The sequence below is a fragment of the Sabethes cyaneus genome, chromosome 2, assembly GCF_943734655.1.
Source record: "Sabethes cyaneus chromosome 2, idSabCyanKW18_F2, whole genome shotgun sequence".
Classification (NCBI taxonomy): Eukaryota; Metazoa; Arthropoda; class Insecta; order Diptera; family Culicidae; genus Sabethes; species Sabethes cyaneus.
The window spans coordinates 236,588,289-236,659,687 of NC_071354.1; the positions used below are offsets into that span (position 1 = coordinate 236,588,289).

Below are 71,399 nucleotides of genomic sequence, written 5' to 3' on the forward strand. Positions count from 1 at the left end.
TTGTTTTGATTGTTTTATTTAGTTTCGCCTGTTTACAATGCGCCTTTTTTTTGGAAACAACGCAGTTTCGCTCTTTACTATCGCCTGTTTACAAAACGATTTGCAAATAAGCCTGTCACTTCATAACAATGCAAGGGGCTAAACTGCAAATTGTCTTTTGTTTTGATTAAACACTTCTATCGCCCATCACTAAAAACTTGTTTTAAATAATTCAAACGATTAAAACAGAAGAAAGGATTCTTGCCAAGGATATTATCAGTCTTTTTAAGACTGATGGTGCTATAAAACGATTTGTTTACAATTTGCCAGTTGAGCCCTAATCGCGAATCACTCCGTATTTATCAAAGTAGTAACATTGCATACGTTCAGTTCTCAAAAGATTGTGCATTTGAAAACAATTTAACAAAATCAAGAACACAAACTATTGCTTTCCTGCTACCTTACTGAAATTAAAGATTGTTTTTATTATCCATGGTTTCCCACGTTGAAAGGATTTAACCAATTCAATCCTATTTTATCAACAGCACATCTTTCCACTACACTTTTAATGAAACGGCAAGCATGCGTATTCATAAAGAGTCGTATTATAACCGAGCACTACAGCTGTAGCACATTTTTCCAACACAGATATCAAATTCGCCGAGGTTTAACCATCTCGCAGTAAAGAATTTGCGATCTGTTGGGACAACGAACTTGTTTCATTTTTTCTGGCACACTTCCCTAACACAGACATCAAATTGGACTAGGTTTAATCACGTTCGTAAGAAATCTGTTGGCACGAGGGGTCTTTGTTACTCTCTCTGGCGTACTTCCCAAGCAAGGACATCAAAATGGTCTAGGTTGAACCGCGGTGTTAAGAAATCTTGTTGAAATGAGGGAACTTTGTCGTTTGTTTTGGTTTACTTCCTAAGCACAGATATCAAATTGGTATAGGTTTAGATCATCGTAAAATATCTTCCAACCAATCACGAAGCGAGAATTCTGGTAAAACATAGGTTCATTATTTTCAATTTTTCAATAGTTCAACATCAAGAATACATACTTTTCTTCATTTGGGTCAATTCTTAGAAGATTTTCCAATCGATTGGTGTAAGAATATTGAAAATCGATCGGAAAACCGCTGAGCTATTAGCGCTCAAAACCTTTCATTTTTCGTGACGCTCGCATTTTTCGATTTTTTGGAATGACACCCTATCTCAAAACTTGCCGTAAGACGTAGTCCTACGTCAAAAGACCTTGTGTCGATTTATAGGGATTACCGAGAAGAAGACAGATTTACAAGTGGCTGGGGGACAATAGGAGAGGAACTGACAAAGTGAGTAGACACATTGAAATGAAGAAAAAGTGTTTCTTGCATTATAAGAATTTTCGTTACAACAGATGTAGAAGTGACTGAGAGACAAAGAGACCGTGAGTAAGATCAGGCAATCAAATCCAAACTTAAATTCTATTTTGAGTCCAATTTCATATCTAATTTCAATTTTATATCTAATTTCAAGCCCCCTGGGTTATTTTAAACAATTTGTTATGGTGTAACCCGGACGTTCAGAGTTTTTAGCATAATCGGCCGACATTTTTGCCGTAAATAAATTGTTTGCGTAAAAATGGATCCTCTATCTTACGATTAGTTGATTTTCTGGGCAAAACATGCTTCTGAAAGATCGGTGTTACTCCTTCTACTTATGGCTGGATACGCTGGTGCTCGAAATACATCACTGGTCTAACAATCCAGTCGTCGTATGCTCGAAACTCGACTGGGAGAGTTCGCAAGAGGCAATAGGATCGTACCACTAACCTTTCAATTGTTCTACACTCTAACAGCAAAGTCTGTCGAATTAAAAACAGAAAGTCAAATTCCGAATGCGGGATTTTCTCAGTTTTCAACGAAAAGTATCTTCTATTTATATAAGAGGCTTATGTCTGTACTCGACTCGACTGCCCGGTTCAACTGCCCAACTCAACTGCTCGACTTAACTGCTCGGCTGGACTGCTTGACTGAATAGCTTGATTTAACTGCTCGACTGGACTGCTCGATTTGACTCCTCGACTCAACGGCTTGATTTCTGTTTGATTCAACAGCTCGACTTAATAGCTCAATTCAACTTCTCGACGTCATAAAAAGCTTATCGGTAATTAAAAACAGGCCCCTGACAGGTCATCATATTTTCGTAGCAATGAGTTCTATTCTCAGTCACCTCACTGGTCGACTGCTGGACTGCTCGGTTGCCCAACTGGCTGACTAGAGTGCTCGACTGCACTGGTCGATTAGACTGCTCGATTTGATTGCTCGACTGGTCTGCTTAACTGAACTGCTCGACTGAACTGTTCGATTCGACTGCTCGACTCAACTGCTTGATTGGACAGATCGACTTGACTGCTTGACTGAACAGCTCGATTTAACTGCTCGAGTGGACTACTCGACTTAACTACTCGACTTAACTACTCGATTCAACTGCTTGACACATTTTCTTGGCTTACTGCTCGACCCTACACGCTCGACTTAACTGCACGATTGAACTGCTCGACTGGACTGTTGGATTCGACTGTTCGACTGGACAGCATGATTCATCTGCTCGACTGGACTACTCGACTCAACTGCTCGACTCGACTGCTCAAATGAACTGCTTGACTCAACTACCCGATTGGACTACTCGAATCGGCTGCTCAAATCAACTGCTCAACCCGATCGCTCGATTTAACTGCTCGATTTAACTGCTCGACTAGACTACTCGATTTGATTGCTCGACTCAACTGACAGCTTGATCCAACAGCTCGACTAGACTGTTCGACTTAGCCACTCAACCCGACTGCTCGATTCAACTGCTTGACTTAACTGTGTGATTCGACAGCTCGATTTAACTGCTCGATTAAACTACTCGACTGGACTACTCGATTAAACTGCTCGACTAGACTGCTTGATTTGACAGCTCGACTTGGCTGTTAGACTCGACTGCTCGACTTAACGGCTTGACTCGATTGTTTGATTCGACTGCTCGACTCGCCTGCTCAACTCGATTGCTTGTCGCGATATCATATGGTCGGTGTTAAATCAGACCGGACCAAGTCGCAAAATTTTGAAAAATTAGTAAATGATAGCAAACGATCAAGAATTTTCTAAGCAACATTTTACTCTAATCAGAATACATAAATGTTGCAAACAGCCAGAAGTTTTTATTCAGTTAATATGACTAATTCAATATGACCATAAAAACTATTTGTTTCAGTTTCCGGCTATGACTCTTTTAAGTACAACATCTTAGAGCAAAATTATGCAATACAAGAGCTCAAAGAACTAATACAAAGATTAAACATCTTCGGGAACACTGGCCAATGGATTGTATCCGCAGTTCTCTGAATTCTGAACAGACATTTATATTTTCCGGGTCGTAAGATTCGGGCTCAACTAGTTATCTAATAAAGAGTCTAAAAAATAAAGCAGCAAAATTGAAAATTGAAATGATATAAATCATAAAAATAATGACAAATAATAAATATGAGGTTTAATTGAAAACGAAAGCGATGATGTCATCGTTTGTTAGGATACAAATGTATCAATCTTCGCTCAACTATGTTTACGTACTCTATATTCTATAATTTTTCCGCCGTTTTTTTGCAGTTTGAATAATTTTTCGGAAAAATTTGTGTCCCGAATTGCTAAAAAAATCAATCTCTTTCGTTTTCACACCAAAATTTTTTTTTTGCAAAACTTACTGAATATACTTTTAGCGCTTCATGCAGCTTGCTTTGATTATCGTAAAAAATTCGTGCCACCATCAGCAGAAAGGCAGGCAGAAAAACAATTTGTCACTTGCCCTTCCTGCCCAGTGAAATACTTCGGCAGCATAACCAAGTCACTAACGTTTGACGCGGCTGCCATTAGGATCTGCTAAATTAATTTACCCTGTTTTACACCTGTTTATTTGTTAAACTGCATAGCAAAAGCCTAAACTCATTCGATTTTCCCGGGGGGTTATGGATGGCGGGCCAACTGCGCTGTGCTGCGCTGGCTGGGCTGGCTGTTGCTTTTTCCCTCCCGTTCCGATTCGGTGGCTAAAGGCGTTGAAAAAGACAGCCGCGGTCTGTCGAACAACTTTGCACATTGTACTGAACGCAACGTACCTACCGACTTGCTGGTCATCGCCACCGTCCGTCGTCGTGCCGCAGCCGTCAGCTCACCGGAGCGCTCAGTTCCCTTTACAAAAGGTCAGGTGCTTTTGCCCTAATTTATCGTTTTCAAATTTGCATTTACACTAACAGCTTTTTTCTTTCGGTTCGACCAACCCCCAGTAACAGCTGAAGTGTGACGTCAAGTGGAACTTGCCATATGCCGGATGGACGACGGACTGGTTGGGTTGCGCATAGATGACAAGTGCGGGAAGCGCCCGATGATGATGAGAACCGCTGACTTTCCCAACATACATATACGTAGGGACGAACCGTCATTGACTAGGTCAACGCGCAGGCACTTGTGTCGTGGGAACTTTCGGTGAATAATTAAAATCCATTCGACCTTCGCTGATGGAAAGATCGCTCCGCGAACTGCCGTAAATTATCCAAATCGAAACCCATATGCACGGTACACGTCACAATATTGCTTTAATATTTTCAACATTTTTGTGTTGTTAATATTCATAAAATGGTAGACCAATGGAGAGGGCAATCATAGGCAGCGGTGAGTGGGCCAGTTGTCAAAGCAACGGTCATTTTAATCCACTCCCATGCAAACATATACTCAAGAGGTGCACATAACTCTTCGCTTACTACCCCAATCTCGGGGAAATAACTGTCCACTCCGCTAAGCCGCGGTTGACAAAACTGCGCTCTGACAGCTAAACAAGAACCCCGTCACTCGTTGCTGTTCAGCTCGAAGCTCTAACAGCAGCGGCGGGCGCATAGAATTCGCGCTCTAGAAGTCGTGGTGTAAAATTGCTGGTGCGATCGTTTTGCTTTATTAATGGTTTTATTCATTCATAAACATTTGTTTCCATGTACGGGGTGCACTTTCGCGCGCCGTGTGTCCTGTCCTACTCGTTGATCCTAAAATATGCCCATAAATTATAACACGATCGAGTTGCCCTCCCGATGCTGGGGCCACTGGCGTTGGCGCTCTGGGCGCTAGGCGCTGGGCTGGGGTTTTGGACGGACCGGCTCCAACTCAAGGGTCAGATAAATTGTATCTCAATCGTCGTGTTCTCTCTAGGATAAATGACTTTACGCGGCTGCTGCCGTGCCGTGCCGTGCCGTGAGTCAGATGAAGAATGGGCCATGAACGGCTGTAAACAGTTTTGAAAAATGTCACCGCTGTTGGAGTTGGTTGATTGGTTAGGAGGTTAGGAAGGGCAGTCTGTCAATTCGTCTGTCACAGCCTGTAGTACCACGTGTCGGAAACGCAGCGTTCCGATTGTTTGCAGTCAGCATGCAAGGCCGGCGTCCGCCTCAGCTAACCTAGCTAGAGTGAATGGTAATTAGTGGGATTTACTGTAAATCAACGGATTAACGCCCAGTTTTGACAGATGTGTACCAAGAGCAACGATACTCCTGTTACGGATCTGGGAGCGGAGCTACACAAATTCTTGTTCATTAAAACCTACTCCACGAGTCACGAGACCGAGAGTAGAGTGGCAGTCCCTTTTTCGTCAGACCACTTATAAATTCATAAGCCACTGCGGCGTCCAAGGCTGGTTCCGGACTACGGTGGTGGAAGAACCGTAGATTGGTCTCATTTGAATTTATGAATGTCTGGCTGCCATACTCGAGAGGAATGTTTGCTCACATTTGTCACGCCGTCACAATGTGTATGGGAAAATAGACTGCCGGTTTTCGGGCGGGCAGCCAGGCAGGCAGGCAGGCAGGGGTGCTACAGTTGTATGTGTTTAGGGACTCTGTAGCAAACGGGGAAAGTAGGGAGATTTTTTGACAAATGTTTGCAGTTGTCTGTCTCTTTTAGGAACTATTTAACACCATACAGTCGCGGCACACACCGTGTCGGATTATGTATTCATTATTAAGCGGCAGCGGATGGCAGCAACATTGTTGGTCTGGCCCGCACTCACTGCTTGCATGTGTACGCATCGTGTGTTTTGCTTGTGGCATTTAACAGTTGATGCTTGAAGTCAACATTGGCTGATTCGATCTCAATTGGTGTAATAGATAGTGTTACTCTGTTTGGGATGTAGCAAATAATTTATGATATTCGTTAATCTTTGTGGGTTGATTTAAGGTAGTGAACGTAAAACATATCTGACTAGTAAAATGAACAACTCTAAATTGATAGAACGTACTCACTTTACTGGCTACCGACCGATTCCCGGTCCGTTGCAGAATCCTCAAATTATTTCCAATTTGACGCAATAATTTGTACCCTGGTTTCTGGTAATGACGACCTCAACGTCTGCTCAAGGCAAGGGTGTGCGCTCGACCGTATCGTATGCTGCCCTGAAATCCACGAAAATATAATGCATGGGCACGTGAAACTCCCGACATTTCTGAAGCATTTGTCGGAGAGTAAATATGTAATCCGTAGCTTTACGAATTCTCTTACTATTAGGAATAGACGACGTAACAAAATCTGGGCGTTGACGGCGGTGATTAGCGTAATGCTGCAATAATTACGGCAATCGAGCCGACCGCCCTTTTTATAGATGGGGCAAATCACTTCTTCCATCCATTCCTCCGGCAGGCTGTTATCGTTTGATTGGTACTCCTGGGTTAAGTTCCGTTCCGTCTTCTTCTGTATCGCCTTTAAGATTTTCCTCGAAGAACTGCTTCCACCTGTTGGCCACCTCGTGCTTCTCGTCGTTTTCCTTCTCGTCCCTCCATATATCAGGCTTCGATGTGTATCCTTTACGAGATTGACCCAGGTATTGACTGCAATCCACTTCTTGGAAACCAGAGTGCTGCCATTGCCGTTGTACCACTGAGAAATCTCCGGCGTCACTTTCCAGTCCGCAACTGCAGATTGTATTTCTAACGATGGGGCACCCAGCCCTTAGGAAGAATGTTTTGGCCTGGAAAATCGAGCAATCGTAGGCGAATCTATTATCACTGATCACAAAAATACCGGCCGCTTAGGTTGAAAACTGCGGACTTTCGGGTGCAATTGGATTAAGCAAGAAATTTGAAATTGGACTTAAAATCGGACTTGACACAGAGCATTATATTAAACTTTAATTTGGACATGTACACGAAGTTTCACTTGAAATTAGGATTAATATATTTTGTCGACCTCCCCATCACGAGGCTCGGTAGCGTGACCCTATAGTAATGCAACCTAGCTAAATCTAACACACTGCGAACAATCAAGCAAATTCGATGGCAAAAGCCACCCTGGCGCTGGCTGGTAGCAATAGTATTACCTCGTTTCTGTTTCTATTTTTCTCTGTTTCAGTCGCATTTCCCACTTTTGTTTCGGTTTTTCCTCTTCTCTGTACCGTTGTTCCTTTCCTATCTCTTCCTTTTCATTCCATTTTTCTCTTTTTCCCTTCGTTGCCTGTCCCATTTTTCTTTATTTTCAGTTTAGTTTTTCCTCTTTTGAATGGCCCATTTATCATTTCTGTCACATTTATTTTATTTTTGGGTCTTTTTTTCTCTTAACTTTCCGGGTTTTCTTTTTCATCTCCCGGTTCACATCTTTTTACAGCTTTACCCTTTAGTTTGGGCCATTCTTCCTATTTTCTTAATCCTATGTTTCTGTCCCATTTTCATATCTCATTTTCTATTCCCATTTCTAACTTTTTCCTTTTATGTTCCGTTTTTTCGTTTCCTTTATAGGGTTTTCCTTCTGTTTCTTTTCTATTTTGTTTTCTTTTCCGTTTTCTCTCGTTTTCTTTTCCGTTTTCCTAAATTTTCTACCATGTTTTTTTTTCTTTTTCTGTACCGTTTTCCCTCTTTATCTCGTTTATCCTCATATTTCTCTTCTTTTTCTGTCCCGTGTTTCGAGGTTTTCAGTTCAGATTGCATAGTTTTTCTCTTATATGTCCGTTTTTCGACTTTTTCTTCTGTATTTTTTCTCTCTTCCAATCTCGTTTTTTGTTTATAGCCTTATTTAACCTTCTGTTTTAGTCCAGTTTCCTCTTCTACTTTCTCATTTTCCGTTTCATTCGGCCCTTTTCTTCTGTTCCACTTTTTTCTTATTTTACGTCTCGATTTCCTTTTCATTGTTTCATCTTTTTTTTCATGCCAATTTTTATTCTTTTTCTCTCTTGTGTTTTTCCGTTCAATCCCATATTACCCCTTTTTTATCCCTTTCCTTTTAAATTTTTCTCTTTCATTTTTCATTTTTTCTGTCCGCTGTTGTCTCTTTCTCTGTTTCTTTTCTCTCTTTTTCCTATCCTTGTCGCCTGTTTCGTCTTCCTAAATCCTGAATATCTTCTGTTCCGTTTTTTTGTCTTTCTTCTTCCGTCCGTTTTCAGGTCCATTACTCCTATTTTCCTGTCTCGTTTCGTGGTGTTTTCTATTCCGTTTCGAGTTTTTTCTGTTGTTGTTTCCGATTTTTTTCAGACTATTTTTTCGTCCATTTGTCGTTGGTTTTTATTTTCGTTCGTCTATTCCATTCTTTCTCGTGTTATGTCGCGCTTTCCTCCTTTTCTGACACGTTCTGTTTTTTGTTTTATCCTATTCGTCTTCCGTTCTCATTTTTTCTACCCATTTTATTCTCTCTCTCTCTTCTTTTTCTTTTTCTCTTGGCGTTTCTACATGCTCCTGCTCCCGTATTTTCTCCTTTTCTTTTCCTCCTTTTCTATCCCGTTTCCCTTGTTTCCAATCGTTTTTTTTTTCTTCTGTCACTTCTCGTGTCACAAAGTTGAAAGTAGACTTGGCGATGGACGGGTAAATAAACACGAAAATGAACTTGAACTAGGAATTACAATAGGTTAAACATTGAATTTATACTGCACTTGAAATTTTGTTTGAAATTGGATTTAAAACTAGATAATAAATTGGACTTAAAATAGGTGTTGAAATTGGGTATAAAATTAGAATGGAATTTAAACTTGAAATTGAGCTTAAATTAGGTTTGAAACTATATTTGAAATTTAATTTATAGCTGGTATTATAATAGGTCTTGAAACTGGAACTATTTTTGTGCAATTAACGACCAGGTCGTCAGAGTCCATTTATGGCAGTCAGTATGGCACCGAATATCACCCTTCCCTTCCATCACAAAAAAATAAAATTAGTTCAACTAACCTGCTAGCCGTAATAAGATCTTTCAACTCAAAGCGCTAAACGATAAAAGTTATAGGTTCTATTACTTTTTGGGGCATAAATTAAACTAAATGCTGAAATTTCTGCCCAATTAATATTCATCACTATATTAGAACTTTTTCGCCGTCGATTTTTCATTAATTTTTTTCGGTCGTTCCATTCGTCATATCACTCGCGAAACTTAGCTTGAGGCACAAAAAACTTTAATTTACCACCCGAACAGTTATTTAGTAAGATATTAGAATGATTTTGCCCAAACTGTTCACTTGAATTGATAGGAAAAACTTCACTTCGTTTCGATTGCAATTCCGAATCCACGACCGTCGTTGTTGTACGTTACCAAGACAACGGGTGTATATAAGGTAGCTGAATAAATACCTTATCTACACTGTGCTGAATCTATAGATGGGAAAAATGGTTCTTTTGTGTGAGTGACTCTGAACAGTCTATTTTCTGCCGCGAACCACAGTCGCGAAGAGCAGTCGAATCAAACAGTCAGTCTAGTGGAGTAGTTGAATCAAGCTGTTCAGTCAAGCAGTCCAGTCGAGCAGTTGAATCGAATAGTTCATTCGAGCTGTTGAGTCGAGCTGTCAAGACGAACAGTTAAATCGAGCAGTTTAGTCGAGCAGTTGAATCGAGTCGTCTAGTCGAGCAGTTTAATCGAGTAGTCTAGTCGAACAGTCGGGTCGAGTAGTAAGTCGAGCAGCCGATTCGTATTGCTGAATCAAGCAGTTGAGTTGAGTAGTTCAGTCGAGCAGTTCAGTCAAGCAGTCGAGTAGAACAGTTGAATCGAGCAGTTGTGTCGAGTAGTTCAGTCGAGCAGTTGAATCGAGTAGTCTAGTCTAGTAGTTTAATCGAGTAATAAGTCGAGAAGTCCAGTGGTAAAGTCGATCATCCAATCGAGCAGCTGAATCGAGCAGTCCAGTCGAGCAATCAAATCGAGCAGTCTAGTCGACCGGTTGAGCAATCGAGCAGTGGACCAGTGAGGTGACTGAGAATAGAGCCCATGACGTAAGCACGAAAGCATGACGTCCTGTCAGAGGCCTGTTTTTAGTTACAGATAAGCCTCTTATGACGTCCGGTCAGAGATCTGGCTTTGGCTACAGACAAGCCTCTTATATATATGTAGAAGATATTTAACCCTTTTTCTCATTTTTCTCGTTTCCTCTATCGGTTTTCTTATTTCTCACGCAATATTCTTCTCTTCCGTTTTGGTTCCTTTTGCTTTCTGTTCCGTATTTCTATTTTTGTCTCGTTTTCCCTTTTTTCTCTCGTTTTTCCTTTTGTCTCCATGCTGTTTTCTCTTTCTCTGTACCGTTTCTCTTCTTTTTTCTGTGCCGTTTTTCGCCATTTTTTTAAGTTCCAAATTTTCTCTATTCCGCTTTTCCTTTCTCTTCTTCTGGATTTCCTTGTTTTCAGGCCTGTTTTTGCTTTTTTCCTGTTTCGTTCTTTGTCATTTTCTCTTTCGACATTTTTTTCTCTGTTTTGGCTCCGATTTTTGTATTATTTCGCTTTTTTACTTCTCTTCTATTCCGTTTTTTGTACTTTTTTTCTTTCTGTTCCTTCTTTTGTTATATCATGCTTCTCCTTCTTTTCTGTATCGTCTTGGTTTTCTTTTCCGTTTTTTTCGGTTTTCATTTTTTTTCTTGTCATTTTATATTCTTTCCTGTCCCGTTGTTCTTTTTTCTTCTGTACTCGTTTGTCCATTCTTCTGCTTCCATATTTTCTCCTTCTCTTTTTCTTCTTTTGTGTCCCGGTTTTTCTTTTTCAGGCCAGTTTATCCTAGTTTATTTTTTATCTCGTTTTCTTTAGGGTTTTTTCTTATTTTCTCTCATTTTTCTTTTTTTCTGTTCCATTCATCGTCTTTTTCTGTCCGGTCTCCTGTTTTATGATGTTGTGTTCTCTCTTTTTTCTTTCGTTTTTGTTTTTTTTTATGCTTTTATTCTTTTTCCTCTCGCCTTTTTTCTCACTAACACGTTTCTCCAGTTTTTGTCGCACTTTGCTTCCTGCTCTTTTCCGTCTTTTCTCATTCTGTCTCATTTTTTTTTGCTTCTTTTTCTGGAGACCAGCAGTAATCCATCTGTGAGTAAGCTAAGAAAATATATTAACATTTTCATAAGTAACTGTTTGCTGTACGTTCTTTGGTTCATTCGAATCGGTGTTGAAATTTGGCCTGAATTTAGAATAGAATTTTAACTTGAAATTGATGCTTAGATTATGCTTAAGACTTATCTTGAAATTTAATTTATCACTGAAGTTGAAATTGGACTTGAAAGTGGAATTGGGATTTTTACGCAATTAATTTACTTATTCCAAAAACAGTGACCGATTAAATTAAAAACTTCGGACTTCTTCGTTACAGATTTTTTTTTTGTTTTCACAATAAAATTTTACAGAGAAGGTGGGACACGTGTCCCAGTGTGCCCTAGTCGGGGCACGCCTGTGTAGAGAAGCGCATTTTTAACAAATAAAAATCAAATTTATAAAACAAATGCTTTTATCAAACGATTTCTCATCATTTGTTAGTCCAAATTTAGATCTCTTTCGATAGAATTTAATTACGGTTTGGACATTAAATTACTGCAATTGATAAAAATAAGAACTTACAATCGAAAAGTAGAAGGTGAATCTATACCTATAAAGAAGGATTTCTGTCTGTCTGTCTGTCTGTCTGTCTGTCTGTCTGTCTGTCTGTCTGTCCGTATGTTCCTTATAGAATCGAAAACTACTGAACCAATCGGCATAAAAATATGCATGTAGAGGTTTTTTGGGGCCAGGAAAGGTTTTAGTGATGGTTAGAAACCCCTCCCCCCACTAAGAGGGGGGGGCTCCCATACAAATGAAACACAAATTTCTGCATAACTCGACAACTAATCAAGCAAATAGAACAAAATTTGGCATGTGGGTGTTTTCGGTGACAAGAATTTATTCTATGGTAAATTGAGACCCCTCCCCTCTTTATAAGGGGAATTATAACTCCTCTCCTCTTTAAAAGGGGGGGCTTCCATACAAATTTCCTCATCACGCAAACTAATCAAGCAAATGGAACCAAATTTGGCATGTGAAAGTTTTCGAGGGCAAGAATATTTTCTATAGTAAATTAGGACCCCTCCCCACTTTAAAAGGGGGGGCTCCTGTACCAAAGAAACACAATTTTCCTCATAACTCAAGAAGTAATTAAGCAAATGGAACCAAATTTGGCATGTGAGTGTTTTTGGAGACAAAATTTTTTTCTATGAAGAATTGGGACCCCTCCCCGTTTTAGGAGGGGGGTATCCTATACACATGAAATACAAATTTCCTCATAACTGAAGAACTAATCAAGCAAATGGAACAAAATTTGGCATGTGAAAGTTTTCGAGGGCAAGAATATTTTCTATGGTGAATAAGGACCCCTCCCCACTTTAAGAGGGGGGGCTCCTATACAAACGAAATACAAATTTCCTCATAACTCGAGAACTAATCAAGCAAATGGAACAAAATTTGGCACGTTGGTGTTTTTGGAGACAAAATTTTTTTCTATGATGAATATGGACCCCTCCCCACTTTAGGAAGGGGGGCTCCTATACAAATGAAATGCAAATTTCCTCATAACTCGAGAATTAATCAAGCAAATGGAACCAAATTTGGCATGTGAAAACTTTCTAGGGCATGAATATTTTCTATGGTGAATTAGAACCCCTCCCCACTTTAAGAGGGGGGGCTCCTATACAAACGAAATACAAATTTCCTCACTCGAGAACTAATCAAGCAAATGGAACCAAATTTGACACGTGGGTGTTTTTGGAGGCAAAAATTTTTTCTATGATGAATTGGGACCCCTACCCACTTTAGGAGGGGGGGCTCCTATACAAATGAAATTCAAATTTCCTCATAACTCGAGAACTAATCAAGCAAATAGAACCAAATTTGGCATGTGGAGGTTTCTGGAGGCAAAAATATTTTCTATGGTGAATTAGGACCCCTCCCAACTTTAAGAGGGGGTGCTTCTACACAAATGAAATACAAATTTCCTCATAATTCGAGAACTAATCAAGCAAATGGAACCATATTTGGCATGTGGGTGTTTTTGGAGGCAACCATTTTTTCTATGATGAATTAGGACCCCTTACCTTTTTAAGAGGGGGGGCTCTCATACAAACGAAATACAAATTTCCTCATAACTCTAGAACTAATCAAGCAAATGGAACCAAATTTATCACCCACATGATAAATTTGGTTCCATTTGCTTGATTAGTTCTAGAGTGTTTGTAGGCAAGAATATTTTCTATGGTATATTTTCTATGGATTTCCCCACTTTAAGAGGGGGGGCTCCTATACAAATGAAAATCAAATTTCCTCATAACTCGAGAACTAATCAAGCAAATGGAACCAAATTTGACATGTAAGTGGTTTTGGACGCAAGATTTTTTTCTATGGTGAATTGAGACCCCTCTCTTCTTTAGAAAGCGAGTTATGGCCCATCTCCCCTTTAAGAGGGTGGGCTTCCATACAAATGAAATGGAAATTTCCTCTTATCTCGAGAACTAATCAAGCAAATGGAACCATATTTGGCATGTGGGTGTTTTTGGAGGCAACCATTTTTTCTATGATGAATTACGACCCCTTCCCCTTTTAAAAGGGTGGGCTCCCATACAAATGAAATTCAAATTTCCTTATAACTTGAGAGCTAATCAAGCAAATGGAACCAAATTTGGCATGTGGGAGATTTTGGAGTCTTGAATTTATTTTACGATAGTTAGAGACCTCTCACCCCTGTGGTAGGGGGATATGGACTCTCATACAAATAAAACAGAAATTTTTGCGAAACTCAAAAACTAATCGAACTCGAGAAATTCGAGACTCTTCCATAAAACATTAGTCAATACAAGACCACAAAAACTATCTAAAGTAACACTAGATCATTCAGGACGAGACGGTCGCGAGTGTTGCCGGTGACCCGCCGACGGAAGCGCCGCCCACTGGGGGGCTTGCAAAACTCGAGATTGTGACAAAGATCATCCGAGATTCATGATTTATGTACAACACAGGTTAATTTGTGGCAATACGAAGTTTGTCGGGTCAGCTAGTAAATAAATAAAAATAACAACAATAACAAGTATTGTCACGCAGAGTTTGATTCAATTTTGCTCTTTTGCCTCAGCCAAGCATAATTTCAAAAAGTTATGCATGAGTCACTCATGGAGTTAGTTATAATCTACGATATTACTGAAATAAGTATTGTTCTGTCTTTTTTGATTACTGTAATACCGTTGGTAACAAAAAGAGCGCTCTTTTACAGCCTTACAGCACCATAACACTACAAGAGGTAAAGCATTTATCTCAGCATTATTGTAAAACATAACTAACTCTACAAGTACAACTCTACACAATGTAAATTCTGCTTGGCTGAGATTGTACGGCCAAGAGAGCAAAATGGAATCACACTGTATGTGCGAACACTGGTTAAGAAATTATTGTTTGTACTTGCAAGTTAGCAACAATTCAGTTATGTAACTATAGTAACGTTTGTCTCACAGTAGGCTTAGTAAAGCATGCTTAGATATCGGACATGATAAAAATAAGAACTTACAATCGAAAAGTAGAAGTTGAATGTAGTAAACATATTCATAAATCAAGTGCTCGCTCTACCAATCCGGTTGCTGCTTTAGTTTTGATTTTGTTTAATTAAAATTAATAGGAGATAGAAAACCAGCAGAAAATGTTAATGAATATGTCAACACCTAAAAGCCTACGGCTTAGACCATTTTTAAATAACAAAAGTCATGATTTGTAAATGAGGTATTAGGTAGGCTCGGTTTTTTAATATGCAAAAGACAAGATTTATCAACATCAAAAATTAATATAAGTCTAAATTATAGCAAGGATGATAAAGCAAATGTTTGTAGCTACTTTAGTCAACAGTAACAAACAAATTGATATCATTTCGGAAACCACTAAGCCAAGCTCATAATTAGAAATATTAGAATAATATCCTAAAAGCAAAACTCTTACCATAATTAACAGTCACCGAGCTGCCAATCTGCATCCATCTGCCTATCGGCGGGCTTATCGCTTGGCAGAGCATCGAGCAGAGCATATGGATGGGTGCTTGACGTTTACATATTTCTCATCTGCCAGCCAGCCTGCCAGCTATATGCCTACATACCTTGCCAGAATCAAACGACCGTTTTAGGGGTGAAAGGTGTCCATCCGATATGCAATGGATGGAAAAATGTGTGCACCATTCGCCTGATTTTGCAGTCATATGCGGCTGCTCTTCACCACCACTCTCCCTTCCCAACGGAACAAGGCTTTGAAAACTATTATTGCCGCGCGTTAATATGTTGTAAGCCACATGTGCACGCAGATGGAGTGTTTTATGAAGGGATAACTGGCGCTTTGTACATTGCGTTCCTTCCTAATCGCTGCTCTCTACACTCTCTGCTGTTAGTAATAGTTTGTTAGTTGAATCGATCCCAGTCAGCTGTGCGTTCCGTTTGTTTTCCCGAAGTTGTTATAAGGAAGCAAATCGACGCTTGCTGCGCTACCGCCGGCCGCGCATTGCACACGGCCACATGCTCGGCATCTGCACATTTTGAATATTTTATTTATTTAAATCAACTTTCCTGATTTTCATACTAGACCAGTGCCGGGCCCAAATGCAATGTTTGCGCGGCAGAACGGCAAAACGGCTGGAAACGGTCAAACCCACCACCAACAGCCAACCAACAGTCGTCCTGTCACCGAACCGAAGCGTGATTACCTGGCCTGCTGCTGCTGGAATAATTTACATTTGTCTTCGAATTGCCGTTTGGTGGTGCCCATTGTGTGCGCTTTCGAACGACATGACGACATCTGTCAGTCAGCTGAAGTATGCGCCCGTAGAGTACAGTAGAGGGTATCTATCGATTGTAACAACGAACGGCGTGAAAAGTCGATTCGATTTACATTTTATCTATTCTAATTAGGCCGTTCCCTGGCCGTGGCCCCGGGCTGGCGTAGGAATGGAGATAAAATGTGTCCCGTTAGGTTTGACATTAGTGGCGATTAGTGTCGCTCGCGGGAATGTTACGAAACAATATCGGCGATGCAGGTGATGGCTTTGGAACTGGGTTTCATGGCCAGTAAAACGACCGTTTTGACTTGGAAATAGATGTGAATTTTAAATAGTGTAAAATGGTGATATGTAGCGCAATTTTAATTTAATAATCTAATATAACTGTATGTTTAGCAGTTAGACAGATTTGAAAACTAAACTTTCAACAAGCTTGTTAGACCTAGCCAGTCGTCGCATCTTCGAAACTCTGCTAGAAGAGACGGTTAGAATCAATTGGATCGTAGCATTAGCCACGCAATTGCCCTGTACTCGAACAGCTGGCTACAAAATTAATCGAAGGTCAATTTCCGACAGCAGAATTAGGAACAAGACTGTCTGAAATTAATTTCTGAATATTTAACGATTTTCCTGGATATTTCTTAATTAAAAACTTCATAACTATTGTAGAACGAAATATTTTAGTGAAAATGTAAACAAATTTTTGTCCTAACATGAAGAAAGTTACGATACGGCGGAAAGCAAAATTAGTAGGTACCCAATATTGATACAAGGCACAGACCAAGTACAGAGCCCCCTAATCGAACGGAGCCGGGCCGCATTCTGGTCCGATCGAGCAAGAATTGTGCTACAAAATAATCTTGAGCGGTGGCTTCGCAGCTGGTAATTGTGATTTGAATGTACCTACCGAACAGTAAGGAGATGTTTCGTTAAATCATTTTCAAGGTAATTGAATTTTTAATTTTAATTTAATTTGAAATTAAGATCTGATCTAAATGTTGTTCTTCCATGTTAATGCACGGCTGTGTTCTGGGTCTGCCCGGGGTAATTGATTTACCCTGTTGTTCTGTTGTCTGTTGTTCAATCATGGGAGAAGCTAATTTTCAAAAAAGTGCACAATGTCAGTAATTTTGTTCCTTGAGTGTGTTTAAATCCATAAGTTGATTAATTTCTTCGCTATATAAATACTCTACTGTCGTGGATTCGTTTTAATGATCTCCCTTTCTGAGTTGCGATGGTCTCAAAAATCGTCATTTTTCCTAACATTTTCTTTATTAAAAATTTATTATTATTAAATATTATAAAACTTTATTAAATATTTATGTATGAATAACTTATTCAATTCAAACAGAATCCGTTTCACAGAACCGTTTTTGCGTCAATACTTAACAGCCGATTTAATATTTCGAATGATTTACAAATGTTAATACTGACAAGAAAATAATTTTAAATTTTCCTAAAATAAGAACAAGAACAAGAACAAGAACAAGAACAAGAACAAGAACAAGAACAAGAACAAGAACAAGAACAAGAACAAGAACAAGAACAAGAACAAGAACAAGAACAAGAACAAGAACAAGAACAAGAACAAGAACAAGAACAAGAACAAGAACAAGAACAAGAACAAGAACAAGAACAAGAACAAGAACAAGAACAAGAACAAGAACAAGAACAAGAACAAGAACAAGAACAAGAACAAGAACAAGAACAAGAACAAGAACAAGAACAAGAACAAGAACAAGAACAAGAACAAGAACAAGAACAAGAACAAGAACAAGAACAAGAACAAGAACAAGAACAAGAACAAGAACAAGAACAAGAACAAGAACAAGAACAAGAACAAGAACAAGAACAAGAACAAGAACAAGAACAAGAACAAGAACAAGAACAAGAACAAGAACAAGAACAAGAACAAGAACAAGAACAAGAACAAGAACAAGAACAAGAACAAGAACAAGAACAAGAACAAGAACAAGAACAAGAACAAGAACAAGAACAAGAACAAGAACAAGAACAAGAACAAGAACAAGAACAAGAACAAGAACAAGAACAAGAACAAGAACAAGAACAAGAACAAGAACAAGAACAAGAACAAGAACAAGAACAAGAACAAGAACAAGAACAAGAACAAGAACAAGAACAAGAACAAGAACAAGAACAAGAACAAGAACAAGAACAAGAACAAGAACAAGAACAAGAACAAGAACAAGAACAAGAACAAGAACAAGAACAAGAACAAGAACAAGAACAAGAACAAGAACAAGAACAAGAACAAGAACAAGAACAAGAACAAGAACAAGAACAAGAACAAGAACAAGAACAAGAACAAGAACAAGAACAAGAACAAGAACAAGAACAAGAACAAGAACAAGAACAAGAACAAGAACAAGAACAAGAACAAGAACAAGAACAAGAACAAGAACAAGAACAAGAACAAGAACAAGAACAAGAACAAGAACAAGAACAAGAACAAGAACAAGAACAAGAACAAGAACAAGAACAAGAACAAGAACAAGAACAAGAACAAGAACAAGAACAAGAACAAGAACAAGAACAAGAACAAGAACAAGAACAAGAACAAGAACAAGAACAAGAACAAGAACAAGAACAAGAACAAAAACAAGAACTGGGAACTGGGAACTGGGAACTGGGAACTGGGAACTGGGAACTGAGAACTGGGACTGGGACTGGGACTGGGACTGGGACTGGGACTGGGACTGGGACTGGGACTGGGACTGGGACTGGGACTGGGACTGGGACTGGGAACTGGGAACTGGGAACTTGGAACTGGGAACTGGGAACTGGGAACTGGGAACTGGGAACTGGGAACTGGGAACTGGGAACTGGGAACTGGGAACTGGGAACTGGAAACTGGGAACTGAGAACTGGAAACTGAGAACTGGAAACTGGAAACTGGAAACTGGAAACTGGAAACTGGAAACTGGAAACTGGAAACTGGAAACTGGAAACTGGGAACTGGTAACTGGGAACTGGGAATTGGGAACTGAGAACTGGGAATTGGGAACTGAGAATTGGGACTGGGACTGGGACTGGGACTGGGACTGGGACTGGGACTGGGACTGGGACTGGGACTGGGACTGGGACTGGGACTGGGACTGGGACTGGGACTGGGACTGGGACTGGGACTGGGACTGGGACTGGGACTGGGACTGGGACTGGGACTGGGACTGGGACTGGGACTGGGACTGGGACTGGGACTGGGACTGGGACTGGGACTGGGACTGGGACTGGAATTATGAATCCAATTTCATGTGCCATTTTATATCTCATTTTAAGTCCTATTTATCGTCCCATTTCAACTTCATTTTTAAGTTCATTTCATTTTAAATTCAACTTCATTTTTCTAGTCCAGTTGAACTTGAACTGGTTTTCCAGTTCCAGAAATTTCCAGTTCAATTGGTAGTAAGGCAAGTCCACATAAATTAAAATTCAAGTCCAACTTAGTCCCATTTTAAGACCCCGTTCATGTTGCATTTCAAGTTCCATATCATGTCCTATTTCGTGTATCATTTCCCATTTTATATCCCGTTTCAACTTTAATTTTGAATACAATTTTCATTCCTTTTTCAACTTCAATTTGTGGTTTAATTTCATATTCTTTTTCAATTGGAATTTTAAACCTAATTTCACCCAAATTGAAATTAAAGCCAATTTCCATTCGAATTTAAGTTTTTAAGTATTTGAAGTAAAATTTCTACTTTAACTTGAAGTAAAGCAGGTCCAAATTAGTCCAAATTTAGGTTCAATTTTATGAGCAATTTCAAATCCAATTTAAGTCCTATTTCCAACATTCAACGTTTCAATTTCATCGATTTCAAGTCCAATTCCAAGTCTAATTTCATGTTCAATTTCAGTTCAGATTCAAGAAAAATTTTAGGTTCCATAGTAAATTCAATTTCATGTCCATTTTTACGTCCAATTTCAACTAGAGATTCAATTCTAAGTTCAAGTTTAAGCTCTATTTCAACCTCGTGTTTTGTCTGGATCTGAATGGATTCAGGTATTTAATTAATTTTTATACCAGTAGTTTTTATTATCGACGGAGGGGACGGTGAAGAAAGTGTACCGTTTCTCTCTACCCAAGCTGGAGGATCCGCTGATCGAAACCAGCTATAATGGGACCCAAGTCTGCTTCTCCTCCCAGGCCCTGTGGACCGCAGGTATTGGTGAACCTGGTGAACCCCAGGGGACTTCCAATTCCAAATTGACAATTTCAGGTACAATTTTAACTTCAATTTCAAGTCCAGTTTAAACTTTTCAATCCCACAATTTAAATCCTATTTTGAGTCCAATTTCAAGTCTAATTTCAAGTCCAAAACCGCCCAGTTAGCTCTGGGATGCTGGCCTTACAGGTCAGCCGTCGTATGTTCGAATCTCGACCGAGTGTTTCCGCTGCAGAGTTAATAGGATCTTTGCACTAGCTTCGTAACTTTCCTGTACTCTAATAACCGGCTGCGAAGTCTGTCGATAAAGAAGGGTCAAGTTCTGAAGGACGTTTAAACCCATGGCTTTGCTTTGCTTTGCTTTGCTTTGATGTCCAATTTAATGTCCCATTTTATGTCTAATTTTGTCCTATTTTATGTCTAATGGCACTTGCAATTGGTTTCACATCAGGTCCAATTGCAAGTGCCATTTGCAGTCCAACTGAGGCTCAATTTCAATGTCCCATTTTGAAGCCAACTTCAAGTCTAATTTAATTCTACGATTTGTCCTGTGATCTCAAGCTCAATTCCAAGTACATTTCAATGTCCCAATTTAAGTTCTGTTTCAATTCTAATATAATTCCTTCGATCTCAAATCCAATTTTAGTCCAATATGATGTCCCATTTTAAGACCAATTTAGATCTAATTTAATTCCAAAAAGGTTCGGTTTCAAGTCTCATATAATTCCTTCGATCTCAAATCCAATTTTAGTCAAATATAATGTCCGAATTTAAGTCCAGTTAGGTCTAATTTAATTCCAGGTTTAGCTCCAATTTGAACTCTGATTTCAAATGTAAGTTGAGGTCCTGAGATCAAACTTCAAGTCTTAAATTCAAGGTCAATATAAGACCAATTTAAGGTGAAGGTCGTCAAAGTCCAGTTGCTTTTTTACTGATTTCGGTACGGTACTGATTTCGGCCACTATCGTTTTGTTGAGAATAGAGTTGCTAGTAGTAGGTAATAATCAGTTATGAACAATTATATTATCGACATTAATTATATTATACTATCGACATTAATTATATTATACTATCGACATTAATTATATTATATTATCGACACTCTACGACCTTTAATTTAATAGCGAAAATAATCGGTCAATTTCATGTTCAAATGTTTACGTTGGCATCACTCTATAAATGGGTCCGTTTCCTTGGCAACGTATCAACAACGACGGTCGCGGATTCGGAATTGCAATCGAAACGAAGTGAAGTTTTTCCTATCAATTCAAGTGAACAGTTTGGGCAAAATCATCATAATATCTTACTTAACCCGAACTGTTCGGGCGGTAAATTAAAGTTTTCTGTGCGTCAAGTTAAGTTTTGCAAGTGATGTGACGAATGGAACGACCGAAAAAAATTAATGAAAAATCGACGGCGAAGAAGTGAAAATTTAGTGATGAATTTTAATTGGGCAGAAATCTCAGTATGTAGTGTTATTTATGCCCCAAATAGTAATAGAACCTATAGAATACAATGTTTAATACTTTGAGTTGCAAGATTATTACGGCTAGCAGGTTTGATGAACTAATTTTTATTTTTTTCTGACCAAATTTAATTCAAATTTCAAGTCCAAGTCCACATTTAAGACACATTTTTAACTCAATTTTAAGTGCAATTGTGAGGTCAAAATCTACTTCTGAAAGGTTCGGGTCCCACTATGTCTGAAATAGAGAATACATTATGACTTAAACTAAGAAAACCTAGGAAAGATGGCACTGATTTTTTCAAAGTAAAATTGAACTAAAATAATTTAAATATGAAATCATTCAAAGTACAACTATCAGCGTTTTTGCTCAAACTAATTTTTTCTGACATGCTGCCAAGCCAAGCAAAACATTCTCGCCATCCGAATGATCTAATAGGCAAATATTGACGCCAGTCGCGGGGTGTGACCCTGGCTGGGATGAATCTTGTGCATATCAAAAGTAGTGGACACGGTCAGGCCGAGTAAATATTGTCCTACTGATTAGTGGATGTGGGATGTGCCATGAAATTGCAACAGCTTTTTTTTACTGTACTGCAATAACCTGGCCTACGAACAGGTAAAGATCGAGTAGCGGATCGTTTGCCCAGAGCAAACATACTGGCACAAAGGTCACCGGGCGGTCGAGAGTATAAATTCGAACCACCTGCAATCCGGGTGGGCATTCACAATCATCGATTTCCATCAAATTACTTCGAATTCGGAATGGTGTTGAAGTACGGCTTGGTTTGCATGGCTCTGGTGGTTGCTGCTTACGCAGCACCTCAGGCTCAGCAGCAGCAACAGCGGAATCAGTTTGAGGATCCGAACGGAATCACTCTTGTGCGGTACGATTCGAATAACGATAACGAGGCAGGATACAAGTTTACGTAAGTACCGGTGCTCTTCCGGCCCAAATCGAGGTCAACTAAACCATGATCTTGTTCGAACAGATATGAACAGAGCAACAAGCAGATTTTCTCCGAAGTGGGTACTCCGAAGGACACCAGCGGTGGAGCTCGGATCCTGGCGGTAGAGGGAGCGTACACGTTCGTCGGACCGGACGGACAAACGCACTGGGTCACCTATCGGGCGGACGAGAACGGATTTTTGCCCAAAACCGGAACGGGAAATGTGGGAGGAATCCAGCCCGGACAGGATGCTCCTGTGCACAATTGAGAACCGGTGGAATTACGACGCTCCATACTAGTCAATGCTCTTCAGGTGTTTTGTGCTTTCGTCATGAGATTTTTCAATAAAAACAACACTCCAATTTATTACGCACTAAGAATTGTTTACTTGTTTGAAAAACGTGGATGAAGCAGATCCAGCAGATCGCGCAAAGTTACCTAAAAATAGTGGGAATTGCGTTGAACGTTTAATAACGACGTAGATGAAGGGTCGATTGGCTGAGAACACCGATTGCGTGTTTGTTCCCGAAAAATCTAAAAATGGACCTGATTAATTGTCATAAATTTTTCAAACATAATCTTTGGTTATGCGTACCGAAAACAGTTCTAGCACCCTTCTCATCGAATTCAATCGAAACCCCGTGCTTGACTTGGTCCAGGACTAGTCTCTCGTTTTTGAACACCTGAAAAACACTCCACTCGAATGGTACGTTCAGGGCAAGATTCCGTAAAACGGCGTTTACATCAACGGTGTTTGAGAAACTGAGTTTCGGAAGTTTTACTCCAATTTTCGTCGGCTGCAAGCCACTGAGTAAATCCTCGAACGAACTTTGATTTAAATTCTGTACAATTTGCGTTGCATTGCCATGCAGTTGCTGAGGCATGATGACCAGTAATGACAGGTCGGTTCCATCTCGGAATGGGAGTTCAACTGCAACCGCTTTCAGCGGTTCGTACACACCGGTCTGGAGAACAGTTGCCGGGAGATTCATCATCTCCGTATGGTAGCGAATGGCTTCATCGCCAGTGTGAAATATTTCCTCTTTAGTTTTATCAACGTCGAAAGGATGCTTCCACTGTCCTCGGAAAGCGATTGCATTCAACAGCAGTAGGCGTGTGTTTGATTCCAAATCCTTCGACTTCAAAACGTTCTGAACCATACCGGAGGTAACCAGTTTGGCCCACCCGTTGGCAACACTGTTCACATGCGCTACATTTAAACGTGTGTGTTTCTCAATTGAAGCGTTGAAATAGCGTGATCCCGCAAGGAAGGCCGAGTTAAAATCATCCGTACCGAAGGCAATCACCTTTGTGCCGATACGAATGTCTCCGGTTCGGGACAATGCGGCCAACTGGCGACGGTACGATTCCGACGTTTTTGCCACACTATCCTGCAGATGGAGTTTGTTCCGCAACTGACGTTGAGTGTATCGATCGTTGACGGCACCCGTCATCAGTGTCATACCCATTCGGACCGCAAAGGGAGCCGTGACTAGATTGTGCCGTTCATCGAAGCTGGCCTGGGTTTTGAGTGGAAGTTTTAAAATAAACACAAAACAGAACCTTACAACAGTACCTTGAAAAAGTCCCAAATAAACTGCGCGTGGGAAAGATCGCCACCTTTTGCCGTGATTGCGAATGTGAAATATGCTATGACGATAGCGATTGTTCTGCTGTGGCCCATTTTGATGGTTTGAGCCGAGTGTTTAACTCGCTCATATATTTATACCTTCATTAACAACCATTTAGTTGTTTTATTGCCATCTGGATACTTACAGTTACCAATTAGAAATCATGATATAAAATATGAGTAGAACTATGAGCATTTTCAAACAATCTGCTTCGTCTATAATTAGACCGTTCACTCTTCAATTACGAATTAGATGGGCAACACCCAACAGCTCAATAGCTCAAACGGTGCGACCACGTGCAACGGACAACCTGCGACAATTGGCGGCCCGATAACGCAGCCTGCATCTAATCGCATCTGCATCCTTTTTTTTGTGTGCGTCTGCAGCTAAACAAAGTCAAAAACAACAAAATCGAAACAGATGCCCCGGGTTTGGCCTACATATTATATTTATCAGCCGATCAAACAGTACCTGCAACGGCCAGCCCGCGACCGGTGTTCGGAGTTCAGAGCGCGTCAAACGCGCTACTCTCCTCGCACAAAGAGCGGGTCCGGCTGCACCATGCATGCATGCAGCTGATGGTGGGCTTGGAACGGAGCGCACACAAAAATGCAGCAGTTGCAATACCGTTGATAAAGACAGGGTCGGCCAAACGGCGAATAAAAAACATAGAAACAAATTTGTCGGCCGGCCGGCCGGCATCTGATCTGCGATGATGCCACACCACAATCAATCGTTGTTGATCGCAACACTGCTGCACTGCACTTGCACCGGCTGATGACTGTTGCTTGCCACTTCGGGTCGCTTCTCATTCGCTAAAATGGACTGCTTGGATAGAAATTATTTTAGACTGACAGACTGCCAACCTTCTGCTGTTTTGTTGCTGCTGTTGTTGAAAATACGTCGCCTCATTCGTGTTTACCAAAAACCAAGCCAAGCCAAGCCGAGTGGCCGTATAAGCGAGCAGATGAACGAATTAAATCCCCTTTTCTAACAGACAAACGGCAGCAGCAGAAACAGAAGTTACACCTTGAAGTGAGTGCTGCCTGTCGCTGCTGCTGCTGCCGCTTGCGAGTTCGAGTTGCACACACAGAACGAAGGGCGCATGCAGTTCCACCGGGACCGCTGCTGCTGCACTGCTGACAGCAGTCTGCGCATTTTCCCCGGGAGTTAAAGTTAATGAAAATCGCGACCGTTGATTCTCACGGGATTGCTGTCAGCTGTTCCGGCTGTTGCATTTGTAGGCATACTACGCGATGCAGCCGCCCTGCTCTCGCTCGGTTATTATTAGATACCCCGAGGAGTAGGTTGCATCTGACAGTTTCGGCAGTTGGGACTGAATTTTTTTTCCCGGATTAGAGCCGGAGTCTCGTGGCAGGACAAGCGAGAGCGTTTTACTCCGTATCATATCTGTTCCTTGTTGTAACTAGAACATCTGGAGCACCTGTTTGTAACGTATCTCCTGCCGTATCTGTTTTTATCGCTTGCATTTTACCCTCATCTGATGAATGTTATCTTAACACCCACTTATAAGTAACTTATAGCTTAATAAAAGAAAACTATCTGTTAGACTTATGTTGAACTTAAAAAAAGGGTTATGTAAATTCAGGAACATACCTTGAAATAGGCTGTAAAATTACGTCACACTTCAGTCCGCAGATTGCAGATTGCTTGCCAAACATGAAACTTTTTCGGAGCTCTTGTCCAGGAATTTGTCCAAAAACTTGCAGTATGTTTCATCATTCATAACAACGTATTTTTTCTGCAAATTTGATCAGAACATCCTTGGGCCCTTGAATTTACTCAAACCTGTTTCTTTCTGAAGATAGGATTGCGAAACTTCTCCCATTTTCGCCGCGTCTCTCGATGACAACCTCAGCCTTCCTTTTGAAAGAGCCACCACTTGCGAATGACTAGGACCAGTTATTGCTTTTTTGTTATTTCCGGGGTTCCAGACCCTGGTCAGATGATCTGCAAATCGTTTCGGGGATTTTGAATAATCCAACAGTGCACTACACTCAAGTCACTAGCGGAGAGCAGGCTTGGCATACACTTTTCGCTTTGATTTTGCTCTTTTGATTACTGCTCCTCAGCCAAGTAGAATTTGAAAAAGTGATGTATGGGGCATTTGTAGAGCTAGTAATGATCTATAATATTGCTGAAGAAAGTGAAGTTTTATGTTTAGTGTTTACGGCGCTGTATTGCAGCAATGCCGTTGGTAGCAAAAAGAGCGCTCTTTTTGCTACCAAGAGGGTAGCAGCCTTATAGCGCCATAAATACAAAATGCACAGTAATGCTAGCTTCAGCAATATTGTAGATAATAACAAATTCTACAAACTCCCCATACATCACTTTTTCAAATTTTGCTTGGCTGAGATGCAGTAATCAAAAGAGCAAAATCGAAGCGAAAAGTGTATGCTAAGCCTGGCGGAGAGGGTAGGATTTCACAATCGTACCGGATCTGACAGCCTACTGTGGTTTTATACACTTTTGAATTGAGTAGTTCAGTGAAGTTTGTCTTTAGTTTTCAGAAGGTTGCATAATCAATCCTTTTCCATGCGACCTTCTGAAAACTAAAGCCAGAAGTAATGATAATTCTTGCTCATAAAAAGAATACTTACTTTACTTTAATGACCGACAATCCATATTAGCGGATCCTAGCCGCGTGTATTAGTGATTTCCAGGATTCTCGATTTTGAGCAGCCAGTCTTCAGTCACCCTACTCTCCTGCTGCGCGTGCATCTTCCTCGATCGCACACACCCAACGAGTGCGTGATCTACCTCGAAGCCGATGACCTCGCCCAGGTTCTCTGCTGAACACTATTTTCGCTGACCTTTCTTCGGGCATTCGGGCTACATGTCCAGCTCACTGTAACCGCAGGCGCCTGGTCAGCTTCACAATGTTATCATTGTTGGAAAGTACACCACATGCCGTCTACATCCGTGCACCCCTCGTACTGCTCACCTCTGCTAGGTCTACCTACCCGAAAGAAGAACAACCATATGTTTTCTAGATGATGCAATCTTACTTTATATTTCGTCATTCTCATTTTTTCTTACAACGTGTATGAGTCGTGTTATTAAATGTTTCTAGATAAACCGTGTTTTTTATCTCGTTTAATCCGATTTTAGCCAACAATCATATCTATACACCTCGTACAACTCATGGTTCATGCGATTACGCCAGTCGCCGTTTTCCATCTTACCGCCAAGTATTGACCGCAAAATTTTTCGTTAAATACACGAAGTATACGCCGATCTGCTTCTCTCAACGTATATTACTCATGACCATAGAGTGCCGCCGGCAATATTAATGTTTTGTGCAAATTTCGTGACTTTAGCTGGCTAAGGAGTGCGTAGAAAGCGCCTTTTGCAACAGCAATATGTCTCTTCAAATTTCGAGTGACATCATTGTCGCATGTTACCAGAGTTCCCAGATATGTGAATTCGTCGATAACCTCGTGCCGTTCCCCATCTATTTCCACCTCAGATCCAACATCATTCAGACTTCCACGCTCTTTGCCAGCAACCATGTACTTTGTTTTGGCAGTCTTTATGATCAGTCCGATTCTCGCAGATTCGCTTTTGAAAAGCACAAATGCTTCCACAATAGCTCGACGATCACCAACAATGTCGATGTCATCCGCAAAGCCTAAGAGCATGTACGATTTAGTGATGATGGTTCCATCCCTTGCACGCCTACTTCAAGTGTAATATTAAACTGTAGGTTTGAGAGTGCATCGCTTTGTTTCAATTCGTCTAAAGTCACTAATGGATCTGATATTTCACCAGCTATTCTGACGCTTGATTTTGATTTGTCTAGCGTTGTACGACACAGTTTTATTAGCTTGGTCTGAAAGCCGTGTTCGAGCATTATCTGCCATAATTGATTTCTTTCACTGAATCGTACGCTGCCTTAAAATCACAAACAGATGGTAAGTCCGCAAGTTGTATTCCCGAAATTTGTCAAGGATTTGACGCAAGGTGCACATTTGATCCGTAGTCGATCTTTCTTCTCGAAAACCACACTGGTAATCGCCGACAAAGGCTTCTGATAACGGTCTCAATATGGAGCACCTGTTTGTAATGTATCTCCCGCCGTATCTATTTTTATCACTTGCATTTTACCCTCATCTGATGAATCCTTATCTTAACACCCACTTATAAGTAACTTATAGCTTAATAAAAGAAAATTATGTTGAACTTGAAAAAAGGGTTATGTAAATTCAAAACCATCCATTCAAGAAAACATACCTTTAAATACGCTTTTGTATAGGAATTTGTCAAAAAACTAGCAGTTTGTTTCATGATCCAAAACAAAACAATTTCTGCTTCAAATTTTGAGGCATCTTTGAGGCCTCGTCCATCTCCAGAGTCTGGTGTAACATGTACCTTGAATATTCTCAAACCTTTTTCTATCTATCTATCTAAACATAAAGCTTGCTTCGTTTAGAATTGAAACAAACTTTTGCTCATATTGTGGCGTTCTACGTAGACGGATTTGAAAGGTCTTGGCACCCACGTGTCGGAAATGTTGTTAGCTTCACCTACGTAGAGAAATCCCAATCTGTCGGACTGTGATTTGGGTGGCCAGAAAATTCGGTGCTGCCCATAGTACCGTGAGGAGAATTCGACTCCGGGAAGCAATCCAGTCGTATCGAGCTAGCAAACAGCCAAACCGAACCATAAAACAGAATAGTGTGACCAAAATCCGTGCTCGAAAGCTATACGACCGGGTGCTAACCAAATTCGACGGGTGTCTTCTGATGGACGATGAAACCTATATGTCAAGGCTGACCTCGGGCAAATGTCAGGTCAAAAATTTTACTTGGCAACGGCTCGGGGGGATGTTCCAAGCAAATTTAAATTTGTTTTTGCCGACAAATTTGCACGAAAATTTATGATTTGGCAGGGCATTTGCAGCTGTGGCAGAAAAACGAAAGTTTTCGTTACAAATAAGACAACGACGACGGAACTGTATCAAAAGGAGTGTCTCCAAAAACGAATTTTGTCGTTCGATCCCACCAACGCACAATGGCGCTCCTCCATACAAAGGTTGGTCAAAAGTCAAAAGTTACTTCAAATCGGCTGAATATAACATCTTAAACTAATTTTGGGTCACTGACTTGAAATTTGGGATCAGAAATCGAAAAAACTGATCGCTCATTAGGGTGGTTCACAAAATTTAAAAACAATAGTTTCGTTTTTTTACTTGTTTTATTGTGGTTTTTGTTTTTGAGATGGCAAATTTTGTATTTGCCGTTGAAAATATAAAGAACTTGTATCATAATGCATTAGGGTGGTTCACAAACCATAAAAAAATTATTACCGTCATCCGGGGATACTTTTGAACTTTAACTTCGTATAACTTTCGAAGTATACCGTTTAGGTCGAAGTGTAAGTAGCCAAAACTTGTATAGTGGTGAGTACTTTTGATTTTTGATTATGAGAAAAAATATAAACTAAATGAATCTGTAGAATGAACCGAAAATAGGGGTGTTGCAAGTTACCCAGTAAACGGGGTTACTTGCAACACTTCTCCGATTTTGCGTTTCTTATGATTTTATATCTGATTTCAAACCGCGAATGACTATTTTGAGATATTTTGAATGTATTTGTAGTAAAACAAGAGATACTGGAGGCGTTTTTTGTTTCCCAATTTCGTCTATCGCTTTTTTAAAGATATTCGGTGAAAATGCAGCATGACGGCGAACTCCAAATTGCCGTTTCAAGGCACGTGGAATTTTTCACAATTTTAATTTTTCTGGAGATGGTGGTAAACAAAATAACATCGTACAGATACAAACTTACTTTGTACATACTATCTATTACGATAATTTTCATTTTTACAAGTGCTGCAAGTCGCGTCATATTGGAAGTAACAACACGAATTCATCGTTTCTTCCTCAAGTTCGAAATATAAACAAAGCTCAAAGTTGCTATTTATTAGCTTATATGATGCACTTATTGTGTACAGGAACCAAACAATAAAAAATAATTCCATGTCAATGAACTGACGCAACTTTGCACATCCATTTTTCCTACTCTGAAAGTGGTACTACTTTCCAATCGTATAAAAACAAGCAAAACAATGATGTAATAGATTAAACTTAACTAAACAATAGGTAAACGTCCCTTCTTTAAAATGGCATTGGGTACAAATGGTTATGTTAACAAACAAATGCATTAGAGCTGTCAAAAGCGCGATGCGCCAAAGTGTTGCAAGTAACCCCGTTGTTGCAAGTATCCCCGGATGACGGTACAAAAAAAAACTTTAGTAAATTGCGCTATCCACTAAGCTCGTTCAAACTTCAACGTTCGGTTCAGTAATTCAACAGTTACGAATTTTTAAAGAAAGAAAATTGGTCAAAAATAATGATTTTTCATCACCCTAACTCAGAAAAAGACACCCTAAGCGCCAAGTAAAAAATCAGGGGTCTAAAACTTTCGGAAAAGAAACAACTACACAAAATTTGAACACCCCCGAGCATTTCTAATTAGGACTTTCGTGGAATTCTCCTATGGAAGAGAAAGTCATTCCTTCATGCAAGAAGAATTTCAAGAAGCATCTAATATACCCGCCAAAAAGTCGATATTCCTTCCTTAGCGCAGCAAAGCGCAGAAATCCACCTAGATTTCCAAAAAGTAGAGAAAATGTCCTATAAGATGCATTTAACGTGATCGTTTTCTGACGTTTCCCGCCATACTTTCTTGATCGCTGAATATTGGTGTTAAGTTTCCCATACATTTTGTATGGAAGAACAAAATACCATTCTTCAACATGTTCAACTTCAGACATTTGTCAAAAATTCATTTTAACTTCAAACTGGCTAGAATTTTCAGGTTAACCTCCCAAAGTATTCCAGAAAATGATAAAAATATAATAATGGAAAAAGCTTGAAATTAGATTTTTGACTTTTGGCCAGCTTTGCGCCATAGTGCAACGTCCCGTGATGTTTTGGTCAGATTTGGCAAGCTGTCATTACAGCAAAGTCGTACAAAAATGGTATGCAGAGAAAGGAGTCCAGTTTGCACCGAAAGACCTTAACCCACCCAATTGCCCCCAGTTCTGCCCTGTTGAGAAATACCGCACAATCATAAAGAGGAGACTCAAGGCAAAGGGAAAAGTTGTCAAAGACCTCAATCAAATGAAGACCTGGTGGAATAAGATAGCCAAAACGATGGACGATGCACCACCTAATATGGCTCATTACAGGAAAAGTTCGAGAATTCCTTCGAAACCGTGACGAATAATTTTATTCGTCTTTTTTACTTAAAAGTATGAAGAAAATGCTATATTTGTGTAAGAAAAGATCTTAAATTCATTAATAAATAACTAAAATACACGCAGCTGTTTTTGTTCCAATACTATCTGAAGCAAGCATTTAGAATTGCGAAACTCCTGCCATTTTCGCCGCGTCCCTCGACTTCGGGTTCCTTTTTGAAAAGAGCCACCACATGCAAATAAATTTTAGAATCAGCTGCCTTTGCTTTTCGGTCACTTACAGTGTTCCTGTCGATGGTCAAATGTTTTGCAAATCGACTCAGATCTTTGGGATAATTCAACAGTTCAGCTAATCCACCATTGGCGTTGCTAAAGGGGGTGCCTAAGGGACCAGGCCCCCTCCAGAAATTTTCCCCATTGAAATTTAAAAACCGGAAAAAATTCAGTGTATGAGCCATTTCGCTTCATACTGTTTGAAGCAGTCAACTTAGGCCACTCGCAGCCCAATTTCCCAATCGCCTCAGAAGGCGCAAATTACCTTTGACCTGGTCGAGCAACGTTGCACGTTGAGCCTCGCTGTTTCTGGTGCTGGTGCAGTTGCTGACGAGAACTGTTTCCGTCGTACTCTCGTTCGGCATCTTTACGATGTGTCCGGCCCACCATAGCGTACTGATTTTTGCCAAATGCACGATGGGAATCTCTCTAAAGAGTGACTGCAGCTCGTGATTCACACGTCTCCACCACTCCCCGCTTTCAGTTTGTATTCTGCAAAATATCGTCCGCAGTACCTTCCGCTCGAACACGGAAAAGGCGCTTATATCATCCATGAGCAGTGTCACGGCTTGAAGTCCATAACTAACATAAAGGGCAAAGTAGGTCCGATTTCCCGCTTAAATGCGCCTCTGAATCTTCCGTCAACAGTTACCGTCGTGGGAGGCACGCGTTTGTTTCCTTTGAGCGTCTTTCTTTCATGTATTTGGTCTTCAACGCATTTATTTTTAGCCCAATCCTCCTAGATTTCACTTTCGTCATCACCCCCTCAAGATCGATGTTGAATAACATACCAGATAAGCCGCCACCTTGCCTCAATCCTCGCCGTGTCTCAAAGGGACTCGAAAGTGTCCCCGAGAGGTATACGAAACACATCAGTCGATCCAATATAATTCTGAACAGTCGCGTCAGTTTATCCGGAAAACCTTGTTCGTGCATTATCTGCCATAGCCAATCTCGATCGGCTGTATCGTACGCTGCTTTGAAATCAAGGGCACGTTGTACTCCCGACTTTTCTGCAAGATCTGTTGGATGGTAAACGTCTAGCCCGTAGTTGCGTAAGCTCCCATGAAGTCCGCCCCATGAAAATTCTTACTCAGAAAATAAATAAATGGCAGCATTTTCCATGTATTAGCATTTCGTGTTCAGCCAAAAACTATGTTTTAAATCATTAAAATTATCAAAATATCCTTTTCTAAGTTGTTAACTCCTAATCCTTTATTGATAAGAATTTCACGATAGCGTTTTTTGAGTTTTGGCCAGAAAATTCGATTTTTATCAATATTTGCGAACTTCAGAGATTCATATCTCATGAAGCATCGCAGAGTAAAAAAGAGTAAATTTTCTTAGCAACCATTCATTATCAATTATCATTCATTCATTTTCATTCTTATTTTGATTCTAAGTCTCTCAGTCCCAGTTCCCGTCCCAGTCCCAGTTGTGTGGTTTTGTTGACAATTGTACAAGCTTGTCTTGGAACTGGAGCTTGGTCCCGGAGATCAGAATTTGCGGGAGCCAGACGTGGTCTCAAGCTACTAGCACAGTTGTTATAAACCAGTTGTTGCAACCGATATATAACTAATTTCAGTCATAAATAAGTTACTGCAACAAGAAGTGTCAAATCGGTGCTACTTGGGCAAACCTGGGTCCTGCTAATCTAAAAATGAACACATTTTTCAGTCTTTGGACGGTTCAAGATCCGTTCAATCGATTCAATCGGTCAAGAATTGATAAAGGTTGAAGCATTTCATTTCGGTGGGTACCCCATCCGAACACTTACGGGGTAAAAAATTTCTCCAAACTTTTTTTTCTCAATTTTTCTAACATTTTTTTCTTGTTTTCTTAATTTTATTTATTTTTTCTCCCACAAAATTCTTCCAATTTTTTCTCTTCAATTTTCTTTATTTTTGTTTCCACTTTTACCATTTTTCTCTTGATTCTTTCTAACTATTCTCATATTTTTTCTCATTGTTTCTCCCAGTGTTTTTACCCAACAATTTTTTCTAGTTTTTCTCACAATTTTTTTATTTATTTCTTCTCAATTTTTTGCTCAATTTTCATCCAATTTTTTTAATTATTCTCAGATTTTTCTAGTTTTCCTGTCTTTTTTTTCTTTCAACCTTTTCCAATTTTTGGTGTTTTTCTCCCAATTTCCTTGATTTGTTCTCCACATTTTTTATATTTGTTCTCACAAGTTTGATTAATATTTTTCAGTTTGTCTTTTTTTTTCTTGTTTTCTCACTCTCAATTGTTTTTAATGGAAACTAGAAAAATTTAGAAGAAATAACAGAAAAAGTAAGAGAAAAACTAGGAAGAATTGAGACAGCTTTATAGATTAGAACTCGTAAAATGAGTACTAAGTAAAAGCGATAGTTCAAAACGATGTAATGACCAAAAAGTAAGTTTTCGCAAGGAAAATAAAGATGTGTGCATGAGGGGCAAGAATAGATTTGGTTTTCACGATTAACGTTTAGGTAATAACTCTTCAATCACTCAATTTTTTGATCGCTCTGCCTCCTTTCAGCTACCGAAGGATCGGAAGGGTAAACATTTTATGGGATTTTTGTAGTGGTCCAATTGGGAGAAAAGTGAAAAATCCAGAGAGAAAAAACTGAAAGAAATACCAGCCAAATTGAAATAAATGTTTACCAGCAATGGAAAAATTCAGAGAAAAACTAGAAATTGGGAGAAAAAGTACAAGGGTCCAAGCCTAGTGGCACGGGCGCAGGCTTGAAGTAGGACTACGAATGTAGAGCAATCCGTCTCCCCCCAATGCCAAAGCCGGTGATTTTTGTACGAATTTCATATAATAGATTCCCCAGTTGCGCAGTAACGGAAGGTTTACTCGCGCTGTTGTATTTTGTACAACGCCTGTGAACCGTTAACTTTATCTCGGTATATCTCGGGAAGCTAGCAACAAATAAAATTAATGTTTTCAGTAAAGTTGATCCACAGACAAAGATCTTTCAAATGGTGGAAAAAGTTCCATAAGTTTTTCACCAAGTGGCATTAGTATTCGACTGAATTCTGTTACGTTTTAGCATGCCTATAAATCGGAGTAGGCGCGAGTAACGAAAGGATTGTGTTCTTACATGTGAGAAATTCATTTTTTCTACTCTTCAGCTAATTTAAATGGTGGACCTGAAAAGGTCCGTTTGTTAATCTCGAATTCTCAAATTTCTGACTTTTGGTGTCCATTGCCTACTTTCGTCCATCAGATAGGTTATTGGTGCGTGGATTAATGGTGGGAATACTGTTTAACGGGCAAACGCTACTGGTAGGATCTGTAATCAAGATAGACTTTTATGTTTATGATGTTCTGAGTCGCAAGCTAGCTGCTTGCCGATGTGTCTCCAATGAAAGCCGGTGACCGAAGAAGGTAAGGAAGATTAACTCATAGCTCATCTCGTATATATTTCTGTCATCCGTGCTAGGGAAGCACTGACGTGGGAAGGCAAAAAAATGCAAAAAATGAAATATTAAATATTCGACTCATATTTTCTCAATTATTAAACGTCTGTTAGGGATACATGTAATCTACTTTGTTGCAATAGATTTTTTGAAAAATTTCCAATCGATTCCAATATCTCTAGAATCTATTGACGGATGACTGAGTTATAAGCGTGCAAACTATAACCACTTTTCGTTACATGTTCCCTTTTCGTTTTTCTAAAGTGCACCCCAATATAGAAATCAAAGAAGTAGTCCTATTTCAAAAATCAGAATAAATCTAGAAAAAAATGAGAAAAATTTGGGAGAAACAACGAGAGAAATTTGGAGAACGAATGGAAATAATTGGGATAAAAACTAGAAAATTTGAAGAGAATAGCTAGAAAGAATTGGGCGAAAAACTGGATAAAGTGAAAGAAAAACTAAATGAAATTGGAGGGAATAGAAGAAAAAATAGAACAAAATTGAAGTAAAATTAGTAAACTTTGGGGAACAAATAGAAATGTTAGAAAGAAAAATGTTAGAAAAACAAGAATATATGGTCAGTGTTAAGGGGGCATAGTACTTTTTCAATTTAAAAAAATCGAAATTTTTTTTTATTGATTATTTCGAAAGATTAACATTTTGACCATATGTGTTTCAAGTCATTTCGATGAATTCCAAAAATTGACAAAGTTACAGCTATTTATACTGCGCATGTCTGGAGCGATTACACAGCGAATAAAAACTTCAACGTCGTTTTTCTCGAAACCAGGTTTTGAAAGTCGGTACCATAAATATATCAAGAACGGCTCAAGCAATTCTCATGATTCTTTTTTTGTTTCAAAGCCAACAAAATTATCTAGTGTTTGACCCATCCTTTTTTTCGATATTACAATTTTTGTATTTTTTAGAAATGTTTAAAGTCAATTTTTTCGACTAAAAACCTTACTTTTATGTTTGAATGTCCGCCATTTTGTTATGAGTTCGAATTTTAAAAAAAGGATGGGTCAAACACGAGATAATTTAATATACTTTCATGCCGTTTTGGAATTTTACAATTCGGATAAGCCCACCAGCTCCAATCCATGGTACCGCAAATCATGTTTTTTTCGAATGATCATGTTCAAGGAGCCGTAGGGAAGAGGGGAAGAAGTTCACATATGCAAACAAAATTGTAAATATTAGTATAAATTGCAATGTTTAGAATGCAAAAAACCCGAATCGATTCGCTTTTCGCGTTATCGAGAAAAAAATATTTGAAATAAGGCAAAAAATATGGTGTAAAAAGTACTATGCCCCCTTAAACAGCGATTTGTAACTTTATGACAATATGGCATTCAAAAACCTACACGCGTTGTACAATATGCAACAGCGTGAGTAACCGAAGGTTAATAAAAGTTGATGAAATTTACTCAAGAAAACTTTATGGCTGTCAATCAAAAAGAATGGCATTACAGGAATTGATGCATAGTTCAAAAACCTATAAACTAGACCTTTACTTCGAAATGTATATGTTAAAGAATAATATTTCCTCTTACAACTTGCTTTTACTTGCACTTACTCAAATTAGTAACAACCAACTTACCCTTACTCAGTAATTTCATGAAAAAAGATCTATCAAAATTTATAAGTGCTGCTATTTTGTTCAAATTGTGTAAACTTATTCAATTTCCAACAATTTTATGAAAACCAACGCACTACGCAACGTTAACCGATAGATGAATTATGTTCCGAAGACGTGTTGATTTCTATCTCAAAGAGCAAGTAAGACCGTATAACAAAGGTTCCTTTCACCACTAGGTGGATTAAATCGGGTTTTTTTAAATTCGACTGGCCGAAATAGCCTACACAGGCATTAGATGCTTTTCAAAAACAGATCAAAAGAGAGACCGATGGATAACGTGTCGGTATTGCCATACCGGCTCATTGAAGATAACTAGTTTTGCAGTGGCAAAAGCTTGCTGCTGGCGCTAGTGTATCATTGAGTCGTACATATACATTAGCACCAGAAGCAAGTGGTGGTCACTCAAATACTAGCTATGTTAACACAATAGAAGAGTTTCAGGCGCAACTGCATCACATCTTGGTAGTAATGTAAATGAAGCACCATATGCTTAAATTAAAAGAAAAATGCTGCAAATTGCCAGTGAATGAAAATTGATTTATATTTTCATATCAGACGGGAATTTTTGTGTTCTACCGTGATGAAAATAAGTAGAATTGTTCTTTGACATCATATTCACAGCCGTTTAGTTGCTCGAATAAGTAAACGTGATCATAATTGTGTGTGGATACGCGTAAGCCGTAAGCGTAAATTTTTTCAGCCTGATTACGTGCCAGAAAATAGTTATAATACATTAAAGCTTATGAGTGCTACATTCGTTTCAGTATTGTAATATAGCGGCAAAGTTTTTATTTGGGAAAGCGCAGCAAAAAAAGGTAATGTATGCCGAATTTAGTAACGTGCGGGAAATAAAGCTTGTTCGCGACAAAATCAGGACACCTCAATTTTGTTTAATCCATGAAACAATTTTATATCATTCATTTATGTGTGTATCGTTAATAATTATCAAACAAATTAACATTACTTGTTTGGTCTGCATGAGAAATTGGCGAACTTAGGAGTTTCCCTTGCCATGAGGGTTAGTGCAGACTTGTTGGCAATCAATTTAGCTGCGTTTGCCCAAGATTTTCGAAATTTATCTATAGTTGTTGCTTGTTGCTGTTGCTCTTTTCACCAAAACCCAGTACCGCTCGATGGGGCGTAACTCTGGACAGTTAGGTGGATTCGCCTCCTTCGGTACAATATGGACTCCATTAGCATCATACCATTCCAAAACATCTTTGGCGTAGTGACAGGATGCCAAATCAGGCCAAAACAGCGAGGGTACATCATGGCTGTGTAGGAACGGTAACAATAGTTTCTGCAGGCATTCTTCACGGTATATTTCCTTGTTAATCGTTCCCGTAGCGATGTAACTTTTGCTTGCTCGACCACAGCTACATATGGTCTGCCATACTAAATATATTTAGGGAACTTGGCTTTCTTCTTTGTCCTAAAATGCTCTGCAACGCCATTCCTTTTCATGGCAGTGTAAAAAGACATACCAGGAAGCTGTTTAAAGTCTTCTAGGACATACGTTTCATCGTCCATTCTAACGCATGGAAACTTCGTTAAATATTCGTGATAAAGCTTACGAGCGCGTGTTTTGGCCGTCGTATTTTGCTTATCATTACGGTTTGGCACAGTCCTCACCTTGAACGACTTCATACCTTGTCGTTGCTTGGAGGTGTGCACGAATGTTGGCGACATTTTTATTTTACGAGCAATGGTACGTACAGAAAGATCTGATCTCCTCCCTAATATTTGTTTTACCTTCGCATCCTTGTGGTGGTTCCTCAGATCCGTTTTTGTTCCACTTCCCTTCTTCCTAGCTGTTGTCAAGCGAGTATCGAACGATTTTAAAACACTGTGAACAGTCCTTGGAGGAAATCCAAGCCTTTTAGCAAGTTTTCTTAACGAGAGATCCGGATTTTCATTGCGACCGCACACAATTGCTTTTCGCACCTGCTCTTCTTTCGACGCCATTTTACGCTGAGTGCTTGTAATCTAAACAAGTGTTATATTTTCAGAAAGAACAGACATACGTTTATCACTCTGCAAAATATTTCACTCATTGTTAATGTATTTCCGAAGCTGTGTGTGTTTAGGGGTGTCCAAATTTTGTCGCGAACAAGCCTTATTTAAGTATGCACACAGAAAATTTTATTCCAATCCGGCAAATATTAACGAAGTTAAACGCATATTTGTAGCGACGTGTCAGAGCGATTGCAGAAGAAACGCGAAACTTCTGAAAACCGTGTTTTAGAAGTCCTTGAGCAAGATTTCTCGAAAACGGCTGAACCGAATCACTTCAAATTTTGACACAAGTGTTCAAAGGATATATTGTACAGATTAATCGAAGGTTTTTCCTCACTGATTAATGTTTCTTATTTTATGGACAATTTAAGAGCAAAATTTACCCTTAAAAATCGATTTTTTATGTTTAACAAGCCGCCAATTTCTCAAAAATGATTATATTGCTATATCCTTCGATCAATCTATAGATAATATATTTTATCACCGAGTCCAAAGATATCGTGCTCACCGCAGGACGCCTTATTTTAGAAGAGTTCCAGGAGATTAACTATAGCAGCTATTTAAATAACTTTTTTCAAAAAAATAAAATAAATATGTTAAAATACTGCAAGATGTATAAAAATTTTCACTTTAATCAGTTAAATGGTTTTCTCTAGAAAAATTCACTTTAATAAGCCTCCTAACTGTATATAACCCCATAAATGCAAGAAAAACGCAACCACTTTTACTTATTTAGATCTCTCCCCCTTGTTAGGGATTCCCCCTTTTGTCAACTTCCCAGTGCTGATTCCCTAATGTCAAGGAACATGTATGCCAAGTTTAGTGAAGAACCGTCCAGGCATTTTGGAGTTATGGACCTCCCCCCTCCCCTTTTGTCAACCCCCTGAGTTCTGATTCCCTTATGCTAAGGAACATGTGTACCAAGTTATGTAAGCCCCCCCCCCTTCCCCCCCGCTTCTCTTCTTGACAACCCTTCAGTGCTGATTCCTGCTGATCAACGTCGTTAATACAAATTTAGAATACTTATAATGGCGGGAGAATCATAAAAAAATCTAAGCTTCGCAGAATATGGTACTTTCACGGTACATAAAAAGAACATGAAATGGAACTTGAAATGCAACATGAATATGGACTCAAAATGGGACTTAAATTGAACTTGAATTTGAATGGACTTACTTTACTTTCAATTTTCCCTCAAATATAACTGAAATCAGTTTAAGTCCAATTGGACTGGGAATTGAAGTTGAAATTGGACTTGAATTTGTAGTTGAATTTTACTTGAAAAGGGACATGAAATTGAATATAAAATGATAGTTGAAATAGGATTTGAAATGAGCTATAAAATGGCTTATTAAAATGGGACTTGAAATAGCACATCAAATTTGTCTTGAAATAGGATTCAATACTTTATTTGAAATTGTATTATCACGTTTTATACGTGGAAGTGCCCTACTATGTCTCAACCTAGGTACACCAGAATTAGCTCCGCCAATTACGTTTTCAACCTTGCTGTAAATTCCTAACGCAAATTTCCTTAGTACACCTCTGACCCAGCTGACTCATTGGTCCTTCCAGGTCTGTCGCTTTGCGTCTGGGACGGAGGGGTCGCTCACGCAGAGAAACGATGATGCGGAGTGATGCGGTCGCTTTGCGTATGGGACGGAGGGGCTACCCATACAGATTTACTCACAGATACCGGGCGGAATACAACCGAGGTATGCATAACCAAAAGGGTATTATCCAACAAATAACGGTTGCCAGGACAATAGGAAGTTAATAATTGGAAATCTTTTTGAAGATCCCTATTTTTAACAGACCGAAGTTACAAAAGGGCGGAGGTTCAGGAAGTGAGATCATTTCTGCCGAGCTTATAATATAGTTTTCCCAGTCCCAGTCCCAGTCCCAGTCCCAGTCCCAGTCCCAGTCCCAGTCCCAGTCCCAGTCCCAGTCCCAGTCCCAGTCCCAGTCCCAGTCCCAGTCCCAGTCCCAGTCCCAGTCCCAGTCCCAGTCCCAGTCCCAGTCCCAGTCCCAGTCCCAGTCCCAGTCCCAGTCCCAGTCCCAGTCCCAGTCCCAGTCCCAGTCCCAGTCCCAGTCCCAGTCCCAGTCCCAGTCCCAGTCCCAGTCCCAGTCCCAGTCCCAGTCCCAGTCCCAGTCCCAGTCCCAGTCCCAGTCCCAGTCCCAGTCCCAGTCCCAGTCCCAGTCCCAGTCCCAGTCCCAGTCCCAGTCCCAGTCCCAGTCCCAGTCCCAGTCCCAGTCCCAGTCCCAGTCCCAGTCCCAGTCCCAGTCCCAGTCCCAGTCCCAGTCCCAGTCCCAGTCCCAGTCCCAGTCCCAGTCCCAGTCCCAGTCCCAGTCCCAGTCCCAGTCCCAGTCCCAGTCCCAGTCCCAGTCCCAGTCCCAGTCCCAGTCCCAGTCCCAGTCCCAGTCCCAGTCCCAGTCCCAGTCCCAGTCCCAGTCCCAGTCCCAGTCCCAGTCCCAGTCCCAGTCCCAGTCCCAGTCCCAGTCCCAGTCCCAGTCCCAGTCCCAGTCCCAGTCCCAGTCCCAGTCCCAGTCCCAGTCCCAGTCCCAGTCCCAGTCCCAGTCCCAGTCCCAGTCCCAGTCCCAGTCCCAGTCCCAGTCCCAGTCCCAGTCCCAGTCCCAGTCCCAGTCCCAGTCCCAGTCCCAGTCCCAGTCCCAGTCCCAGTCCCAGTCCCAGTCCCAGTCCCAGTCCCAGTCCCAGTCCCAGTCCCAGTCCCAGTCCCAGTCCCAGTCCCAGTCCCAGTCCCAGTCCCAGTCCCAGTCCCAGTCCCAGTCCCAGTCCCAGTCCCAGTCCCAGTCCCAGTCCCAGTCCCAGTCCCAGTCCCAGTCCCAGTCCCAGTCCCAGTCCCAGTCCCAGTCCCAGTCCCAGTCCCAGTCCCAGTCCCAGTCCCAGTCCCAGTCCCAGTCCCAGTCCCAGTCCCAGTCCCAGTCCCAGTCCCAGTCCCAGTCCCAGTCCCAGTCCCAGTCCCAGTCCCAGTCCCAGTCCCAGTCCCAGTCCCAGTCCCAGTCCCAGTCCCAGTCCCAGTCCCAGTCCCAGTCCCAGTCCCAGTCCCAGTCCCAGTCCCAGTCCCAGTCCCAGTCCCAGTCCCAGTCCCAGTCCCAGTCCCAGTCCCAGTCCCAGTCCCAGTCCCAGTCCCAGTCCCAGTCCCAGTCCCAGTCCCAGTCCCAGTCCCAGTCCCAGTCCCAGTCCCAGTCCCAGTCCCAGTCCCAGTCCCAGTCCCAGTCCCAGTCCCAGTCCCAGTCCCAGTCCCAGTCCCAGTCCCAGTCCCAGTCCCAGTCCCAGTCCCAGTCCCAGTCCCAGTCCCAGTCCCAGTCCCAGTCCCAGTCCCAGTCCCAGTCCCAGTCCCAGTCCCAGTCCCAGTCCCAGTCCCAGTCCCAGTCCCAGTCCCAGTCCCAGTCCCAGTCCCAGTCCCAGTCCCAGTCCCAGTCCCAGTCCCAGTCCCAGTCCCAGTCCCAGTCCCAGTCCCAGTCCCAGTCCCAGTCCCAGTCCCAGTCCCAGTCCCAGTCCCAGTCCCAGTCCCAGTCCCAGTCCCAGTCCCAGTCCCAGTCCCAGTCCCAGTCCCAGTCCCAGTCCCAGTCCCAGTCCCAGTCCCAGTCCCAGTCCCAGTCCCAGTCCCAGTCCCAGTCCCAGTCCCAGTCCCAGTCCCAGTCCCAGTCCCAGTCCCAGTCCCAGTCCCAGTCCCAGTCCCAGTCCCAGTCCCAGTCCCAGTCCCAGTCCCAGTCCCAGTCCCAGTCCCAGTCCCAGTCCCAGTCCCAGTCCCAGTCCCAGTCCCAGTCCCAGTCCCAGTCCCAGTCCCAGTCCCAGTCCCAGTCCCAGTCCCAGTCCCAGTCCCAGTCCCAGTCCCAGTCCCAGTCCCAGTCCCAGTCCCAGTCCCAGTCCCAGTCCCAGTCCCAGTCCCAGTCCCAGTCCCAGTCCCAGTCCCAGTCCCAGTCCCAGTCCCAGTCCCAGTCCCAGTCCCAGTCCCAGTCCCAGTCCCAGTCCCAGTCCCAGTCCCAGTCCCAGTCCCAGTCCCAGTCCCAGTCCCAGTCCCAGTCCCAGTCCCAGTCCCAGTCCCAGTCCCAGTCCCAGTCCCAGTCCCAGTCCCAGTCCCAGTCCCAGTCCCAGTCCCAGTCCCAGTCCCAGTCCCAGTCCCAGTCCCAGTCCCAGTCCCAGTCCCAGTCCCAGTCCCAGTCCCAGTCCCAGTCCCAGTCCCAGTCCCAGTCCCAGTCCCAGTCCCAGTCCCAGTCCCAGTCCCAGTCCCAGTCCCAGTCCCAGTCCCAGTCCCAGTCCCAGTCCCAGTCCCAGTCCCAGTCCCAGTCCCAGTCCCAGTCCCAGTCCCAGTCCCAGTCCCAGTCCCAGTCCCAGTCCCAGTCCCAGTCCCAGTCCCAGTCCCAGTCCCAGTCCCAGTCCCAGTCCCAGTCCCAGTCCCAGTCCCAGTCCCAGTCCCAGTCCCAGTCCCAGTCCCAGTCCCAGTCCCAGTCCCAGTCCCAGTCCCAGTCCCAGTCCCAGTCCCAGTCCCAGTCCCAGTCCCAGTCCCAGTCCCAGTCCCAGTCCCAGTCCCAGTCCCAGTCCCAGTCCCAGTCCCAGTCCCAGTCCCAGTCCCAGTCCCAGTCCCAGTCCCAGTCCCAGTCCCAGTCCCAGTCCCAGTCCCAGTCCCAGTCCCAGTCCCAGTCCCAGTCCCAGTCCCAGTCCCAGTCCCAGTCCCAGTCCCAGTCCCAGTCCCAGTCCCAGTCCCAGTCCCAGTCCCAGTCCCAGTCCCAGTCCCAGTCCCAGTCCCAGTCCCAGTCCCAGTCCCAGTCCCAGTCCCAGTCCCAGTCCCAGTCCCAGTCCCAGTCCCAGTCCCAGTCCCAGTCCCAGTCCCAGTCCCAGTCCCAGTCCCAGTCCCAGTCCCAGTCCCAGTCCCAGTCCCAGTCCCAGTCCCAGTCCCAGTCCCAGTCCCAGTCCCAGTCCCAGTCCCAGTCCCAGTCCCAGTCCCAGTCCCAGTCCCAGTCCCAGTCCCAGTCCCAGTCCCAGTCCCAGTCCCAGTCCCAGTCCCAGTCCCAGTCCCAGTCCCAGTCCCAGTCCCAGTCCCAGTCCCAGTCCCAGTCCCAGTCCCAGTCCCAGTCCCAGTCCCAGTCCCAGTCCCAGTCCCAGTCCCAGTCCCAGTCCCAGTCCCAGTCCCAGTCCCAGTCCCAGTCCCAGTCCCAGTCCCAGTCCCAGTCCCAGTCCCAGTCCCAGTCCCAGTCCCAGTCCCAGTCCCAGTCCCAGTCCCAGTCCCAGTCCCAGTCCCAGTCCCAGTCCCAGTCCCAGTCCCAGTCCCAGTCCCAGTCCCAGTCCCAGTCCCAGTCCCAGTCCCAGTCCCAGTCCCAGTCCCAGTCCCAGTCCCAGTCCCAGTCCCAGTCCCAGTCCCAGTCCCAGTCCCAGTCCCAGTCCCAGTCCCAGTCCCAGTCCCAGTCCCAGTCCCAGTCCCAGTCCCAGTCCCAGTCCCAGTCCCAGTCCCAGTCCCAGTCCCAGTCCCAGTCCCAGTCCCAGTCCCAGTCCCAGTCCCAGTCCCAGTCCCAGTCCCAGTCCCAGTCCCAGTCCCAGTCCCAGTCCCAGTCCCAGTCCCAGTCCCAGTCCCAGTCCCAGTCCCAGTCCCAGTCCCAGTCCCAGTCCCAGTCCCAGTCCCAGTCCCAGTCCCAGTCCCAGTCCCAGTCCCAGTCCCAGTCCCAGTCCCAGTCCCAGTCCCAGTCCCAGTCCCAGTCCCAGTCCCAGTCCCAGTCCCAGTCCCAGTCCCAGTCCCAGTCCCAGTCCCAGTCCCAGTCCCAGTCCCAGTCCCAGTCCCAGTCCCAGTCCCAGTCCCAGTCCCAGTCCCAGTCCCAGTCCCAGTCCCAGTCCCAGTCCCAGTCCCAGTCCCAGTCCCAGTCCCAGTCCCAGTCCCAGTCCCAGTCCCAGTCCCAGTCCCAGTCCCAGTCCCAGTCCCAGTCCCAGTCCCAGTCCCAGTCCCAGTCCCAGTCCCAGTCCCAGTCCCAGTCCCAGTCCCAGTCCCAGTCCCAGTCCCAGTCCCAGTCCCAGTCCCAGTCCCAGTCCCAGTCCCAGTCCCAGTCCCAGTCCCAGTCCCAGTCCCAGTCCCAGTCCCAGTCCCAGTCCCAGTCCCAGTCCCAGTCCCAGTCTTGTTCTTGTTCTTGTTCTTGTTCTTGTTCTTGTTCTTGTTCTTGTTCTTGTTCTTGTTCTTGTTCTTGTTCTTGTTCTTGTTCTTGTTCTTGTTCTTGTTCTTGTTCTTGTTCTTGTTCTTGTTCTTGTTCTTGTTCTTGTTCTTGTTCTTGTTCTTGTTCTTGTTCTTGTTCTTGTTCTTGTTCTTGTTCTTGTTCTTGTTCTTGTTCTTGTTCTTGTTCTTGTTCTTGTTCTTGTTCTTGTTCTTGTTCTTGTTCTTGTTCTTGTTCTTGTTCTTGTTCTTGTTCTTGTTCTTGTTCTTGTTCTTGTTCTTGTTCTTGTTCTTGTTCTTGTTCTTGTTCTTGTTCTTGTTCTTGTTCTTGTTCTTGTTCTTGTTCTTGTTCTTGTTCTTGTTCTTGTTCTTGTTCTTGTTCTTGTTCTTGTTCTTGTTCTTGTTCTTGTTCTTGTTCTTGTTCTTGTTCTTGTTCTTGTTCTTGTTCTTGTTCTTGTTCTTGTTCTTGTTCTTGTTCTTGTTCTTGTTCTTGTTCTTGTTCTTGTTCTTGTTCTTGTTCTTGTTCTTGTTCTTGTTCTTGTTCTTGTTCTTGTTCTTGTTCTTGTTCTTGTTCTTGTTCTTGTTCTTGTTCTTGTTCTTGTTCTTGTTCTTGTTCTTGTTCTTGTTCTTGTTCTTGTTCTTGTTCTTGTTCTTGTTCTTGTTCTTTTAGACAAAATTTAAATTAATTTAAAACAAATCCTAGTTCATTTATGTAGCGAAGAAAGTAATCAACTTATGGATTTAAACAAACTCAAAGAACAAAATTGCTGAAATTGTGCACCGTGAGTGCAATTTTTTGAAAATTAGCTTCTCTCATGATTGAACAGCAGAGTTCATGTCGAGTAAATCAATTACCCCGGGCAGACCAGAACACAGCCGTGCATTAACATGAAGAACAACATTCAGGACAGATCGGAATTTCAAATTAAATTAAAATTAAAAATTAAATTACCTTGAAAATGATTTAACGAAACATCTCCTTACAGTTCGGTAGGTACATTCAAATCAAAATTATCAGCTGCATCCCCTGAAGCTACCGCTCGAGATTCTTTTGTGCCACAATTCTACCTCGATCGGACCAGAATGCGGCCCGGCCCCGCTCGATTAGGGGGCTCTGTACGCTGTCTGTGCCTTGTATCAATGTGGGTACCTACTAATTTGTTTTCCGCCGTATCGTAACTCTCTTCATGTCTCCTGAGTGCGCGATCCAATCCCGGAGGGCTGGACAGCCCGTACCGTCGAAATCTGGGGGAAACGATCCCGAGAGATGTTTATCGATAATGACTGTCAATATTGGCAGCGCTCGGCAGGCTCGGGCTCGAACGCGAGCTTTTCCTAACACGTGTTCGACTTTTGGCGATACAAGCAGCGCCTTCGGGGGTACCAAACATGGCTCGAACACCATAGAAATGCCACGGCCTCCTCTGTTCTGTTTCGCGGGGCGATCGAGAGGTAATGATTTAGCTCCTCTCCTGCACTGTTTCCACAAAGTGTTGTCGTGGCAACGTATAACTGCTCTAGGGTTTGTTGTGTACTGCGAACAGCGATCACGACCTGAAATTTGCGCTTCCCACGCCGGAATCTCGGGACGGTAAATGTGAAGACGAAAGACGAAATTTTCAGCTGGCACAGGCTGGGTGAAACAGCCGCTAAACTGTGGGTTGGAAAACTTTCCAGCTGGCGCGCTGAATGGCGTCAAATCGGTATAATCGCTTTATCACTTGCAGCAAATCGTGACCCGGCCGTCGACTGGTGGAAACGCGCCCAGCCATTAAATGCCGGCCCAGATTTGCTGTCGCCGCGGCGCGGCGTTAAATGTTGGAGTGAACTTTTAGAGGTACAAAGATACAAACGGTGAGTTCATAAAGTCTGTAAAACTTGACATTTCATTGTACCAGTTAGTTTTATTAGAATATCCATAACAAACATGATTCGGTCACAGGTTTAAAATCCTCTGGGAGGATTGTCGCACCGCATGGGGTTGACTTCCGATGATGACACTTCCGACTGTTCCGGTTGCACATAGTGACCCATCACAATCGGTACTCCCGTGGCTCGTTCAAATACGACAAACACGAATGGTTGATGGGCGGAGAAAGTGTCTGGCATTACCCTATCTAGAATTTGCGGTGCTGTAATTAAAAAAAGCTTTTAATGAATCACTATCTAAGCGATAGTATTGACAAAGTTTAAAACCATCTTCTTCTCCTTGTTCTCCGAAAGTAAAGGATGTCCTTTGAATTACGTCATCCAGGGGAACTCTCCCGTTACCGTCGTACAAACGGTAGGTATCATCACTGAATGGTAAACTCAAACCCATTTTTATTAAAACAGACCTAGCATTAATTTTGCTGTTAATGGCAAACTTCGGAACCCGTACGGTTACTTTGCTACCACGGCGCAAATTGTTGTAAATTTCACGAAACACTCTGTGATTTAGTTTTGGAATTAATTGCTCCAAACCGCCCGCGATCGGTTTAATTAACAAACAGGAAAAGAGACTTTTCTTTTCGAATGCCAATTCAACGGCTGAAATGTCTTCGGTAGAATTATGGTAATAGGGAAGGTAGTCTTCCAGAAAGAGGAACTCGACGGGCAAGGAACGTTCCGAATTCAAATAGAATGGACACGTTACTATCCACTCTGCATCAAAACGTTTCCGCCAAATTCCTTTGAACTCCAGCTGGTTCAACAAAAGCAATTGTTTTGCAAAATCCAAATCCGATTTAGTCAGATAATTCGACATCCTTCCATCGGTCAAATTGCCCATTGCTCTATTGATCGATCTCGCCATGCAATCTTTGTTCTTTTTCCCGAATCTGCCAAACGAAAGCTGATAACGTTCCGCTATACGTTTCACCACTCCCGCAAATTCTCCCTCTCCAAGGGCTGCGATTAAGGATTCGATTTTGATTGCCGAATCTTGTTTAAGCTTCGGTATCAGTTTCCGGTATCTTCCGCTCATAATGTTGGCATTGAGAACATTTAACGCTTGCTTCAGTTGCTGATCGTAGCGGGTTCTAATGGACGACGAAGCTCGTGGCGAGATATGCTCCAACGCTGCAAACAGCATCCGAATGGTAAACGGCGAACAGGCAACATTCCTCGAGAGGTCCAACGATTCCTGGCGAAGGGAACAGTGATTTAACGAATTCAATTGCAATCGGAAGCTGTTTACGAACTTTATAGAAATTCCAACTGAACACCGCCTGAGGAGCACGTTCCGGGAAGTGCACTCGTTTGGCCGCAGATTGTGGTTCGGAAGCGGCGAAGCCGCTGAGCGAACAGACTGAAAGCACCAAAAAAAATGTTTTTCCAAGCATCTTGGACAGTACTTAATCACTTCACCGGCTCTATCTTAAGTATTTATAGAAAATGAATGTGAAGCCGCGTTGGAAATTGCAACTGTGTTTACATTATTGTTGCAGATATACAATCTTGCTTCATGACACTTTTTTTACTGACTGTTTAGAACAAAATTATCGCAAAAGCGATTAAAAAAAACTAATTGTCTACGTTTTAAAACCTTTACTCTGCTGTGCTAAAACATTCAAAAAAAAAACATCAAATGCAACAAATTAGAACACACGTGACGGTTTATTAATGTTCTGCCTGCACGTGGGTTATTGCACAGGGCAGTGAAAGCCGTGCAAATAAATGTAAATGAATAATAGATGAGGAAGAGTAACATTGTAACGGTGTCATAATTAAGGCTTCTGTAACTTTATGGAAAACATAACACACGCCTTTCGCCTGTACCAGGCAGCCTGCAAAAGGCTGAAACGTCTTTATAATGCAATATTCTTTATTTCTTGAACTAGTTTATATATGAAACCAATATTTTCTTAATTTTGCGCAAATCATTTCTACCAAGTTTGATTTGAAATTAGTAGAAAACTTCTAGGTCAAAAAATTAAATCTGAACTTCTTCCACTTTTACTTTAATGATTAATGATTTTTATCGCAATTTCATTTAAATTGTGATTGTTTTGTTTCTTATTTGAATTTTGTCTCAATTTGGTATGAATTTTACTAGATCTTGTTTGAGTACTGTGTTTGGTCGATCGCCTGCAATGTTTCATCATGGTTTCATTTCTATTCCCCCCGCGACAGTCGAGCCCTTCCTGGGCATATCAGGCGTCCTGACTCAGTGAGCGGTTGTGCGGAATGAGTCCCCCGAAACGTAACCCTTAGTAAGTATCAATATGATTCTCTCCTTACTACTGCTGAGCTGCTCTATGTTTCCCAGTGACCCAAGCGTCCCCTCACACGTTTATCTCTCCATCAATCGATACCCGTTCATCGTTCATCGAATCCCTACCGACATCTTGGGCTGAAGCTTCGGGTCTGATCCGCTACTGAACTTCTTCAATACGTTACTGATTTACTATCCAAACGTACGCGGACTTCGATCAAAATCGATGATGCCGTAAAAGAGTCGAATTTCGATATAACTGGGTGACGGAAATTTGGCTTGACTAGTGGATTCACTCGCAACAGCTATTTGAAGGTGCTTTTTCCGTTTTTAGTCGTCTTTAGGTGATTATAAAGCCTGACTAAAACTAAATTTGGACGCATAGAACAATCTATAACTCGGGACGGGACTGGAGCGTCGCAGAAAAACTCAAACGGCTGAATTACAGTATTTTTATTTAGCTTTAAATTTCACAGTTTTGCATTATTGCATATCTCTAGTTTGGATAAAATCTCGAACTTTTTTCTTAATAGAACTCTTCATATCCTGCACAGTTAAAGATGCAACCTCTGAGTGCACTCGAATGTCGGCGCTTTCAGGAAATTATGGCCGCAAACCACTACAAAAGTTTGAATCCGTTCGTTTATGTTCCACTTCAGCTGATCTGAAAATGAAACAATGTTACAATGTACATTTTTACACTCGAACAACAAACAATCATGGATGTTTCCATAGTAACTCGGTCAGGGCAAACTCGACGCTCCTGCAATGAATGTCAAAAGATTGAGCCCACTTGTGCTCAATAGCCGCCATTATCGCTCGTGGAAAGCTGGATTGTTTGATAATTGCCCAAAATTTTCCAATGCGTCGAAACTCCAGGCAATATGCAAAGTTTATCTCTTTTCGCAAGCATTCTTCCGTTTCTTCAAGCATTCTTCCAGGTATAGACATGATGTCATTGTTGAGGAAGTGATGAAAGGCTCAGTCTTCAGTCCACAGCTACATATTCCTTGCCAAATCGGGCGCCTTCTTTGCGAATTGAAAAGCAAACACAAATTTAGATTTGCCTGGCACATTGCCACGCCCAGTTACAATGTAAAATTTTTCTCTGGAAAGTTGCTTGAAATCCATTTTCACGTAGGTGTCGTTGTCCATTAAAATACATCGGTTGAATTTCGTCAAAACTTGCTCGTACAAACGCCTAGCACGCTTTTTGTCTACCAAATTCTGCTTCAAATGCCGATTCGGATGTTTACTAGTACTGTAAGACCAATAGCGTTTTCGAGCGAGGTTATTCCGCGTGGTTTGATGGTTGGTATCGTACTTTCTAACCATAACCGGGATGAAGATGCCAGGATTGGACTTAACGCACCTCAATATCTTCTCCCTCAGCTTTCGGTCTTCAGTTCGGGTTTTCTTAAAAGTTCTTTGTCACCTTTCCATATTTAGGTTCTTTTTATAACCTTTTAGAACATTACACACTGTTGATTTTAACATTTTTAACACTTTCGCCAACTCTACACTCTAGATTTTCCAGGTGTTTATGCAAGATTCTTTTACGTCGTTCGAATTCCACTCGATACTGTTCCGCAACATGGTAGAATATTTTAACGAAACTTGCTCCAGTTGTGCTTCATAAACATGTCGACAAAGTTATGTCAAATGGTTCCAGCTCCTACCACAAGGGGCGTGCCGGTAACGCACGAGGGGCGTTCAAATTTACTTTTGGCCAGGCTTTAAAATCAATTTCTGATAAGGAAAACTTTAAAAATTTTTTTTTCTGTCTGCTTATCATCACAACTATAAATTTGACCTATCCAGCTTTCCACGAGCGATAATGGCGATTATTGAGCACAAGTGGGCACAATCTTTTGACATTCACTGTAGGAGCGTCGAGTTCGCCCTGACGGAGTTACTATGGAAACATCCATGATTGTTTGTTGTTCGAGTGTAAAAATGTAAACATTGTTTAATTTTACAGATCAGCTGAAGAGGAACATAAATGAATGGATAAGAAGTTTTATGCATTGTTCGCAGTTTTCGCAAACTTCAGGGAGAATGTCCAAATACGCAACGGAAAGTTTCTTATCAAGTCGAGACGCTGCTCGAGAGCAAACTTGGCAACGACTCGACCAATATGAAGTTAATGTTTGCCTCTGGGTGCACTCGAATGTTTAAATCGCACGATTGTAAAAAGTATTCTGAGTCGGTGCTTTCAAGAAATAATGGCCGCAAACCACTGCAAAAGTTTGAGTCCGTTCAGTTATGTTCCACTTCAGCTGATCTGCAAAATTAAACAATGTTTACATTTTTACACTTGAACAACAAAGAATCATGGATATTTCCATAGTAAGTTTGTTAGAGCGAACTCGACGCTCCTGCAATGAATGTCAAAAAATTGTGCCCACTTGTGCTCAATATCCGCCATTATCGCTCGTGGAAAGCTGGATAGGGGTGGCTCAAACAGTCGTCTACATTCAACTCTATTTTGGGCCACTTGTCGTCAATTTCTCAGTCGTCTCAGAAGTCGCAAATCACTTTCGACCTGGTCGAAACATCTTGCACGTTAAGCCCCTTTGTTCCTGGGCCGGTGGGTTTTTATGAAGAGTACTGTACTGTACTCCTTACGACGTGTTCGGCTTATCGTAGCCTACCGACTTTCGCCAGATACACGATGGGAATCTCTCCAAGCAGTGCCTGTCATGATTCACATGCCTCCGCTACTCTATACTTTTAGTTTGTACTCCGCCTAATATCGTCCGCAACACCTTCCGCTCGAACACGGCAAGGGCACGTATTTCCTGCATGAGCAGCGTCACTGCTTCAAGTCTATAAAGAACTACCGGTCCAATAAGGTTCGTCGCCGTCAACGGTTACCATCCGTGGGAGGTGCGCGTTTGTTTCTTTTTGAGCCTCTTCCTTTCATGTATTTGGTCTTCGATGGATATATTTTTATTCCAATTCGCTAAGACTTTGCTTTCAGTCTAGCGTAGATTGCCTCCGCCGTCGCAAAGTTCCTTGCTATTATCTGCATCTGCATCCCTCTGCAAAGCCTAGAAATTGGCTACCCTTGGTGAAAAACGTGCCTCTCGTTTCAATGCCCGCTCGTCGGATCACCATAAGCCGGCATAAGCCGTCACCTTGTTCCAACCCACGCCACGTCTTGAAGGGACGGGACGCGATAGTGTCCCCGAGATGCACACGAAGCATATCACGCAATCCAACGTAGCTCTGATCTGTCGCGTCAGTTTGTCCGGCAAACCGTGTTGGTGTATTATCTAACAAGAGCTAGTCTCGATCGACTGTATCGTATGCTGCTTTAATATCAATAGGGATGTGATGCGTGGGCACGTTGTACTTCCGACATTTCTGCCAGATCGGTAGGTTGGTGAAAACTTGGTCCGTAGTTCCGTGTAAAGCCGGTGGAGCCGAAATTACCCAGTGTGGAGCCGATGCCAGCGTTTCTGAGCCATGTTTATAAAGCTTTGCCGGTAGGCGGTCCTTTCCAGCGGCTTTGTTGGTCTTCAGCAACCCGATTTCTCGTTTGACTTTTTGGAGATCAGGTGCTGGGATATTTCTACCTTCAATGGATACTCCTAGGAAAATTATTTCCACCCGTCGACCACTCGTGCTTCTTGTAAAACTTGTAAAAAAGTATGGGTCAAATATTTTTTTGGAAAGCTCATTTAGGTTAAAAATTTTTTTTTAAGGTAATCATCATACCTTTCATTTGCTATCAAAATTATTAAAATTGGTTAAGTGCTTCCAAAGTTATGAATTTTTTAAAAAAAGGTCTAATGGCAAGGATGATAACTTTTGAAATCACCATAAGTCAGGAGGGGGAACCCAAGGCGCCAAATAAAAATCATAGTTATAGGTCTTAAATTTTCTGAAAACGAACAGGTATGCAAAGTTTGAGCAAAAAGAAGCACTTTTTACTACACCTGTACCCAGTTGATCAGATTGCGTCGATGTTTTGGTTGATCAATTCCCGAGCAGGAGAAAATTACTGAAGAGTACCTGATCCAGATATTTTTTGCTGAATAACTGCATATCTGAATTTGGTATTGACGAGCTTGACATAAAAGGTAAAATAGCTAAAAATTTCCTACAAATACTTACATAATAACTGGTTTTGTTATTGCAATATCTAAATAATATCAAATGTTTTTACTACACGGGACGTCAATTATTATACAGTGGGATTTCGAATTTGACATGGCTCGATTTTGGCATGCCTCGATTTTGGCAACAAAAGTATCCGTTTTTGGCAACACAATATATTTATATTTCACTTCCAAAAGTATGCTTGAATATTAGTCAGTTTCCGCATACATGCTTTAAATGGCGAAAAAATTATGCCCTCAGTGTGTTCATAAAAAAATATTGCGGTTATAGAAGGTTTCGAACAATAGTATATTTATTGCCGTAGGACTACGCCTTACCACATCCGCAGGTTGCCAAAATCTTATTTGCAGCGGACGGATGGCTCTTGGTGGACTTTTCAAATATAAAATGGTTTGCAATCGTTAATTAATAATATTTAGTCGATTTCCAACGCATTTATAGTCAATTTTTTCGTATCAAAAAAGGGTTTCGATTTTGGCAACATAGGCGACACGCATTTGTTGCCAAATTCGAAATCCTACTGTACCTCAATGAGTCATTCTTTGTAGCTTCGTAGCTGATTCAGTAATTTATTTGGTATAGTATTGCGCATTTGGCATTTCTCACAGCCTCACAGCCAAATAATTTTGTCACACCAAAATATGCTCACACCAGTTTACAGTACGCTTTCGTTGGTTGAAACTAGAAATCAATAGTGTAGAGTAAGGAGGGGTAAAAGTGCGATGCGGGTAAAAGTGCGATTCAATGTTTTATCGATGCAGTTTCCGAATAAATTTTCTACATTGGCATAGATGGGTGACTACTTTGACAGCTTGAATCTAACGTAAACTTTGATTGCTTACGAAGCATAGTTGCTGAGTTATGTGCAAAGGTTATTTTAGAGCGGTTTTGATGTAATTTTTCGTTATACGGCAAATACGATATCAACAGGAGGATATTACTTGTTGAAAATTTGTAGCAGCGTTTTACATCACTCAGATATCTGTTTTGAAAATACGGCGAAAATAGTTTACAAAAAATATTTCGCTTTTCCGTAATTTAATCTAACCCCGACAAGCGCCTAGCGGGGTAAAAGTGCGATTCATGGACGAGGCAAAAATGTATAGCTAATTATATACAGCTTTAGGCTCTATATTACAGATACTAGAAATGAAAGATCTGCAGAAAACTGTGTGCTCTACAGATGTTGGCCGAAGAAAAACAATGTGTTTCCGCTGATGAAACAAAAAACAAAGGTTTGGAAAAGTTTCGATCTAACGGAGGCTGCAATACACCAGCGCAAAATAGAAAAGGTGCAAATTGAGAATATTCCTTACCGAAACATAACGCAGATTGAAGATAATATGGTTTTGTTAGCTACTGCTGGCCAATTTCATGGATTTCTAGCTTCGAACTTTTGCCCCGCGGTATTCGAACTTTTGCCCCGCTAGTGGGGTAAAAGTGCGAATCTGCACTTGATCAAAAGAAAGAAGAATTTATTTTGCAAAACACTATTACCGCAGATAATTTATAGTTGAATGTGAAGACATTGAGTTACTGCATCACTATAAAATATATTATGTTGTCGTCCTTCTTTATATCTCGCGAAAAATGATGACAACTTTAAACATCGCACTTATGCCCCGCCCTACTCTACTTTAACTTTATCGGTGGTCAAATGTCAATATTAGTTTATCATTTCTGTGATTTTCACCCTAGATGCGTAAATTTAAAATATTATTATAAAAAAATTACGAAAAAAGTTTTAGGAATGAAATGCTACAAAGTTATTGTACAAGTCGGTTCCATGCAGCGGGTGTTTACTGTAATTCGATTTCTCATTCGAAGCGAGAGGCCTTTGTTGATTTTTGTGTCCTTTTTACTGCTGGATTCGTTTATTTAGAACGATATGGATAACGGGCATTTACAAATAAACGACTGCAAATCAACTGGTGATCGACTTGAAGATGCATTTGCCGATTACAATTTAAAGCAACTAGAGGAAAATGCATGTGTGAAAATATGTTGACGTCTATGAATAACATACCAAAAGTCTAAGGAACCGGAAATGTTCCGGATTAAGTTATCGCTGTGGGAAATGGTCAGTATCGAACATGAACAATGACTTATCATGCGACACCTCAAATTACGCCAAAATCTTAAAACTAGATCGATCAAAGTCAGATCGACTACCTAGCGTCACGTTAGTTATATCTGGACAAGTTCTGGGAACTTCTGGGAACACCCAGGCAAGTGGCCAGTTTCGTCTATGAACGAAAATTTGTGTTTTAAGGTGTCGTATGATGAGTTTTTGTTCATGTTCGAAACTAGTCATTTCCTAGGGGTTTCCGGAGTCCCCCAAACATGTCCAGATGTGACCAAACTTGACCCTAGATAGCAGATTTGGCTTCCATTCATCTAGTTATTGAGTTCTAGTGTGATTTAAGGTATCGCACGATAAGTTTTTGATCATGGACGAAACTGGCCGCTTGTCTGGGTTGTCCCGGAAGTCCTCGGAACTCGTCCAGATATAACCAAAGTGGCGCTAGGTAGTTGGTCTGACTTTGATCGATCTAGTTTTAAGATTTTGGTGTAATTTGAGGTGTCGCATGATAAGTCATTGTTCATGGTCGATAGTGACCATTTCCCACAGCGATAACTTAATGCGGAACATTTCCGGTTAGTCTCAATACAGTGTAAAACTCTTAAAATGGTCGCCAATGGGCATATGTTGCATAAAAAATCAATACTGGCTGTGATTTACGTTTAATATGGAAGTGTCATTGAAGATTTCTATTTACTTTATATGAGCAATCTGCCTTTTAAAACTTCAAAAGGGCGAAACTCAAAAATTCGTCGATCGATTTTTTTAAAAATTGGCTCAGAGGTGTAGGATAGCAATACAAGCCAACTAGCATTTGCCGTTTAAATGGCCTATTTCATTTTTTAATAACGGTATTTTGAACACCGTGATAGCATATAGAGGTATCATATCTCATCGAGATTTTCATAAGTTATTTTCTTCTTCTTCTTCTTATTCTGCTTCTTCTTCTTTTACATATATAAAAGTGAGCGTGATTATGTATGTTCCACCATAACTCCAGAACGCGCTGACCGTTCTCCACTAAACTTGCCACACATGTTCCTTGACATTACGAAATAAGCAGTGGGAAGTTGACAAAAGGGGGAATCCCCAACAAGGGGGGGGGAGATCTAGTTAAGCAAAATGGTTGTGTTTCTCTGGTATTTAAACCGATTGTACACGGAGAATAAAAATGTAGTTTCAACCATATTTATGGTTGTTTTACGCACAAACAAAAATTTCGTTTTGTTTCAAACTGAAATGTATGATTGAAATGAAAATATTTATTGTTACATCAATGTCAACTTCAAATTTGAAAATACTTTACTTTTAATTCAAAACTGTTATTTACTTGATTCAAACAGAATCTCGTTTGGAAACAACAATATTTTCAGGTTGTTATAAAAATATTTTATTGAGGCTTAAAACAACAATCATTTTGTTTGAAACAAACCGGAGCTTTTTCGCTCCGTGTAGTTGTGCAACTGATTTTGAGAAAAGAGCGGAGTTCCACCGAGGAGGAATATGTGGTAAATCAGTCTTGTATATTCCGCCATAGCTCCGGAACTTCTGGACTGTTCTTCATCAAACATCGGTTTTCAAACACATGTTTTTTGGCATAAAATAATCAGCACCGGGGGTTGACAAAAGAGGGAGATGGTCACTTACAAGGGGAGAGAAGGGTTCAAATGGGTAAAGAGGGCGTTTTTCTTGCATTTGAAATGATAGTAGTTGTACAAATTGTTTTATTTCTGAAAGGTGTAATAGAGTAGCCATTAAAAAGGGGTAGGTTCAACAACGTAAAAAAGGCATTGTGTTGATTTACATGGACTACCTTGAAGAAGACCTCTACTAGTACGGTTGTTGCAAAGCTGTTGTGGTGACCGATATATGACTAATTTTAGTCGTAATCCAGTTGCTTCAACCAAATGGACCTAAAGTGTGCTACTTGGGACAGATTTACAAGTGGTTGGAGGACAACGTGGGAGGAACTGACAAAGGGAGTAGACATATTCAAATGAAAAAAGGGTTTTGTCTGCATTTCGCGTAGTATTGAAATCCACGACGTTTTTTTTTACGCGAATTTTTGGTTTTATACGGGAACTTTGGAATTTAAGCAGTTTTTACGCGAATTTTGGAATTCACGCGGCTTTTTTACGCGATCTTGATTAACGCGGGACGTATCCTTCGCGTAAAAAGCGACTTGAGTTGATATCAGCTAGTTCTTTATAAAAATGCGTTAACTAATTAATATCAAATTTAGATATGATATGGTATGGATGAGGTATTGGCTACTGCTCGGGTTGAGGGCTAAAAAAAGTAAATGAAAACAGGTGCAAATGGTAGATAAATTTGGAGGTACCTAAAATCGGGAGTAGATTAAATAAGGAATCGGTAAACCACTGTTTATCAAAAATTAGAAACCTATAACTTTTTGTCTATGAAAAGAAGTGGCGAAAATACAACGAAGACGCAAGGTATTGGGTTTTGCAACGAAAGGAATATTTTTGGCAAAGAATTTTTTTTCCTCAGCATCATTTTTCCTCCCCATTAAAGTGCCTTCCAATTATGCCGCGTAATGCTTTAAATCGGTCCACTGGTTCAAAAGTTACAATCATTCAGAACGAGCGGAGGCCCAACCACCATCAATCTTGGTATTTTTACTTTTACACCAAAAATGAATAATCTGTCCTAATTTTGATTCTAGTACGAGAATTTCGATTACACATTTGAACTTTTTCTTGGTCACTTCGCCTGAAATGACCCCATGTATGGTTGCGATTTTCGTAAAATAGAGAAACAAAAAAGTTACGATTAGTATTACGTTGATTTCAAAAGAGATTAATAACGAGAGTTAAGATAGGAAACTGACAGATTATGCCATGCTGGACCTCTTTTAGGTTAGGCACTTTTAGTTCACTAGTTTACTTGTATATTAAAAAAGTAAAAAACAGCTGTAACGAAATCAGTGTACATTACTGAAGCGACAATTGAATCTAGACATAAACAGTAAGACCTGATAACATATTTCGTAATGACACGTTTTCCAAGAGTATAATTATACAACATAGAGTCGCATACAGCCTGAATTCGTTAATTGGGCCACGACTGCACTCCAGCTGATTCGCTAATTGGGCCGACTGACAGTTGTTAGAAATTTCTAAACTCGAAAATTCCATACAATTTTGACATTCAAGTTGTCACATAGCCCATTTAGCGAACACCCAATTAACGAACCACCAATTAACGAAACTTTGCTGTATTTAGTTTTTCCAATAATATGGATGATGGAAATGAAGAAAACAACACATTTTTGACGTCCTTACTTCTTTCATCAGCAGAGAGCTGGGCGGGCTCTTGCCGTATCAAGAATTCCCCACAACTGTACCCGGTCCTGGGTTACTCGTCGCCAATTCGTCGAGCGTCTCGACATACGCAAGTCGGTTTCAACTTGGTCAAACCATCTAGCATATTGAGTCCCTCTATTTCTTTTGACTATTTTTGACGTTCTAAGATCGTTAATTTAGTAGCAAAAATATCCAGTCAGTTCTGCGTTTATTTATATTGGTTGGCATCACTTCATACTCGCGAGCGTGGCCTTGGCTACGTGCAAACAAATTAATGTCGTTGACCAAACTCGTGACTTTAGTCATGACCTTGAAATGCGGTCAGGCATATATAAATATTTATTTTGAAACGATGATTCTACAATTGATGAAGGGACGGTAAGGGAAAGTAATGAAGAAGGATTTTTTCGGGAATGAAGGGGAAGGGTGGAAAGGAAGGGGGGGGGGTAATAGGTAGCTATGGTTAACAAGTTGTCGCTGTGACTCCTATCTTTTGTCCAATGCTGGAAGGTGCATGGGTCGAACCAAGCTGTAATCAGAGATTATAACCGGATTTGAACCCACAACACCTGCCAGGGCGTGTTGCTCACTGGTACCCGTGTACCTTTGAACCACAGAGGCGCTGGACAAAAGAAGTCTGCACAACCCCCCTTATTAACCATAGCGCGACATGGGTTGTTCTATTTTTAGACACACAATGTGCCTCTTCCTACACCTACTGTAGAAACCACCGACCGAGAAGTTTTAGTCTAACGTCTTTTTACTTTCAGGACGACGACACTATGCAGGCCCTTACGACTTGCAAGGTACTGCGTGTGACGCTGTTCGTCCGAAAGCGTGTTAGTCCGCGTTTCTCAGCGCGGTTATTCGGCGAACCGCGCTGAGAAACGCGGACTAACACGCTTTCGGACGAACAGCGTCACACGCAGTACCTTGCAAGTCGTAAGGGCCTGCATAGTGTCGTCGTCCTGAAAGTAAAAAGACGTTAGACTAAAACTTCTCGGTCGGTGGTTTCTACAGTAGGTGTAGGAAGAGGCACATTGTGTGTCTAAAAATAGAACAACCCATGTCGCGCTATGGTTAATAAGGGGGGTTGTGCAGACTTCTTTTGTCCAGCGCCTCTGTGGTTCAAAGGTACACGGGTACCAGTGAGCAACACGCCCTGGCAGGTGTTGTGGGTTCAAATCCGGTTATAATCTCTGATTACAGCTTGGTTCGACCCATGCACCTTCCAGCATTGGACAAAAGATAGGAGTCACAGCGACAACTTGTTAACCATAGCTACCTATTACCCCCCCCCCTTCCTTTCCACCCTTCCCCTTCATTCCCGAAAAAATCCTTCTTCATTACTTTCCCTTACCGTCCCTTCATCAATTGTAGAATCATCGTTTCAAAATAAATAAATTAATGTCGTGTACGTGGATAGTCGTGGATTCCAATCGAAAATAATTGAAGTTTATTCTATCAATTCAATTTACAAAGCATAGACAAAATCATTAGGGGTATTCACGTAGCGCTTGCTATGTTGCGTAAACGGTGTATTCCGCGTTTATACAGCCGCTATTCTCATTACAGTCCCAGTTTATATGAAGGTGGAACTGTTATGCGAGTTGCGGCAGGTTTAGGTTTAATAAACCTAGCACTGAATGGCATCGCTGGTTGGTGTTTGAAAATTTTTCCACGTAGGAAAGAATCTCCGTAGGAAAAGGCGAATCATACCACGCCGCGCTCTAAGAACAACCCAAATCATGTCCCGGGTGGAACGATGACGACACGTTTAATAAACTTGAATAAAATTGGGTACAGCATCAACAAGCACAAAAAAAAGAACGAAAGAAACGTAAGCCCCTTCGTTGGAGCACTAACCGACCCGAAAGGTCTGATCGACTAATTTCCAAGAATCGCCCAACCAGCGACCGGCCAAGCAAGCTCGACCCCTCACAAAGCTGGACTTTCGAAACGACCGCTAAAGGTCAGATTTTAATGGCTCTCGCTTGGTTCTGCCCAGGCAGTCCAGACCAAGCGACCGACCGCGAGTGCTGAATGGTCCATCCACTTAGCTGGCAGTGCGATCAGCCAGTATGATGGGACTTCCGAGGCATGAAAAGGCCACAAAAGCCACCGCACAGCATAGTACAATTGTGCGGAGCCCAAGTCAAGAGATTTTCCACTTCAGTCGTTTGCAGAAAGACCGTCCGGTCGACTGGACCAACGTAGGTATCGATCGTTTGAGTTCAGTTCGGTCGGGGTCGGGGAGCAATTCAAAAGGTAGAAACTACTATCATCACCATCGCTGCCGTCATCCCGTTCGTTATGCTTGCTTCCTTCTCCCCACTCCGGGATGCTCGGTGTCAGTGAACAAGACTCGCGGGTTCCGAACAACCACAATCATTAACCCGCCGCCCGTTGAGTTTGCTGCGGTAATAAAACGACGGCGAGACTCGAACACTAAGCTAAATTGTTCGATACAATTGGTCAAATTTTCTTGAACTGTTCTACAGCAGCGAAGCTGCTGCAAATGGGATTCCAGCACATTGTGCGCAAGCTCCAACCCCGTACAGACGAGCACAGAACGCACATAAAAATAAAGCATTTCAGTTTACTTCCAACCGCGCTTCGAGATCGTTTCTCTTTATATGGATGGACAAAGCACCAGTGACCATCGAAGAGGCAACTGCATCGCGGGAAAAAGAGCTGTGCATCCCGCCAGCCACCGGCGCAGCATAAGAGAGCTTCTCGTTCGATCCCATGCGCTGCGCACAGCCGAGCAAGCAACGCGATGGTCCGCCGATCTGATGCGGTGTGCAGGTGTCCTACAGACTCGATGGCGCCGGACTGCATTCCGTAAAAGTTGAACGCTTTTGTTGTTATTCTTCCCGCGTCTTCGCCTTCGCGCGGTCGATCTTCGTGATCTCGGATTTTACGTGTCGAGCTGGCTGGGTTCTTTGGCTGTAGGACTGGTTCTGCCTGCTCGGTCCGTGCATCGATAGCCGACGTGAGAAGAATTTCGAAAAGATGAAATCAAATTATTTTTACTACGCACGACAATGGCTCCAGCGCAGCGCGATGACCACGAAAACCCCGAAAAAAAAACACGTTTGAGCTGTGCTGGCCAAGTGTTCACAAATGATTTTATTTCGGACTCGGAATTGAAAATCCATGCATTTTCTATTTTAAACTTCTACTAAGTTATCAGGCTTATGTAAATGACCCATGAACAGGATTTGTTTGTTGGTTTTCTTCACTATCACAAACAGGTAGGAGCGAGCCACTACGTACTGGTAGGCGGAACTTCGCTTTCGGAAACTTCGCACCACCGTAGCGCCTCCGGCGTCGGCCGTTTTCTCGTAGAATCGCATCCCGGCCCGGTGCAGTACATTGTCCAAAGATGAATCTAGGTCCTCGAACACACGCAGCTCGCGATTCTTGAACAGCACATCAAGCCCCATCGTTTGACGTAGAAAATCCGTTGCATTGAATACCGATTCTATGGTAAACAGTGGAACGGTGATTTCCGCTCGTTTCATCGAAAAATGTGCCTGTATGGCGTCGAAATGTCCCGGTTCCAGTTGTTTCATGATGGTTTCTAGCGATGCATCCCGATCCGGAAGCATTATCCACATCACGGCGTCACTTGATTTGACAAACGGTAGCTCCAGTACCTCGATCTCCAACTCTGGAATACGGGAAAATCGAAAGTCACCACGTTTGAACATCGTCATGGTTGAGTATAGCTTTTCAATCAGTCCACTCCAGAATTCTCGAGGACTTGTATCGTTTGGATTGAAGGCACTGGCGAAAGGTGGCTTGAAGGAAGCGGCACAAATCTGCACCAGTTGCATTTTGTTTGGAATTTGCTCCAAATCCACCATACCGGTGACCACCTTATTGGTGTTGAAATTCACGAAATGGTTCACTCGCCTCACCACTCCTTCACGCTGACCGAAATCAAAGTAAACAATGGCCGTATCCAGATCATCCATCACGTCTCGCATATGGATGTCCACTTCACGGAAACCGTTCAAAATAATTCGATTCCTCATCCTAAACCCGTCACCTCCTTCTCCGCCCAGCATGAAGTGCAGCTCCTTTTGGTTGATCAGAAACTCGGTGAAATTCTCCGGCAGCGCAAAGACCTCTCGCAAGCGTTCACGCGTTGCTCCCGTAGCAATCGCGTACAACATCGCGATGCTGTTGCGCAACACAAACGGTGCAACAATAATGTTTCGCTCCGGATCGAAGGCAGCCTTGAATTACAAACAAACGCAAAATTGATTCCGTCATCCCCGGTTCAAAGTGATTCGCAGAAAACTTACCTTGTAAACATTCAGACTAAAATTGGTGTCTCCGTACGGAAATCGTAAATGACCACCGAAGCAGCAGTGCAGTATGCTGCCAAACAACACAATCCATCCGGCTAGACGACACATTCCGCGTTCAGCAATCACTCGAAACTGACCAATAATTCAGCGCGGTAGCTGAATGAACTACCAACAAACGACAGCGACGTCGACGTCTGGGAAACAACGGCCAACAACATCATCGGCCCGGAGCTGTCAAAGTGCGGATTCGCGTCCCGCAGAGCGGCTGACTGACTGATAACGCGGGGTGCTATAATGGCGTACGCTAATAGAAAACATTGATAGGACTGCACCGACCGGCCCCGGGTGACTAGAGCTTCATTCATCACCCATCATCATCGGTCAGCCAGACTGGCCGAAGCTCGCGAGTACGCGAGTCTGGATTTTGAAATAGTGACAATCAGTGCGAATCATATCATAACAATGGCTGGAAGAAAAGTATTGCAATTGGATGCTGAAATGGTTCGAATGACGACTGCTTAGATTCTGACCGGGGATTTACTAGCTCGCTCGCCGGGACGCGAAAATGATCATCAACTGGTGTGACGTAGCAGCTAGTAGCTAGGCCGGCGGAATTATCACCGTAAATAACTCCAACACTTGTGCAGCAGGCCATATTGCAATCAAAGTGCAGTTGATGGGAGCGCGTATCAATTTAGCACTGGAAGATGTTTAAAAATAGATTTCTGGACCAATTTAAATAGCAGCGCCGTTCTGAGTGTGAAAATTGTAGGGGATACCGGGGAGTGGAATATTTATTGTTTCTGTAACTATGCATTTTGTTGGGGGTCTCGCGCAGCAATTGTTTTAAATTAATTAAAGAAAGCAAAGCCTATTTGACCCTATTTGACCCTTGACCAATTCTCAGTACCGCGAACTAAAATATCAATAAAAGTTTGATGGAATCGATGTGTAGAAGATTTTCCGATTTATTGATGGGGAAATATTAGAAATCCAACACACCAAACCTTAGCGCGATCAAGAAAAATTGGATTCTGATTCGGTCAACCACAAGCTTTTTTCTATATTTTATACTAATTAAACCGTAGAAGAAAAATATGTTAATTTTTTTAAAGAAAATTTATTCAATCTTTCAATGCACTCTTGAGTAACAAAATTGTATTCTATCATTTACATAAAGGGTGCCCCACATCAAATTACATCACGGAAGAAACGCTGTAGAAAATTACCTAATTGACCGATCCTTTTCAAACTTTCAGACAATAAAATATTACCTATTATTAAGCTTTTGGCATGTTTATTTCATTCAACTTCAATACCATAACCGTATGCTCGCACCTTACGCTTAACTCCACTCAAAAAGTTTTGTGCAGCATCTCGATGCAGCTTATTCTGTACAGAAACCCAGTTTTTCTTAATGTCTTCCTCAGATTTGACCTCCTTAGGATGCTTCCGTAGTGCCTGCTTCATAATAGGCCAGTATTTTTCATTGGGCCTTAGTACCGGTGCGTGGGGGGAGGGATTCATGTCCTTGGGAAGTAACCCCGTTGGCTTCGTACTACTCCAGGACATCCTTTGAATAGTGGCACGAAGCTAGATTCGGCCAGAAGACCGTAGGACCCTCGTGTTGCTTCAACAGAGGAAACAGACGCTTCTGTAGACACTCCTTGAAGTAGATCTGCCCGTTTACAGTGCCGGTAGTCATGAACGGCGCACTCTGTTTGCCACATGACCCGATCGCTTGCCAAATCATGTATTTCTTAGCAAACTTTGAAAGTTTCTGCATCCTTACTTCCTCCGGAACATCAAACTTATGCTGGGGCGGCGAAGTACAGTAGCCTAGGAAGCTGCCGGAAGTCCGCCTTGACTTTAGTCCCATCATCCATGATGAGAGAGTTGAGAACTTTTCAGATGCTTGCACAAAATAAACTCGCGGCGTTGCTTTTCGGGTGACGCCATTTTTCCCAATTTTCGAAAAACTGACCGCGATAAAAATACAATCTAAACAATACACTCTAAACTACTTCGATTCAAATTTTCAAAAGAAAATGCGCAATGGGAAATTTTCTACAGCGTTTCTTCCGTGATACAATTTGATGTGGGACATCCGAAAGGGGGGCTGAGGGGGTTGACAAAATCGTGACGATATGGTTGTGGGATATAAAGCTGTGTTAACATATGAAAAAAAATTTCAAATGAAAAATTTATTCGGGAAATGAATCATTGAAAATAATTAGTTTTGCAGTGACACTTTAAAACATCAGCCTTGCATAAATCGGTTGCTGGTATCACTACCTACCTAATCGTCAAGAAAACTTTAGTTGAAATGCATTTATGTCGCCGTAATAATCGGAAGAGACCAAAGAGAATCTCTCAATGTTACTTAGGTCCTTTTGAAAAGTTACGCGAGGCTTGCTTCTGGCGCTAGTGTACATTTAGTCGTTCAAATACACTAGCACCAGAAGCAAGTGGTTGTCACTCAAAAAGTAGTCATCTTCAATGATCCATTATAATTTGGCTTTCATTTTAAAATACAACTATTGAGGTTTTCTGTAAAATTAACGCACTGATGCATTTTAACACAAATATTTAAGTTTTTCGAATGATAACTTTTTATTTTCAACATATCTGTGTGAACAGGACTCATTTATTTCTCAAATATGAACTCTCCATTAAGGCTATAAAAAAATAATGCTCGCCTAACATCACTGAGCAGCTCCTTGAGTACCGTCCTGCCTAAAAGATTTTTGCCACCGGCAATAGCAGTCGACCACCTCGCGCTCGTTTGTAATTAGATCCCCTCCCTCGTCCCTACACATGTCAGGATTTGGTGTGTGGGCCTTGCGAGTTTGGTTCACCTTCTCGTAAAACTTGCGGGTATCATTAGCCCGGAATAGTTGTTCAAGCTCCTCACGATCTCTGTCCTCCTTCTGGTTCTTTTTCCTTCTCAGGATCGTGGTCAATTCATTCCTCGCTCGTCGATACTTGGCTAAATTCTCTCTCGTGGATATGCTCAGATAGTTTTCCCGAGCTCTTTTTTCCCTCTCAATCGCTTCTTGGCATTTCCCGTCAAACCAATCATTTCGTGCACTCGAGGTTTCCACACCTAGCACCGCGGTTGCGGCCTGGTTGACAGCCGAACGTATTCTACTCCATCCGTTTTCGAGCTTCATCCAGTACGATCAAAGATCAAAGATCCTTCCTTACCTAATTTTCCGCTCTTTCCCCTTAACGTATGCCTCCCTTAAGTTAAACCTTCGTTTCATTGCTTTCTTTTAACGTCCCCTTTGAGGATTGTAAAAAACTACCGTTATAAAAAATTGTTTTTGGTCGCTCACTCACTCACTCAGTCATTCAATCATTTTATCATTTACTCATTCATTTTCTCATTCCTTCATTCTCACGTTCCTTCATTCTCTCATTCCTTCATTATCTCAAGAGGATTAGGTTACAAATCAATGCGTCGAAAACCAAATAGGGCATGGGAGGGTGTTTTCAGCAGGTTTCTGAATTCAGCCTCTTTTTCTTTTCTTTCGCTAATAAAAATACTTTGCCGATATATAATTTTGATATTATATAATTATGTTCTGAAGATAGCAAGTAATCTATTGTTTTTTATTAAAAGAGCGCCAAAACCATTTGTTCTTCCACTAGAACTAGGCCATAGGCCGCAAAATTAGAAAATACCCTCCCGTGCACGAACAGTGACTATTGACGGTGATGAACTTGTGGTTGATGTGGTGATGGTTGTGGTTGAGGAATTCGTATATTTGGGATCTCTAGTCACCGCCGACAATAATACGAGTAAGGAAATTCAACGACTTATGTAAGCTGGAAGCCGAGCCTACATTGCCTTCGCAAGACGCTTCGATCAAGGGGCATACGCAGCCACACAAAACTGACAACGTAAAAACCGCAAATTGGGCCGGTAAATCCTCTACGTACTTGAGACAGCAACTTTTCTCACGGCAGACATAGGTGCATTTACCGTATTTGAGCGAAAGGTGTTGCGGACTATTTTTGGCAGAGTACAAACGGAAAGCGGAAAGTGGCGGCGGCGTATAAATCACGAGCTGCAGGCCCAACGTGCTAGATGGTTCGCAAGGTACAAGCCGACTTGCGTGTGTAGAGATGCGCAACGAATTGGCTACCAGTAGCTCAGGACCGCGTACAGTGGAGAGGAATTCTTGATACGGCAAGAACCACACCGACTCTCGGCTAGCAGAAGAAAGAAAGTCCCTTTCATTTCCCTTACTCACTCACTCACTCACTCATACTCACTGACTCACTCATTCATTCACTCATTCCTCTTAATTTACTTATTCCTCATTATTCACTTATCCACTCATTCTTCACTCATCCGTCATCATTCGCTCATTCCTCATTATTCACTCATTCCTATTCCCTTATTCTCTCATTTACCCATTCATTCATTCGCTCATTTACTCACTCACTCATTCTCTCATTCGCTCATTCTTCATTCACTCATTCTGTCATTCGCTTATTCTTCATTCAATCATTCTCTCATTCGCTCATTCGCTCATTTTCTCATTTCATCCATTCACTCATTCCCTTCTTTCATCCATTCACTCATTCAGCTAGTACAGGACTTCCGAGAGTACAGGACAGTTACGGGGCTAGTGCAACAATCCTACTAACTCTATCTAGCAGCACCGCGAAGCCGAGATTCCAACATACGATTGACTTATTAGACAGCTTCGTACATCGAAACCAACTAAGCGGTATTCCCTCATTCAAATGTACATTAATATAAGAGAATTAAAAAGGTTTGACTTGACACTTCTGAATTCTCATATTTTGTCTAAGAAATTTATGCGTATAAGTAAAGAACTCATCAATTGTAAAATGAAGTATTAAACAAGCACTTTTCTATAGATTTTTCTCCTCTTAATTCCTCGTTTGTATCATTAACGGTATAATTTTAGTCAAGAACAACACTAAAGAAGTTACCTACCAGCAGCAAGTGATTAAGTACTTCTAGATTAAATGCCTTAAAATCTATATTTATAAAAATTGATTTCTGTCTGTCTGTCCGTTTGTTCCTTTTAGAATCGAAAACTACTGAACCGATCGGCGTGAAAATTTGCATGTAGGGGTTTTGAGGTTCTTATGATGGTTAAAGAGCCCTCCCCCCACTAAGAGGGGGGGGGCTCCCATACAAATAAAACACAAATTTCTGCATAACACGAGAACTAATCAAGCAAATGGAACAAAATTTGCCATGTGGGAATTTTTTCTATGGTGAATTGAGACCCCTCCCCTCTTTAGGAGGGGAATTATGACCCCTCTCCCCAAACTACAAATGAAATAAAAATTTCCTCATAACTCGAGAACTAATCAAGCAAATGGAACCAAATTCAGCATGTGGGTGTTTTTATCGGCAATTTTTTTTCTATGGTGAATTCCCCTTTTTAGGGGAATTATATCCCCTCCCCCTTCAATAGTGGGGGGCTCCTGTACTGCCCATAATTGGAAAACAGTCACATCTGCAAAAACGTGCAACTACGAAAAACGCTGTTGAAGCCACGACAATTTTTCTTTAATATTGAATCGATTTTGGAAACAAATCGTCCAAATCGTCATAAAGTCACTTGAATGTACATAACAGTATACTTTTACAAGCAATTTGTTCATAAGTGACCTAAAATTTGTTCCAAAACTTAGAAAAACTGCTGAAGTTGCTGATATGCGTTTATTTTTGCTTGAATAATCAAGAATAAACGCATAACTGTCACAGGCACAGCATGCCTTGATCCTTGCTTTGTCGGTGATTCAGCAGTATTTTCAAGACCACGTGTCGTTGTTGTTTTGATAATTTACGTGCTCGTTCAATTCAATTGTTCAAAATGTCCTTTTTGACTCAAATCTCTTTCTGGCGTTTTCTCCTTTTTATTGTAATTTGTTATTGTAATTGTAATTTTCAGTTTATAGTGAGGTCGCATGATGGGGCTTGTTTGACTCAGAAGCTGGTCGCTTTCCTGTGTGTCCGGAAAACTCCCAGAACGTGTCCGAATATGACCAATGTGATGCTGGACACTATATGTGAGAACAAATGAACTAATTCTAACTAGTTTTGCAACTTCGATTACCGACTTGGAGATGTCATATGTTGTATTTTAGTTAAATTCAGAAACTGATCCCCGTAAAGGTATCTGGAACATTCACGGACATATTTAGATGACAATGACGTCTTCAACACTTTATACGACTACCAATAGTCTAGATTTGCAAATCCGGGTATTTATAGGTGTCACATGATGGGTTTGTTGTGATTCAAGGTGCTTCTATGTTCAAGTCCTATATATTCTGGAACTTGTTCTCACTATAACTTCAAAATCGTACATCCGATCCAAATTTTCCTCAATAGTGTTTTTCTAGGCCATAAAATCTTCCGCTTGGTAGTTGCTGCAGTCGAATCGGTCCAGGCATTTCTAAAAAACAGATGCTTATTTATATATTTTTACTACTGTGACTGTTATGCGTTTAATTGTAATATGGGACTGACATAGTTTCATATTTTTTTCAACATCTTGGGAACAAACATAACTTTAATGTTTGAAATATTGAAAGAACAGTTAATTTAAAGATGATTCCCAGGTTTATCTCAAAAGTGATGAAAAGTCAGATGGGACTGTTATGCATTTATGGGCAGTATACTCCTATAAATATCCTCATAACTAGAGAACTAATCAAGCAAATGGAACCAAATTTGGCATGTGGGGGGTTTTGGAGGCAGGAATTTTTTTAATAATGGTAATAACCCCTCACCACTGTAGTAGGGGTATAAGGACTCTCATACAATTAAAACAGAAATTTTTGCGTAACTCAAAAACTAATCGAACTCGAGAAATTTTAGACTCTTTCATAAAACATTAATCAATAACAAGACCACCAAAAACTATCAATAATATTAGATAATTCAGCGCGAGACGGCAACAGGCCGCGAGTGTTGCCGGCGATCAGCCGTCGGAAGCGCCGTCCACTGCGGGAGGACAGCCCCCCGTAGAGATCACCTCTATCTAGGTTTATTTATTTTCCTAGATCTACTGACCTCTATTACTTTCCTTCAGTTGGGTCACCCCTGCGAAATGGTACTTTCTACGAAAAGATTTTCCGTGAAATGGTACATCCCGCGTAAGGTTTTTCGCGAAGTTTGTCCGGTCAGCTAGTTTCATATGGGTCATTCCACTTCAAGTGTCCGAGTGCCACAGAAATTTGATTCAAATCCGAGAAGGTCTATTACAAGTTTGTACTTTTTCTCGGTCACTTGATGTGGAATGACCCATATGTCAGTTAAAGAAAATGTCGAGACAAAAGTTGAAATGTTGAAATTTGCAAGCCAAAATTCATTTGGAAATCAATTAAATTAAACCAGAAATTGAACTTCAACCCAAACTTTAGTCTTGAAATTGAGTTTGAAATCCAATATGATAGTAAACTTAAATTCGAAGTTCAGGCTTTAACCGTCAATTGATCAACCGGGTACTCCTGTACCCCTGTCGAGATCTTCTAGTTCCAGTTTCGGACTATTCCTTTTGAAATATCGTCAAAAGACTCCAAATACTTGTTATTTACATAATTTTATGTAAATTGAAATGTTTAAATAACAATTTTTATATTTATAACCGGGTGCTTCAACTGCTCGAATTTTGTCGGATTTTTGGTCAGTCAATTTAGGGCTAAATTGATCTTGAAATTTACTTGAAACTGGGCATGTAATTGAATGTAATAATGGGCTTTAAGTGGATTTGAAATTGGAACTATTATAACGCAAGTAGTTTATTTATCGTAACAAATTAGGCGAATGTTTAGTCCAAATCAATAATTAAAATGTATGTTTAATAACAATCAGGCTTGAATTCGATTTCAGGTGCAATTTAGTCAATTAAAATTAGATTTATAATCCTTTAAACTGCCCAAGTGAAATATGTTTATACCAGACTTAACATTTAAAAGTAATCTCTGCAAAACGACACTGTTATCGATCGTGTAGATTTGTCCAACCTGGCATGCCCGCCATTCAACGCTGCTGGCCTGGAGTAACATCAACTCGGTTGTATAGCGGTTCACCCCACGAAGATCGCCGCGATTGTTATAGTAATCTTTCCTCCCGATCAGCATTGTGAAATAACCAGCCATGCCAACAATTATAATAATAAATATCCGAACATGGGCTTCGAGCATTCATTGGTGGCTCAGGTGTGCGACGACGGCGGCGGCGGGACTCGGCTGGTAGGCAATGAATCGACCAAGTAAAAAATAAAACATCCATATAAAGAACCAGCCGAGTGAAGCATGAAAGGAGGAGATAAATGACAAAACGAAAACATCTCACAGACTCTTCGAAT

At 41.6% G+C, this 71,399-nt stretch overlaps 4 protein-coding genes across 4 annotated transcripts; 1 reads left to right on the forward strand and 3 right to left on the reverse strand.

Moving 5' to 3' along the window:
- Positions 1 to 22,435: 22,435 nt before the first annotated feature.
- On the forward strand, positions 22,436 to 22,888 carry LOC128736803 (cuticle protein CP14.6-like). The gene is made up of 2 exons (XM_053831293.1): positions 22,436 to 22,599; positions 22,663 to 22,888. The coding sequence occupies exons 1-2, from the start codon at positions 22,436 to 22,438 to the stop codon at positions 22,886 to 22,888; spliced, it is 390 nt and encodes a 129-aa protein (XP_053687268.1).
- Positions 22,889 to 22,993: 105 nt separating this feature from the next.
- LOC128736804 (alpha-2-antiplasmin-like) lies at positions 22,994 to 24,304 on the reverse strand. The gene is made up of 3 exons (XM_053831294.1): positions 24,197 to 24,304; positions 23,216 to 24,140; positions 22,994 to 23,154 (listed from the first exon to the last, which is right to left on the reverse strand). The coding sequence occupies exons 1-3, from the start codon at positions 24,302 to 24,304 to the stop codon at positions 22,994 to 22,996; spliced, it is 1,194 nt and encodes a 397-aa protein (XP_053687269.1).
- Positions 24,305 to 46,860: 22,556 nt separating this feature from the next.
- LOC128734335 (serpin B5-like) lies at positions 46,861 to 48,302 on the reverse strand. Its single transcript, XM_053828476.1, has 3 exons — positions 48,159 to 48,302; positions 47,173 to 48,100; positions 46,861 to 47,108 (listed from the first exon to the last, which is right to left on the reverse strand). The coding sequence occupies exons 1-3, from the start codon at positions 48,297 to 48,299 to the stop codon at positions 46,921 to 46,923; spliced, it is 1,257 nt and encodes a 418-aa protein (XP_053684451.1). The 5' UTR covers positions 48,300 to 48,302; the 3' UTR covers positions 46,861 to 46,920.
- Positions 48,303 to 61,848: 13,546 nt separating this feature from the next.
- On the reverse strand, positions 61,849 to 63,240 carry LOC128735022 (intracellular coagulation inhibitor 2-like). Its single transcript, XM_053829478.1, has 2 exons — positions 63,025 to 63,240; positions 61,849 to 62,955 (listed from the first exon to the last, which is right to left on the reverse strand). Exons 1-2 carry the CDS (start codon positions 63,136 to 63,138, stop codon positions 61,882 to 61,884), a joined length of 1,188 nt encoding a protein of 395 aa, XP_053685453.1. The 5' UTR covers positions 63,139 to 63,240; the 3' UTR covers positions 61,849 to 61,881.
- Between the last annotated feature and the right edge of the window lie 8,159 nt (positions 63,241 to 71,399).

Coding starts and splice junctions, on each gene's coding strand:
- LOC128736803 (XM_053831293.1), top strand. CDS start 22,436: ATGGTGTTGAAGTACGGCTTGGTTTGCATGGCTCTGGTGGTTGCTGCT. Junction 22,600..22,662: donor GAGGCAGGATACAAGTTTAC/GTAAGTACCGGT, acceptor TTGTTCGAACAG/ATATGAACAGAGCAACAAGC.
- LOC128736804 (XM_053831294.1), bottom strand. CDS start 24,304: ATGGGCCACAGCAGAACAATCGCTATCGTCATAGCATATTTCACATTC. Junction 24,141..24,196: donor TTATTTGGGACTTTTTCAAG/GTACTGTTGTAA, acceptor CTCAAAACCCAG/GCCAGCTTCGATGAACGGCA. Junction 23,155..23,215: donor GGGTGCTAGAACTGTTTTCG/GTACGCATAACC, acceptor GTCCATTTTTAG/ATTTTTCGGGAACAAACACG.
- LOC128734335 (XM_053828476.1), bottom strand. CDS start 48,299: ATGCTTGGAAAAACATTTTTTTTGGTGCTTTCAGTCTGTTCGCTCAGC. Junction 48,101..48,158: donor TCAGTTGGAATTTCTATAAA/GTTCGTAAACAG, acceptor TCCCTTCGCCAG/GAATCGTTGGACCTCTCGAG. Junction 47,109..47,172: donor AGAACAAGGAGAAGAAGATG/GTTTTAAACTTT, acceptor TTTTAATTACAG/CACCGCAAATTCTAGATAGG.
- LOC128735022 (XM_053829478.1), bottom strand. CDS start 63,138: ATGTGTCGTCTAGCCGGATGGATTGTGTTGTTTGGCAGCATACTGCAC. Junction 62,956..63,024: donor TTAGTCTGAATGTTTACAAG/GTAAGTTTTCTG, acceptor TTGTAATTCAAG/GCTGCCTTCGATCCGGAGCG.